Source organism: Carlito syrichta, unplaced genomic scaffold, assembly GCF_000164805.1.
Source record: "Carlito syrichta isolate Samal-C Ts95f unplaced genomic scaffold, Tarsius_syrichta-2.0.1 Scaffold250496, whole genome shotgun sequence".
Classification (NCBI taxonomy): domain Eukaryota; kingdom Metazoa; phylum Chordata; class Mammalia; order Primates; family Tarsiidae; genus Carlito; species Carlito syrichta.
Genome location: NW_007194592.1, coordinates 14,032 through 69,987, shown reverse-complemented (window position 1 = coordinate 69,987; position 55,956 = coordinate 14,032). Strand labels below are relative to the sequence as shown.

At 41.1% G+C, this 55,956-nt stretch overlaps 2 pseudogenes; one reads left to right on the top strand and one right to left on the bottom strand.

The window, feature by feature from the left end:
- Window positions 1-30,900: 30,900 nt before the first annotated feature.
- On the top strand, window positions 30,901-42,022 carry LOC110595077 (annotated as a pseudogene).
- Window positions 42,023-48,661: 6,639 nt separating this feature from the next.
- Window positions 48,662-49,297, bottom strand: LOC103253754 (annotated as a pseudogene).
- Window positions 49,298-55,956: the final 6,659 nt, after the last annotated feature.

The window sequence follows — 55,956 nt, the reverse complement described above, 5'->3', positions numbered from 1 at the left end:
GCAAGTCGAGGCTGCGGTGGCCGGAAGCGGCCACTGCACTCCAGTCTGGGTGACAGAGTGAGACTCCAACTCAAAAAAAAAAATGTGGTACATACACACGATGGAATACTACACAGTCATCAAAAAGAACAAAATCATGAGTTTTGCAGCAACCTGGATGGAACTAGAGTCTATAATACTGAGCGATCTCTCACAGAAACAAAGATCTGAGTATCACATGTTCTCACTCATATAGTGGACCTTGCACATCTATCATAATATAAGAAAATGACTGACAGTTGTGGGAAACTATGGGGGAGGTAGGGAGGGGAAGGGAAGTGGGACTAACGGTAGTCAATATCTGTCTGGGGACGGGGAGACACCCCTTATCAACAAGGGTGCCTTAACAATACATATTTGTAAACCTAACCCTTAACTGTACCCCACAATTTTAAAATAAAATTTTTAATTGTGTATTACATATGCTAAATTTTGAATTTTCAGAACAATTTACTTCTGCTTCTTGCAATAGTGGATTAAGTTATTCCTAATAGACTCCACCCAAAGAACAATATATAAATTACACAGAATGTTTTTGTTGAGAACCAACAGGGTAACAAGAATTCAAAGGGCGCAAATTCTAAGAGTAGCTGGAGGTGTATAGAAGTGATCCAAAAGGCTTCCTGGCACTTTTTTCACAATTTATTTGTAGATTCTAAAATGGTGTCTGAGGGACACGACACAGAGCAGAAGGGAGTGGGCTGAGTGGCTGGGAAGTAAAGTGGAGGTTTCAGGGGTCTCACCAGGCTAGAAAAATAAAAATCAAGTATATCCTGCCAAAAATTTGTTATATAATAACTTATTTCATAATAGCCCCTAAATGTGTTTGGTTATTTTCCAATTAGCAAATGCCATTAGCATGTTTGCAAAGATGTCTGGTTGAGATAAAGTAATGGCTCAATGTCCCAAATAGGAAGCAAAATTCCAACCAAAATCATAACAGATATTTTTGAGAAAATTAATACAGCCATTAGACCAGTCTTATCTGGCATATGCTGTTGATCATAGAACATCCAGTTATTTTACAGACACAGAGCTAAGAAGTTTCAACTAACACAACCAGAGCATGCATAGGAAATAATTAAATCTCAATAATACCTGAAACTAAAGTCTTACCCTGCCCATGGAACTAAAACATCAGAACATAGCTGGAACCTAAGCACTGAAACTTTCAAAAGCCAGGGTTTCATTGTTTAAGAATGTCTGGTGATAAGACCCTTCCCAATGCCTTACCAAAAATAGTCTTGTTTGAAGTCTTTCCAATCAAAACTTGTTCTGCTAGTTTTTCCACAAATCACCCTATCTTCACTAAACCAAAAAATGTGCCTCAAACCCCAGATCAGGGAGATGATTTGAGCCCATTTTCTGTCTCCTTGTTCAGTCACCTTGCAATAAATCTTTCTCTCTATAAAAACCTGGTGGTTCAGTGATTGGTTTTCCATTGTGTATGGGCAAAGAGACCTAGTTCAGTTCAGTAACATTAGTAAAAACTTTCTAAACTTTCATTTATGATGTCTACTTATGCAAATGAAAAAGGCAAATAGTCAAGACAACATTGAGAAATGAGGACTAAGCTAGAAGACATACATTAGCATATCTAGAAACACTATAAAGCTACAGGATTAAAACAGGGAGTGTTAGTTTGAAGATAGTAAAATATGCCAATAGAACAGAATAGTCCAGAAATAAAAAGATAATCTTTTCAATAAAAGGTTAGTCAATTACCCACACTAAAAGTTTTTAAATGATATCTTGACTCCTACTCACACTATATATAAGAAAAATACTAGGTAGATTGAGTGAAATCCAATATTCTGCAGGCAAGAGTATAAAGCAACATTACCACTCTGAAAAGTCATCTACTACCATAGAACATATGATTACCCTAGGGTTGAGAGATGTCATTCCCAGAAATACAAATGTGTGTACAGAAGAAAGAAAGAAAGAAAGAAAGAAAGAAAGAAAGAAAGAAAGAAAGAAAGAAAGAAAGAAAGAAAGAAAGAAAGAAAGAAAGAAAGAAAGAAAGAAAGAAAGAAAATAATAAGTAAAGCAAAAACTATGCACAAGAATGCTCCTGGCATAATTATTATAATTATTAATAAGAGCTGAAAGCAACAAACAGTCCCAATGCCTGCCAACCATAAAGTGGTACATAAACGGTGCACACTAATATGATGGGATGTTTTTGGGGAACAAAACCAGCAAGTACTGCTACCTGCCCACACCACCGAATCTCACAAATACAGTGTTTGGTGAAGTAAGACTGACATACATAAAAATCACATGGTGTGTTCCCACTTACAGGTTCAAAGGCAGACAAAGCTAATCTACAGTGTTCAAAATCAGTGGCTTCTGGAAGGCAGAGAGGGAACTGGGCTTCCAGGCAGTGAGATTCATCAAGCTGTATATTTATGATTTTCTATATGTCCATTATACATCTATATAAATGGTTTTTATTTGAAAATATGAAGTAATCAAGGTTAAGCAACAAAGTGTAATGTTTAGACTCTGAAAGAAATGTCCAGCAGCATCTTATCTAAAGCTTCCATTCCACAGGCTGAACACTGAGGCACAATTAATGGGGTGTTGAAGGCTAAATCTGTAGCAGAACTGTAATAGAACAAGGTCTCCAGTATCCTCTGGTGCACAGAAACCCTTACACCTATCCCTGTCAACTTGAACTACTTGTGCTCTCCTTGGTTTTGGATGCCTTAGCTATAAAGAATGAGAAGTGGGAAATCCTAGAAATAGATGTAAAAATGTAATTTCCTAACGAAACTTGACAATCTGCACTGTCTTTAAGGACAACCATCTTGTGATCCATGCAGAAGCCCCAGGTGGGCCCTTGGAAACACACTCACTCTGCCCACGTGAGGAATGAACAATGCCTATGCAGTAATGACATGACTGCATATATATCATTATACTTAAGAGAGTAACATTAGTGACTTGTAAGCACATAAATTCTCCTAGCTCCAGCTGGAGTCCCCCTCACACATCCAACCTGTGTCTGCCCTTCATCCCTCTGTGCATGAGTGAAGAGCTGTTTTATCCACCACAGAAGCCACTTCTCCACAGAGGCAGAAGATGTGACTTGTGAGCAGAGAAATACAGGCGGGGCCCTCCAAGGCCGATTCCCTCAGCATGTTAATATTAAGGAGCACAGATTGTAACCATATGTTCATTGTCTTTGTGATTGAGTAATAACTTGAACCTGAATCGGACATCACCTTCTACTTTCCATCTGGAGAAACCATTCTGTTGACAGATGGCTTGCTATTAATGTCTGTTTCCATGTGACTACACCACTTCTTTTGCTGTGCCACATGCTTCTTTCAGAGAAAGAAAGACCAGTAAGACCAGAACTCTGAACTCTGTCCAGCCCTGTGCTGGGTTGTGACTCTTTCCTGCTTCCAGCAGGGCCAGCTGTGAGTGCTCTGGGCACAGAGGGACAGGGAAGAATCAGAAGGGTCCACACACCTCCACCAGATCCAAGCCCCTCCCAATGTAGAAGCACCCTGGGATGAACAGCCTATGTCTCCAGCTTCCACATTGGAGAGTAGGTCAAGAGCCTTCAGACCACCCTGTCCCTCCTGTCAGTGCTTCATCTTTCCACCAGGACAGAAGAAGGAAAAGAAGGAGAAGTGAGGGGTGGGGTGATGCAATCGAATGTAGGTCAACAAAAACACAGCAGTGCTCAGTGTGTACTGGGCATTTTCCTACGGAGGGAAATATTCTTGCTTCCCAAGCCCACAGCTCATGGAGAGGGCAGATGGTCCTCATGGAGAGGACAAGTGCTCACCTTATACCAATCATGATGAGTGCACTCAGCAAGTTAATTCAGATCCTGCCTAAAGCAGCAGTGGATTGTGCCCCTGGTGAATTAGCAGAGTGGGGCACAGGCAGAGGTTGGTATGACGAGGGCCCAGGGGCCAGGACTGATGCAGCTGCCTCCGACTCTGTCTACAGTCAGCAGATTTGAGAGAAGCTCTCCTTACTGCCCCATGGGCCTCCAGTCTCCTGCATGGTCCTGTGTCCCTCATCTATCCCGCTTGAAATCCTGGGGTAGCTGACCTGTAAAAGTCCACAGCTTCCACACCAAGTCATATGAGGTAAGTGGCCTTGATGGAAACTTGGGAGCCATAGCACTCCCAGGATACTGGCAACCAGCAGGTGGGTGAGACGTGTTGCCTTCAAGGCCAGCACTGTTGACAGCACAGCTGTTATCTCAGACATACTGATGTCTGAAGCCTCAGAGCCTTGCCAAGATGAAAAAATTCACTCCTTTAGATGATGGAAAATATAATTACTACTACCAGATGGACCCTTCAAAATGTCTGAGAAGCATGTCCCTTACACACATAGAAGATTCCTACTGTCAAGTCAAAAACAACACAGATGTAGGTGAGGAGATTTTGTATCCAAAAGGATTGGCACCATAGAGTGGGCCTGCTGTCACATGGACACTGTGGCCAGCAGATCTGCCAGCATCACAAAGGCCAGGCAGAAAGAATTCTCTTTTATGGGGAGGGGTGAGCATGGCTGGAAAGAAAAGGGAGAGGGAGAGAGCCAGTGTCATGACCCCTGGTCTAGCAGAAGATGTTCTCAGATATATATGAAGGAGGGTGAATCTGCATGTGGGGGTGGAAGATCATCCTAACTACAGTTGGTTTTGTTGAGTTAGTGGACATTTTGACCAGATGGGTGTGTGGTGACAAAGTCCAGCCAGTCATTGCTGAGGGTCTGTGTCTGGTCTTAGCCAAGACAGACAAAGGGGCATTCCAGGGACTTATCTAAGTCACCTGGGGAAGGGTGCATCTTTGCATAAGTCATTTCCTAGGGAACACAAGGATGAGGAATCCTCCAGGGTGGAGCTTGCTAACTGGCACTGTTTCCAGGAGCACAGAGCTCAGGGAAAGCATAACAGTGCCACTATGAATCATTTAAATTACTTTTATTCAAATGTGTCCCATAAATTGCTTTGAATAGCACATTGTTCATGATAAACATTAATTATCATGCAAAACAGTTCAGAGCAACAATAACTGCTTAACCAAACTGCTTTTTCCAAGGGACTGGGCATTTACATCATTACTTAAACATCCTCCTACTGACTTTTTCTCTTACTGATGATTTTAAGAACTACACGTTGATGGGGTGCATTGGTTAATGCCTGTAACTGTGATGCTTTGAGAGGCCAAGGTGGGAGAATTGCTGGAGCCTATGAGTTTGAGACCAACCTGAGCAACATAGCAAGATTTCGTTTATTTAAAAAAATTAGCTCTGCTCATGCCTGTAGTCCCAGTTACTTGGGAGGCTGAGGCAGGAGGATAACTTAACCCCAGGAGTTCAAGGCTGCATTGAGATATGTTTGCCCCACTGCACTCCAGCCTGGGAGACAAATTGAGGCCCTGCCTTTAAAAAGAAAAAAGAAAAAAAAAAGGAAATAGACATTGAAAATACATCTGTGCTTTTGAAGACACACATTTGCTTGGGTACTCGGAGTCTACTAGGAGACTCGGGTCCACTGGATCTGAGCAGGACGGGAAAAAAGAGATGAAGGAAATGAAAGATGTTGACCTCCCTGGCTGCAGATTGCTAGTCAAAGTTCTCCACCATGCAGACACTGACACTGTGCAAAGCAGCTACCAAACTGTGGAGCAGAAATGACCTTCAGCCCCCATTCTTTCAGCTCATGTCTCCGATCCCCTGCTGTGACCAGGCTCTGCCTCAGCCCCACTTCCTGGCTCTGTGTCCTTGTTCTTTCCCCAGACACCTTTCAGGCTCAACCCCTGGCTTGTCCTGTCTGCATGATGCCCCTCCCCTATCTGTTCAAAATAGCTTGACTGTGTTTTTCTTCCCAGAACTCACCACTTCCAACTTACTGTCTCCTCCACTTGGAGATCACTACCAACAACCCAGTGTCTAGAAAACAAGGGACAGACTCAGTAAGTGCCCCACCCCCACCACTACTGTGTAGGGGGGAGGGATCCCCAGCACTGCCTCACACCAGTGCCAGAGAGGCAAGGCAGGCATGGTACCACGGTGTTGCTGACTGGGCCAAGGTCCCCTGCTGGAGAGTGATGACATGGAGAGCACTGTGATTATATAAAGCACAGTAAGTATTCCACAGAAAAAAATAAGTGAGAAAGTGTTGGATTTGTAGTCCTTCTGGACAAAGCTGATCTGTAAAAAGGCAAGAAGCTGTTAGATTCTAACATTTAATTAACAGCCAGGCTTGGGCATGTTCAGTCAAAGGCTTCAAGACCCAGCCAACACACTGCTGATTTATATTTTAAGGAAACTGTATCAGGGGAACAAAGCCCACGTGGTAAGTAGATGGGCCTGGGATGCATCGAGGGAGTAGTGCATTGTGTTTTCAGTGTGGGATCACCTGGCAGTTAGTTTTTATGTAAATAATTCACATAGGAATTAATGAGTGGGCTACCTAAACCTGTTTTTAGGTTTTACCTGTTTACCCAAAATAGACTGTCTTCCGTTTAAATAAAAGTATACTTACCTTAAACCTAGCTTTCCCATCTATTTTTTAAACAGTATTATTTTGATCACATTAACTGTTTCTCTACAAGAATTGTGGTCTGGAAAGATGGCATTTCCAGAGAGACTTGTTTCTCCATGTTCCTCTTTGCTCAGTACCATTATGATCCATGGAAACAACTTGAGGAAGTCAAGGGAGAACTCTGAAAGGTGGATGAGGAGGGTAAACTGGTTTGAGACCCAGGACAGGAGGAACCATGGTGAAGAGACGGGAAAACTATCCATACCCTCCACCCAACAGAAGATGGAGATCCAAGTGCAGTGTGTCCTGGCCCAGTCCAGCAAGAGAGGACAGCTCAGGTGGGCTCTCTCCTCCCTCAGGCTAAGCATGAGTCCCTCCTATCATCCCAGGCGAGCCTGGAGGATCCAACCAGGGAAATCGACTGAACCCCTACTGACAAGAAGTGCTCACATTCCTCACCACTCCTGAAAAATCCCCTTCCCAGCCCAGAGACACCACAAGACCAGGAGGCATCTGCAAGGGGGATCCTACCCCAAATCTCCTGGTCTTGGAAATGTCATGGCCAGGAATGTTCCCACAAGTGGAGGAATACCCCAAAACAAGTGAGTAGGCCATAAATTCCCTTTCTTCATTGGGAGGCACCAGGCAGCCTGGCCAGGGACATTTGTCCACATCCTCAAGCAGCATCAGCTGAACCAATGCCACAAGACAAAGTAAGCAGGGCAAAAGAGCATGGTATCCACTCTAAAGACCAGTAAAAACTAGACTGCCATTGGAACCACCACAAAAGTGTACCAGGACTTTTGTGCCAGACCCAAAATAGGTAGCTGCATGCCAAAATAAAAACTTCAAATATGATCCATAGTCTCCTAATATAATGACCACAATTTCCAGTATATGACTGAAAATCATTTGTCATACAATGAACCAGAAAATCAGAACTTGGATAAGAAAAGACAATCAACTGATGCCAACACTAGGAAAAATCAGCTGCTCAAGTTATATGACAAAGATTTTAAAGTATGTATCACAAAAATGATTCAATAAACAATGAATTAACCAAATGGAAATTAAAAACAAAAAGTATAATAATAAAATACTTCCTGGATGGGGTAAAAGTAAAGTGGAAATGACAGAATTAGTGAACTTGAGGTTAGATCAATAAAATTCATTTAATATGAACACAGAGAGAAAATAGACTGAAAAAGTAAAATTGAGCACAGCTTCAAGGACCTGAGATCTGACATTGGTGTCATTGGAACTACAGAAGAAGAAAAGAAAGAGAATGGGGCTGAAAGAGTATTTGGATAAATGATGACTGAAAACTTCACAACTTTGATAAAATAAGTCTAAAATCCAACAAGCTGCAAAAACTAAAAAAGAACAAGCCACACACAAAAAAATCTACACTGTCACAATAATTCAGACTCCTAAAACAAAGAAAAAGAAAAAAATTCTTAAAAGTAGCAAAAGAGAAAGGACACCTTACCTATAGAGGAAAATCTATTTGAATGACTGCAGATTCCTCATCAGAAACTATATGGGCACAAGGAAGTAACACACCATTTTTCAAGGGTTGAAAGAAGAGAACTGTCAACACAGAATCCTATATTTAGCAAAACTTTCCTTTAAAATAAGATTAAATGCTTCTCAAATGAAGGAAAACAAAAAGAATGTGTTGCTGCAATAAGAACTACGTTAGAGAATGACTAAAAGAAGTTTCTTCTCATGAGTTTTAGCTACTGCAATAAGAAAAAAAAAGAAATTGCAGCTATAAAGAATAGAAAAGCAGAAATGAAAAATTACAGGCATAAAGATTGGGAAAGCAAATGAAAATGATATTATTGATATTGAGACTTCTGGCAAGATGGCGACAGGGCAACCTGGTCTATGAAACCCTCTGCAAAGGAGAACTGCAATGGGTCTCTGGCTCTCTCCCTGGAGGCTGCGGACCCCAACATTGCAGCCTGATCTTCACACGGAGATCGGCCGTTGCCAATGCTGGGGCATCACAGCGGTCTGGACAGCCACTGCAGCACAGACACAGCAGCCACCGGCACCACCATGACCTCCGTGGCAGCCACAGCACATTGTGCCACCCATGCCCAAGGTGATCCACGACTTCAGTCCTTGAAGCCCCTACAGGGAAGATCTGCTGGGATCACTGCAACCTCTCCAGTGACCGTGACGTCCTGCCTGCAGTGGGTATCCTCCCGTGTGCCCTGAGGCAGGCTTCCATCTCCAGCGTCTGCTGGTTCCTGTCCAGCCCACACCCTCTGGGGCGAGCATCTAAGATAGCACCACCTACTGGCGATTCAAGGTAACAACACTGAAACGGGAGAAACAAGCTTGAAAAACAGACACAGGCCAGAGTGGTGAATGGAGGGTGATCTGAACTGTCCTTCACAGCAGGCCAGGGGCAACTAACTCTAACTGCGAGCTAATTTACCAGATTGAAAAGAAAGCTAGAAATCAGAACTGAAAAGACATTGAACTTAAACGAAAATCTCAGAGTGTGCTTGATTGGTTCTGATAGTTTAATGACTTAATTCTCTTCCTATTGTATTGTTCCTTTTTTTCTTTTTTCCTCTTCCTTTTCTTCTCTTTTCTTCTCTCTGTAAACCAAATCTTTGTATAGAGGAACAGCACACCAATAAGGTGGTTGGTTAGCTTACATGTTAGCATCATTGTATATATATTATTTTTGTATGGGAGTTGGTTAGTCTGTAACTGTGGTCTATTGTTTTTATCTGTTTCAGTATAGGTCTCTCTCTCTCTCTCCATTTGTTGGTACACTCGTTTGGTTTCTCCCTTACTCCTTTATCTTTCCACCCCCCCTTCAACCCACTGTCTGTTCCATTGTCTTCCCTCTGCTAACCACATTTTATTTCAGAGAGTAAACCTACAGCCCCACTGCACGGAAAGATTCCAAGGCAGTGGGAAATGGGTTTCAGATTATCCATACAGCTGTCAGCGAATACCAGGACCTGCAGACAGATTTTGAATCACAACACCCCCCCTTAAGTAATCTCAAAACTGCAAAAAAACCACCCCCAACCTACAGTGCAAATCCAGAATTGAACAAAGTAAGAGGGAATACATAAAGAATATGAGATTAAACAAACAGAAGCAAAATCAATTCCACTACCCCTGAATAACAGAAATAAAGAAGATGGTGACTTGGAGGGAAGGAAAAAGTAGGGAGGAGGAAAAAAATCACATAAATGAAGAAAAACCAAAAGAAGAATATAGGTCGCCCCTGGGAGATCAGACACTGAGAAACACATTCTGGAACACAATGAAGAGCCCCCAGAATGACTGGTCACATGCAACAAACCCAGACATCAAGACATTAATAGAGAGAATTAAAAAATTGAGGAGAGACAAGAGGAAAATAGGAAGGAGCTGATGTCAGAAATAACAGCAGTAAAGAATACTATGATGGAAATAAATAACAAACTAATAAGCATGGAAAGCAGAATTAGCCAAGCAGAAGAAAGGATCTCAGAGCTCGAAGACCAAAACACAGAACTAACCCGAACTGTCAAAAGCATAGAAAAGAAGGTAAAAAAGACAAAACAAAACTTGCAAGAGATGAATGATCACTTCAAGAGACCAAATCTAAGAGTAATCGAGCTTCCTGAGGCAGAGAGAGAAACAGAGGCCACACTGGAACAAAGAATTCATGAAATCATTCAAGAAAACTTCCCTCATCTCCTCAAGAATAAAAAAATCCAAACACAAGAGATTCAGACAACCCCTTCAAGACAAAAAATGAGAAGACCAACTCCAAGACACATGATAATTCGCCTAAACAAAGTAGCTATAAAAGAAAAAATCTATAGGCAGCAAGAGAAAAAGGCCAGACTACCTACCAGGGAAGCACAATTAGAATATCAGCAGATTTATGCACAGAAACCCTTCAGGCTAGGAGAGCCTGGAGCCCTATCTTCAAAGTTCTAAAGGATAAACAATTTCAACCAAGAAAAACCTACCCAGTCAAACTAAGCTTCATTAGTCAGGGAGAATTGAAATATTTTCCAGATATCCAATCCCTAAGAACCTATGCTGCCACCAGACCACCTCTACAAGAAACACTTAAGATAGTACAGAACACAGAAGAAAAGAAAAAAAGAACAACAACATTCTTCATAAAAGTACGGGGAAAATATTTAAAACACACATGAACCAACTCCAAAACCAAAAGAAAGACAACAAACAAACAGGAACAACAACTCTGTAAGAACCTTATGACAGAGATCAACTCTTGCATCTCAATTATTAGCCTAAATGTGAATGGACTAAATGCACCACTGAAAAGACATAGAATGGAAAAATTGATAAAATATCATCAGGCAACAATCTATTGCCTTCAAGAGACTCACCACACTAGAAAGGACACCCACAGACTCAAAGAAAGAGGATGGAAAACAAACTTTCAGGTGAATGGAATACAAAAGAAAGGAGGAGTAGCGACCTTAATTTCAGACAAAATACCCTTCAAGCTATTAAAAATCAAAAAAGATACAGAAGGCCACGACATAATGATAAAAGGCTCAATCCATCAACAATAAATATCTATCCTAAACATATATGCACCCAACATAGGTGCACCAACATTCATAAAGCAACTTCTAGGAAAACTAAAGAAAGATATTAACTCTAACACCATCATAACTGGGGACTTTAATACCCCACTCACAACCCTAGACAGATCATCAGGACAAAAAATCAGCAAGGAGATCCAGAACCTCAATGTGACTTTGGACCAAATGGACTTAATTGATACCTACACAACACTCCATCCAAAGACCACAGAATACACATTCTACTCATCACTTCATGGAACATATTCTAAGATCGACCACAAAATTGGCCATAAATCAAGCATAAGCAAATTTAAAAGAACCAAAATTCTACCATGCACCTTCTCAGACCACAGTGGAATAAAAATAAACATTGACACCAACAAGGTCCCTGCAAAACCCACAAAGACAAGGATACTAAACAGCATGATGCTAAACAACTCCTGGGTCAATGATGAAATCAAAACAGATCAAAGATACCTGGAAACAAATGAAAATGAAGAAACATCTTACCAAAATCTCTGGGATGCCTTAAAAGCTGTAGTAAGAGGAGAATTTATATCCCTAAAAACACATGTGAAGAAAATGGAAGGAACACAAATTAACAGCCTAACAAACCACCTAAGGAAACTGGAAAAGCAAGACCACAAAAACCCTAATTTCAACAGAAGAATCCAGATCACCAAAATTAAAGCCCAAATCCAAGACATAGAAGAACAAAAAGATAATACAAAAAGTCAATGAAACAAAAAGCTAGTTCTTTGAAAGGATAAACAAGATCGATGGTCCCCTAGCTAGACTGACCAAGAAAAAACGAGAAAAAAACCAAATAAGCATAATCAGAAACACAAAAGATGAAGTCACATCTGACTGTGAAGAAATACAAAGGATCATTGGAGACTACTATGTACACTTGTATGGAAAAAAACTTGAAAATCTTAGGAAAATGGAGGACTTTCTGACATCACACAACCTACCTAGGTTGGAACAAGAAGAAATTGAGACCCTAAATAGACCAATAACAATCAAGGAAATTGACTACGTAATAAGAAAAATACCTACCAAAAAAAAGCCCTGGTCCAGATGGCTTTCCAGCAGAATTCTACAAGACATTTAAGGAGGAGCTGATACCAATCCCACTGAAGGTATTCCAGGCTATTGAAAAAGATGGAACTCTCCCCAAGTCACTATACGAGCCAACATCACATTGATACCCAAGCCAGGTAAAGATCCAACATAGAAAGAGAACTACAGGCCAATATCTTTGATGAACATAGATGCTAAAATTCTCAACAAGGTACTAGCAAACCAGATTCAACAATACATCCCAAAAATCATCCATCATGACCAAGTAGGCTTCATTCCTGGGATGCAAGGCTGGTTCAAAATTCGTAAAACCATAAATCAACAGATGTCAAAACAAAAACCACATGATTATATCATTAGATGCAGAAAAAGCTTTTGATAAAATCCAGCACCCCTTCTTGATAAAAACACTCGAACAGCTAGGCATAAAGGGAACATACCTCAAAATAGTAAAAGCTCTCTATGAGAAACCCACAGCCAGCATACTCCTAAATGGACAAAAATTGGAATCATTTCTCCTGAAAACTGGAACAAGACAAGGATGCCCACTCTCACCCCTCCTGTTCAACATAGTATTGGAAGACCTGGCTTGAGCAATCAGAGAAGAGAAAGCAATCGGGTATCCAAATAGGAAAAGAGGAAGTCAAGTTATCTCTCTTTGCAGATGATATGATTGTGTACCTTGAAAACCCAAGAGAATCTGTCAAAAAACCTCCTTACACTGATAAAGGCCTTTGACAAAGTCTCAGGATACAAAATAAATGTACAAAAGACAATTGCATTTCTTTACACCAATAATAAACAAACAGAAACCCAAATAAAAAACACAATTCCATTCAAAATAGCCACACAAAAAATGAAATACTTTGGCATCTTCCTAACCAGAGATGTGAAAGACATTTACAATGAAAACTACAAAACACTGCTCAAAGAAATCAAAGATGACACAAGCAAGTGGAAAAATATCCCATGCTCATGGATTGGAAGAATCAACATTGTGAAGATGTCCATCTTATCTAAGACAATCTAAAAATTCAATACAATACCCATCAAATTTCCAGCAACATTCTTCTCAGACCTAGAAAAAACAACACAGGAATTCATATGGAAACACAAATGTCCAAGAATAGCCAGAACAATCCTCAGCAAAAAAAACAAAGCAGGTGGTATCACATTACCAGACTTCAAACATTACTATAAAGCAACAATCATCAAAACAGCTTGGTATTGGTATAGGAACAGGCATATAGATCAATGGAATAGATTTGAGATTCCAGAAGCAAAACCTCAATTTCTCAACCAACTCATCTTCGACAAAGCCTCCACCACCTACCACTGGGGAGAGGAGAACTATTCAATAAATGGTGCTTGGAAAACTGGCTGACCACATGCAGAAGATTGAAACAGGACCCCTATCTATCCCCATGCACAAAGGTTAACTCCAAATGGATCAGAGACCTAAATGTAAAACCTCAAACCATAAGAACCTTAGCAAATGAAGGACATACCCTCATGGAAATCGGAACTGGCATCCAATTCCTGAACAAAACCCGAAATCCACAGGTCATAAGAGAGAAGATAGACAAGTGGGACCTTATTAAACTGACAAGCTTCTGCAAAGCCAAAGAAACCATCAAGAGAGCAAGGAGACAGCCTACAGACTGGGAAAAAGTATTGGCCAACTCCAGGTCTGACAAAGGTTTAACATCTTGAATCTACAAGGAACTCAAATGTGCTGAAAAGAAAAAAACAAACAACCCCATTATAAAACGGGCAAAAGATATGAACAGACACTTCACAAAGGAAGACATCTGAGCAGCTAACAGACACATGAAGAAATATTCAACCTCACTAATCATCAGGGAGATGCAAATCAAAACCACACTGAGATACCACCTAACTCCCGTCAGAATGGCACTTATCAACAACTCAAAAAATAACAGCTGCTGGAGAGGATGTGGCGAAAGGGAACACTTCTACCCTGTTGGTGGGAGTGTAAACTAGTGCAACCTCTGTGGAAAGCAGTGTGGCGATTCCTAAAAGCTCTAAATATCAACCTCCCATATGACCCCGCAATCCCCCTACTGGGAATATATCCTGAAGAACTCAAATCACTCTATAACAAAGATACCTGCACATATATGTTTATCGCAGCATTGTTCACAATAGCAAGAACCTGGAAGCAACCATGCTGTCCATCTAAAGAGGACTGCATTTTTAAAAAGTGGTACATATACATGATGGAATACTACACAGCCATAAAAAGAAACAAAATCATGAATTTTGCAGCAACCTGGATGGAAGTGTAGTCTATAATACTGAGTGACCTCTCACAGAAACAAAAATCCGAGTATCACATGTTCTCACTCATATAATGGACCTTTAACATCCAATGTAATACTATAAGAAAATGACTGACAGTACTGGGAAACTATGGGGGGGAGGGAGATGGGATTAACGGTAGCAAATATCTGTCTGGGGATGGGGAAACACCTCTTATCAACAGGGTGTCTGAATGAAACGTATTTGTATACCTAACCCTTAACTGTACCCCACAGACCATAATAAAAAATATTGATTATTGATAATAAAAGAAAAAAAAAGAAAAGAGCACTTAATACCAGACACAGCAAGTCAAATTAGTTTTACCTTATACATCAATATACTTAATTTAATATTCTGTATAGGTTTGTAGGTTTGTTCAACAGGTTCTGTGTAACACTATTCAAAAAATAATCTAATGCTGCAGAGCAATAAAGTTATAAATTAGCAATAAAAAAAGAACTATATTGTGGGTAAAATATTTTTATTTCCTTCCAAAGAAAATCTAACCACATCGTATATTCACTGACTTTTTAGGACTTAATATGATGCTCACACATGAATCATTCCCCTAACCCTGCTCATCTCAGTTGATCTGGTTAAAATATTCTTCATGCCAACAATTCTAAAGAGCAGAACCTGAACAGCATGGAAACCTTCTGTAACTGATCACCAAAATGCGACTTCCCCTATCAGCCCACCCAGTGATTATACATGAGTTTTTATGCTCGTTTTCAAATGATCTTTTCCTCCTGCACCCTGCCTTTTAACAGAAAGAATAAGAAGGAAAAAAATGTGTGGGGTCCAGTTTTGTCATATTTATTCACCAGATACAAATTACTTCTCCGTTAACAACTTAGTCCTGAATTATGCTTCGGTAGCAAAACTGGCTGAGTTTTATTCATAGAGGAAGCCCATGCGATCCTTCAACCTTAGCTCAGTTGGAAAGAAGGAAGCCTTTGTGACGCTGTGCACCCTTTGCCTAATCACATTTCCAGACACTGCTCCAGCAAATTAAAATCCCTTAGAAGCGTATCTAATGCACAGGATAAACCTGAGCTACTGGAAAGAAGTATAGGATCAGTAATAAGGAGGGGAAAAAAAGAAGAAAGCACTGCCTAGTCAGAACAGAGGGAGGAAATCACACACCACTCAACAGGGGAAATCACTGTGTTACACCGAGGCAGGTGCACCAGGAATGTTTGTGTATTAAATCATTACCGGGATTTAAAGAGCCTGTGTAAGAAGACAATATTACAGATTGATTCACATGCTATTTATAATTCCTTAACAATGATTGAGGTTCTGCAGTCAGAAAAATAGATCATGGGAATAGTTCACTGAAAAAAAAAACCACCCTAAACATACAGTATTTATTTCTTTCTGCTGGATGAAGTGGCTCAACCACCATTTATATTTTTTCCAGTCATAAAAATGTCTGTGTTGCTATGCATAATACTATTTAAAACAGGTTGCAAAGAGGATTCTTGCATACCCAGGCACAAGGATAGAGGAAACATGAGGGAAGACAAGAATAAAAGCCTAAGTGCCTAAGTCTCACCCTTAGCAGGGGTCCTTGTATCACGAAAGGGATAGGTACACAAATTGCTCTTAGACCTCATTTCTGGAGAACCGGGCCTGGGTCTTGGGAGTGGAAGTGAGGAGGAGAAGATGGAAGTGCCATCCCTCTGTGCTTATGAACCCCTCCCCACTACTCACAAAACCAGCTGAACCACTGACTGTGGCTTTCATCCAGGTCCTTTGGCGGTGATACCCTGGGACCGGAGTCTATAATTTCACAAAGCACCTTCATCTTCTCACCACAGCTTTGGAGGACTCGTGGGAGTGCTACTAAGTTTTCCCATCACTTATGGAGGGAGTTAAAGAATCCCTATAGCAGTAAATAATCCCCAGCTTGAGGAAAGGTAAGGACACTGAAGGAAACCAAAATATTTCACCCCAAAATATATTCTTTGACATACTCCACAATGGCTACTCAGAAGGGCTAGAAATATAAGAATAGCTGAGAAACTGTCTTCTGTGGGGAGGTTTGCATCTGTAAAGAAAATTTTCACTGATGCAGCCAGACTTTCTCTGACACCCTTCCTTGTCCAGATCTAGGAAAGAGTAATTGAGAGTCTTGACACCTTCAATGGTCTGAAAGAAACACTCACCATCTGAGGGCTGCTACTTACATGGTTTCATCTTTATAACAAAACCAACTTTGCTGGTCAGGCGTCCCATACACCCCCCCCCCACCTTTAACCTGATTTACCACTGAAACCTGATTTACCACTGTATGTGTTTTGGGTCATGCTCTGAGCCCCTTTCTTTCCATAACTTCAAGAGCTCTGGACCTCACTGGGAGATTGGGGTTGTCACTCTGTGATTCTCCCCATGCATGTTAATAAATTTGTAAGCCTTTTCTCTTGTTAAAAAAAAGAAAATGATCTTATAAGTAGATAAATAGCATGACATTCTACAAAGAAAATACCAAGGAATACTGTTGTTCAAGACCAGGACAGCATACTGTCTCTGATGTCAGGGAATCCAAAAGGCATATTCTCATACGCTCCCCCAAACTTTCCAGAAGGAAGCAGGCTGCCACTGCACCAATACAGACTCCACAAGGGGACAGAGCACACCCCACAAGGGCACAGGAAAAGAAATGGGGCCAGAAGGGCTGCCTGCTTTCCCGCTCTTTGTGCCCTGAGCATTGGAAACGTTTATACCAGGATCCCTTCCAAGCAGAGTCCCTGTGTACATTCTTATCTCAGGTGTCGATGTGCACAGCAGGCAGAAGACTGAAGGAAGGCTCCTCCTCTGGGGCCTGGTGTGGAGTTGAGGAAGTGGAGCAGATGAGGCCTCAGGAAGGCACAGGGCACTCCATCCCCTCCCATGGAATACACGACAGGGAACCGCAATTAGTAAATGTGAACTGAATGTCATTGAGCGCCAAGTCCCAAAGAAGACCAGGTGATTGTTGACCACTTTTTGTGTAATTGATGGAAATCACGTGCACTGTGGGTAAATGAAAGACTACCCAGGTTGTTGACTATGTAAAATATCCTTTAAAGGCACTCATAATCTTCTGCAAGTCAAATTTCTGGACTTCTAATTAATAACTTAAAAACTCCAGAGAAAAATATAAATGGATAAAATGCAATCCTACATAATGTAAGCTTCTGAAAGTCAAAGAAACTAAAAAATTCTAAAAACTTTTGTCAAGGAACAGTTTATTTTTTTAATAGATGAAGTGTTTCTTCATAGGCATTATGCTTTTCTCAGAGTCTATATTCAGAGGGCATACATTTGAATGCTAATTATCTTAACACAAAAAGTGTTTACATGAAGACAAACTCAGGCAAAATGACAGCAAAACAGCACAGGCACTTTTGGGTGGATCTGTGTCTTTCCCTAACTAAAGTACCAAGAAGGGTTTTGAGATACACAGATTTTTCCATAGGGGATAGTTGAGTAAGTTATCTCATAGTTTCTGTTTCATCCTTAGGGAGAAAGGACACCCAGAGGAGGCTATGAGACTCCTGCACTCACTGAGTAAGATCGTGAGTGCCAAAGCGCTGTTCTACTATGTGGCATCCCCAGGGTGAGCACCTTTTCTTCCCCAGAGTGGTGTCAGAGTCGTTTTCCAAATGCCATGTGTGCTGGATGCAGGCTCCTTTAGTCTTCAAGCAATGGATGTCTATTAATTCCATCCCACCACAACATGCACCACGAGGAGGTAGCACATTCCGACAGTGCAGGACACAACCATCATGGGAAAGCCCAGCCTGCAACACAGAGAGAAACAGGTCACGGGGTCTGGAGTCTAGTGAACACTGCAAAACTCAGACTCATTATCACATTAAGTATTCTGAAAGAACATGGTCTTGGAACGTCATGTGTTTACAAAGTCCACTATCTTTTATTTCTAGAAATCAAAAAGTTAGTTTTACCCTAGATGATGTGGATGCTTGCTTCTGTTGAATACCCCCAGAGTGTGCAATTTTACATGAGACCTGCTTAAAGTTTTCTCAGAATCATGATGAATGTTTGGTGTCTCCATTGTCCATCTGTAACATCAGAGGTCCGATATTTCATGCACACTGTCAATGTCATGTACTGGAACATTGTTTACATCTCTGGATATTTCCTCCACCTGTGTCATCTTCCAGCTATCCTTCTCTGGAGGTTTCCCAGAGAAGCCATATGTTCATAGACTCCCAAAGTCCCTCACACTTGAAGATGAAAACAACTTGGAAGTAGGATTATAAAATAAGTCTTTTATCTAAGGAAGAGAAGAGGGAAGAACAAGTCTTTCCTCTGTACTAGGCATGGTACAAAATGTGTGGGAAGGTATGCTCAGAGACAAAACAGGCTAAGATAAGCTTCCCTTATTGTATGCCTCCTCCAACACAAATTTCTATCCTGATACTGATGGATTCCCATCTGGCATTTAGAATTCATGCTCTGTAGCCATTGTTTAGTACTGCTTTGTCACTAAGACAAGCCCTTGCAAAGGTTACAGCTTGGGTGCTAAAAGGCTTAACAACTCAACAGCAGGAGCCTAGAGTACAATAGCTGTAATACATATTATGACATTCTTCTTTACTTGGTCATGGATGTGGGAAGAAGCTATTCAAAAAGAGCCACAGCAAGATTCTCTTTACAAACCTATAATTAAATAGAGGAACTGCATTTATGAATTAAACAGCGCCTTAAATTCTACAGCACACACAGACATTTCAAGGAGGTAATAGGATTCTCTTAGCTTCTTTTCTGAATACATTTCATTTTACAAGACAATTTTTAAAAAATATAAAAACAAATTTCAGGAAGTATTTGAATTTATTGAAATTTATCAACTTTGTTTTTGAAAATAGTTTAACATGTTTACAAAATGTCAGCATTGAGTTCTGGAAAAACACAACCCACCACAGCATCTGGTCAACTCCAGTCATCAAAGACAGCACCACAAGCCTTCACAGAAACACAAGCCTTTATTCCACCATGGCAAATTGTATAGAATGTATCAGTGTCAGGTACGATGTTGAGTATCTCAACCCAGGCTCTGAGACACCTGGCAAATCTGCTGTGCCCAGGGATGAACCCACATAAGCAGACCTTACTCTTGAGGAGCCCCAACTGGAGAGAGTTCCTTGTGGATGGTTCTGCCATGCTTCCAGGGTAGAGGCACTGGTGTCTCAGGGATGGCACCAACCCTGAGAAGGAGCATGATCCAGGGAATGATGCAAGCACTCAGACTCCATCAGAAACACTGATGTTCCCTCATGGTATCTAGACACTGTGGAGCTCTCCATGCAGGACCCCATCAGCTGCCCATACCACCTTCTGGGACTGGTGCCATTACCCACTGTGCAGATAGGCTCTCCAGAAGTCAGCAGACTTGCCCAGACCCCTTGGTTAGTTTGTAGTGCTGTGAAGATCAAAGATCACTCCATCAGTTCAGCTCTTCTGCTCCTACTCTTAAGTACTACATACACTGCTTATCTGTGGAGATGGGCAAACCATAACAATGACACCACACCATTGATGAAAAATGATTACTTGAGTACCACATAGACACATATGGCTATTTTTTCCAAACATGGTAAGGCAGGTCATGTTATCCCTACTATGTAGATGAGAAATGAAAGCCTGAGTATATTAGGGAATTTGACAAGAGCCACCCCCAGTAAGATGCAGAGATGATGTTTTGATACATCTTTTTGGTTTCAAAATTCATATGCATTTCTCTAACAGAAACAGATGCCACAACCCACTAATTAAGGCTCTATTTTTCAATCCTTGCTCTTGTATAGCTGCATGATCTTGGGAAAGTATGAAACATTTCCATGACTTGAACGTTTCATCTCTAAAATGATAGTAATAAGAGCACATATTTAGGTTCCTATGAGATTGTATGAGTTCACCTCTGTAGAGCCTTTAGAATGATGTCTGAGCCCTCAACAAGGGTGAACCGCAGTCCAGCACTCCTCAGGTTGGGTAGCTGCCCCAGAGTACATGCTGAGTGGGACAGGAAAGTGCCCAAGCCCAGAAAAAACATGAAGTGCCTCCTTGGAGCACTAGTTGTTCTAGAGTAAGGAATATAATTACTCAAATACACAAGGGCTTATTGGAGAAGAGAAGGCAATTGCTTTACTCTTAAGTTAAAAATTATAGAACAGCGTCTTGTTCTGAAGTAGAATAAAGTGGGTACATTTCTTCTTATCCCCCCCACTAAAAACAGCTTAAAATTCTGGATACTAAATAAAACAAATACTATAAGACCCTAGAGCTGAAGAGAAAAAGGCCAATCAGCTGGGAACTTTGGGATCTGAGGAACAGCATAGCATGGCAGTGAGTTTGCTTTTTGTTTCTTTTCACATATCCTAGATTAGGTGCTAAAAAACTGATACATGGGAAAGGTCAATGGATAGCAGACCAAAAAAGCCCCAGGAGAAGAATGCTCTCTCCAGACAAAGAACCAGGAAAGAAGCAATGTAGCTAGGCAGAAATCAACAAGGCACCACTCCTGCAGGGTCAGTGGAGACCATGAAGGGTATCCTGGACTTTCATCCCCATCTGGAGGTAAAGAGGTCTTCTTTCCCCTCATCAGAGTGGCTTCAGAGATCTCATAGGAAGCCAAAACTTTTGCCACCTTCATCACCTTCCAGCAGCAATAAGGCCTTACTCCCCACAAAGTCAGCAAATCTGTGGAGGTCACATAGGGAGAAAAACAATTCTACTCTCCACACGGTAAAAACAGAAGAGATCTAGTAGGGAGCCAGGACTCCTGCCTCCTGCTCAGCAGTAACTGTCAGTAGAGACAGAGTGGGAAACCTGGATCAAGTCTCATAACCTAACTCTAAAAATGTATAGGATATAGTAGAAAATTACTCATCATCATAAGAACCAGGAATGTTACAAGTTGGATGAAACAAGACCATTGACAAATGCCAATGCTGAGATGATTCAGGTGTTAAAATTATCTAACAAGGATGTCAAAGCAGCTACCATAACATTTCTTCAACAAGCAGTTACAAACACTGGACACAAATGAAAAAACAGAAAGCCACAGAAAAGAAATTGAAGATGTAAAGGAGAGCCAAATGGAAATTTTAGAACTGAAAACAAAAGAACTGAAGTAAAAATCTAACTGAATGAATGCAATAGTATATTGGATTGTATAAAGGAAAAAAAATCAGTGAACTTAAAAACCCAACACTAGAAATTACCCATCAAAAAAACAGCAAAAGACAGACTGAAAAACAAAATGAACAAACCCTCAAGGACCTGAGGGACATGAACACGAGATCTAACATTTGTGTTACTGGAGCCCCCAGAATGAGAGGAGAAAGCAAATAGTAGGGATAAAGAAGTATTTAAAGGAATCATGGCTGAAAAATTAGTAAAATATAGAAATCTACATACAGATTTGAGAAACTGAGCAAACATAAAAAAGCTAGATGCCCCTCCCCCATACAAATCTATGCCAAGGCACAATGTAATCAGATTCCTGAAAACTAAAATTTTAAAAAATTGAAAGCAATGAAAGATAATGAAAAGACCAAGATGAAGTTGATATAACCAAAGAGCAGTCATTTTGACATTGCTTACCTTTCACACGTTTTTCTAGCAGTTCCTCTTAATTTACCCTCTAATCACTAGCCAAGGACAGACCCAGTTTCTTAGAGGTAGCTATTGATAATTGTCTCACAAATATATACCCATCTTGTTTTGTATTAATTAGCTTTCCTGTCAGATATTTGCCTCCAGCCATAAGAAGTCAAATTAACCTAATCAGTCCTTCATGACCTTTGTGACAGATAGACCCCCATCATCATGGCAACAGTCATGTGATTAACTCACCTATCTGCTGTCCATTGCTTGATGTCAGTACCTATGCTTACCTGTCCCCTTTGTGATGATGTGGAACAGACCACCACCCAGTCACCTTAATGACTTGCCCCCAACAAAGGGAAAGTTTAAAGGCATCCAATCTCAAGCAGTCATTTGCCATTGCTTTGCTAAACCCTGGTCAGGTCATGTGGCTCTTTGATCTATGACCACCATGTTTTCCTAGCCTTGGCCCTCTCACCTACCTTGGGGAGGTAAATCCCCCCCCATTGACTTTCCAAATAAGCTTTTTTTCCCCCAATCTAACTTCTGTGCAATTCTTTGCATCTTTCACATGGCACCAGATCATAGACCAATCTAATCTGACCTAACAAGTAAACTCACCTATAAGTAAAAACATCAATTTTTTCCTCATAAACAATGGAGGCCAGAAGGAAGTGGCATAACATTTTTTTTAACTGCAGAAAAAGAAGGACAATCAATCCCTATTTCTATATCCATCAAAAAGGACCTTCCAAAAATCTAAAATCTTTAAGACCTACAGTAGTGAAGAGTTCTTAGAAGATTGTCTCACTGGTCAATTCTATCAAACAGACAAAGAGCTAACATTAATTCTATATAAATGCTTCCAAAAAATAAAAGGGAAATAAACATCATTTTTCAACTTATTTTATGATGCAAGTATTACCTCAACCTGATAAAGGTCATCTAGGAATACAAACAAATAAACAAAACTATAACTAACATCATACTTAATGGTGAGGGACTGAATGCTTCCCTTATTCAACATCATACTGAAAGTCTTGGTCAGTGTAATAAGGCAAAAGGCATACAGATTGAAATAAAGAAATAAAATTATCTACATTTAAAGATAACATGATAGTTTACATTTTAAAATCCCAAGGAATCCACAAAAAGGAAAAAAAAACTTCTAAAACTAATAAGTGAGCAGTAAACTCATAAGGACCACAATGCAAATTCAACATTCAAACATTAATTTTCCCAATATACTACCAATGACTACATGGAAATTAAAATTAAAAATATAATACCATTTATAATCATTCCAAAAAATGGAATACTTTGATATAAACATAAATTCTATACAAAATCTTTATGCTGTAAATTACAAAGTGGTGATGAAAAAACAAAGAGGCTTTAGATAAATGGAGAGATACAGAACATTCATTGATGGAAGACTCAACACAGTTGAAATGTCAACTTGCCCCAAACTGATTACAGGTTTCATGCAATGCCTATAAAAATCAGAGCAAGGTTTTTTTTCTAGGCATAGGCAGGCATATCCTAAAATGTCTAAGGAAAGGCAGAGGCTCTAGAATAACAAAAGCAATCTTAACAAAGAACAGAGTGGGAGATCTACTCTATCCAACAGGAAGGTCTACTATGTAACACCAGTGATCAAGGCAGTATGGCACTGATAGAAATATAGACACGTGGATCGACAGATAAGAGCACAGAACCCAGAAGTAGACCCACAAAGATATGCCCACTTGATTTTTGACAAAGAGGCAAAAGTGAGCCAATGGAGGAAGAATAGCCTTTCCAATAAATGTTTCTAGAACAATCCAGTATCCAAAGCTAGAAAATGAATTTCAACCTCAACATTACACTTTATACAAAACTTACCTTATAATGGACATATATTTAAATGAAAAATGTAAAACTATAAAATATTTAGAAGAAAATATAAAATAAAACCTTTAAGACCTACAGTTTAGTGAAGAGTTCTTAGATATGACACCAAAAGTATGATCCCATAAAAGAAAAAACTTTGAATAAAACTGACTTAAACAAAATAAAAACATTTTTTAAAAAATGTGTTCAGTGAAAGACCCTTAAAAGAATATAAAGACAAGCTACTGACAGGGAGAAAATATTTGGAAATGATAGACCTGAAAAGGGACTTCTATCTAGAATATAAAGAGCTCTCAAAATTCAACAGTAGAAATGAGCAAAAGATGTGGAGACACTTCACTGAAGAGGATACACAAGTAGCAAACCAGCACGTGAACATCATGTGGCTCAGCATCACCAGCCGTTGGGGACATGTGTGATCGTACCCAGCTGCTGAGACATGGCTGTGATGCTGGCATGATGGAAACATCCCTCAGCTGTGGGAGGGCCTTACCATGGGTGGACAGGCAGCAGATGGCTACGCCCCGATTTAACAATCAGCTGCTTTTCTCACAGTTAAACCAAATATGAGAGGCAGAAAGCTGGAAGAAGTAAGGAGTTTCATTCCGATACCATGGGATCAGGGATCAGGCTGTGTATCTACCAAAAACCTGTTTGTTTAAGCAGAGTTTCTATTTATAAGAAAACATACAGTTTTTTGTGTTTTTCTCACTATTGATTAATAATGACTATGTGTCTTATGACTATTAGTCAGTTGTTTTCTTAATTAACATTTAGACCCCAAACAGTTATTGTCACCAACTGACGTTCAGATATCAGTCTTGCCATTCTTCTAAGTTACAATTACCTTGAACAACTTGGGACCACATACTTTCCAGTTGGTTACAGTTTTTTGCTTATTCCAAGAGTTCTAGTTCACAATGCTTAATTAAACATTAAACATAAAATTAATACAAAGACTTTTTAAAAAGCAGCTGTCATTTAGAGGTTAAGGGAACAGATACATTTCTGAGTTTTAGAGAATTTCAGCAGAGCCCATTTCTTATCTAGGTCTGGCAGAGGCTTTCCCAGGGACATGCAGTTTTTGGTGTGTGTCTCCTGCTTATCAGGGGGCTCAATGAAGATGGTTGTGTTTCCTTCAGTACCAGCAACAGTGACTAAATCCAAGGACAGTGAAGAGGGGGACAAGGTAAAAATGTTTACTTTTAAATTCAAGCACTGTCTATGTTGAGCCCAACTCAGCTTAATACAAGTTTCTAGAATGTTTTTTAGAGTGGAGGAAGGAAGAAACTGGTGAGGCAGACAGTTAGGGCAGATCTCTGGTAAAACTTCCCCATTTTGCCTGAAGAAACTAACCTACAAGGTCCAGACAAAGTCTCCTAGACCTAAATGAGAACACCTATTCCTTGTCCATGCACATCCCCTTTCCCATGTTCCCTTTTTGCATGCTTTTTCTTGATTGACCCTTTTCAATCTTCTCCCTAATATTGTGCCACTTTCTGGTCCATACTGCTGACCAATTATATTTTCAATCCTTACTGTCAACCAATCAGCACATACTTTCCCACTTTAAACCCATAAAAACCCCAACCCCAGCCTCATTGCTGGCAACCGACTTTCAGGTTCCCTCTCACTGCTAAGAACTTTTATGCCACTTAATAAACTCCATCTCACTCACTCTTTGGTGTCCCATGCTCTTTATCTTACTGGTTGTGAGACAAGAACTCAGGATATTCCAAGCAAGAGCTGTAACTAAAAGAGCTGTGGTTTGAGACCAGCCTGGACAACTTGGCAAGGCCTCATCTCTACAATAAATCAAAAAATTAGCCAGGTATGGAAGCACATGCCTGTAGTTCTGGCTACTTAGAAGGCTGCGTTGGAAGGAACCCATGAGCCCAGCAGGCCAACGCTGGGGTGGCTGTGAGCATGACACTGCACTCCAGCCTGGGTGACAGAGTGAGACTCCAACTCGAAAAAAAAAGAGCTGTGAGCTCTAACACTTCTTGGGCTCTATGGCTGTTGACATCTCTGAGTTCTTTGGTGCCACATCATTCCCCTCTCTGGACACCATTGCATTCCCATTCACCACATGGATCTCAGACTGGCAGTGCAGCGCTGAAGACTGCAACATTTTCTAAACGACTGTTTTAATATAAACAAAATGGCCTTTTTTTAGCCTGTATCAATACCACTGCACAACTCCCTGAGAGGCAGGCTGCTAGGCTGGGAGGAAACTCTGCCCAGGGAGGAGGTGAAGTTGCCCTGACACTAGAAGGGACATGAGCTGTGAGGTGCTAGCCAAAGACAGGTGACAGGGCACCCCTTTGTGTCCACTTAATTCTCAGGCAGGGTGTGAGACGCCAGAGAGACATTTAATATTCACTGAGCTTCAGGAGAATGGATGGGCCCAGCCAATGCCAACGCTATATCCAGTCTCCTCAGCAATGAGCGCCTCAGGTTACAAACTCCAACCTATCCAGTGAGGAGAAACAGAAGGGAGAGGGAGATTGAGGAGTGGGGAGAGAGAGCCAGTTAGGGAGAGACAGAGGGAGAGGGAGACAGAAAGAGAGAGACAGAGGAGGTGGGGGAGAGTGAGGCAGAGGGAGAGACAGAAGGGAGAGAGATATAAGAGGTGGGGAGAGAGTGGGGGAAAGACAAAGGGTGAGGAGGAGAAGGGGGAGGAGAAGGGGGAGAAAAGGTGGGAAGTAAGATAGGATGGGGAGAGACTTTGCACCTGATGCCCACTCTAGTGTTTATCTGTGTACCAGTAAAGAGTAATACTCACATTGAAAGATACTTGCACATCCCAGGAGATCCCTGAAAGAGCTCTTAACTCAAAAAGGGCACACAGTAGAGGTTCCATGAATGAAAACTGTGTCTTTCCAGTCCACAGAGAATTTGTCTAGGTAAACTGCTGGCTTCTATAGACCAGACTAACAAACTACAGCCCCCAGGCCAAATGTGACCCGTGCCTGCTCTGTAAAGAAAGTTCTACTGGAACACAGTCATGCATTCATTTGCTTATTATCTACAGCTGCTCTAGAGATTCCAGCAATAGCACAGCAGAGTTGAGGATGTGTCACAAAGACCCTGTGGCCCACAAAGCTGGAAGCATTTACTGTCACCCTTTACAGATTATTCTTGTTGCCCCTGTAATGCAGTACCCCCAAATCTGAGAGGGCTTGTGTGTCATGTTTACTGATTTCAAAGTTACCTGAAGGTCCAGCAGGGAAAGACATTGGTTTATTACACTTATGGGAGGGTCACTGATGGCAGCAGGTAGGTGATGACTGCGGAGGAATATGAGGCCCAATTAGGCCAGCAGCAATTAGGTAAATTGAGTAAACTGAGGAAGGGAATCCTAAAATGACATTTTACAAATGTTACAAAGAGACTTACTGATAACAGCAGAAAGCTATAAAACCCAGTTAGCCAGCTTTAAACCATTTGCTGTTAGCTCCCAGTAAACAAAAAGTAGTTAACCATTCACTGCATTGCAGTTGCATGGTAAATAAAGAAGCAGTTAATTTTAACTATTACTGTTAACTAACCTTATCTTTTTTTTTAATTGAAGTCTCACTCTGTCGCCCAGACTGGAGTGCAGTGGCACGCTCCTGGCCCCTGCAGCCGCAACCTGCTGGGCTCCAGTGATCCTTCCGCTCAGTCTTCCAAGTATCTGGAACTACAGGTGTGCACTACCACACCTGGCCAATTTTTGATTTATTGTAGAGATGAGGGCTCACCAAGTTGCCCAGGTGGGTCTTGAACCCACGGGCTCAGGCAATTTACTCACCTCGCCCTCCCAAAGCTCGGGATTACAGGCTGAGCCACTGAACCTGGCCAACTAACCTTGTCTTAAAGAAACAAAAGACCACCATTAATCAGTCACTTCCCAAACCTCTGGAAATTTCCATTCACAGCCTTTTCTCCAAAACAGTTCCCTGGCCCACAGTGGATTCCTGATATAGTCTTATAAATACCTTCATCTAGCCCCTGCCTCTTTGCAGACAGCAGACACTCTCTGCTATTTGACCCATTGTGCCCTTCACAATGTATCTTCCCTTTAATAAATCTTCATTTCTTAATTCAGAACTGTCTTGGTGAACACTTGCACCCCCTGTGACTCTAGTCATACCCAGCCTGCCACACATGGCTATTGTAAAACAATTCTATGCCTCAAAACAGCACAGCAAATAGTTTTATGATCAAGAAAGTTAATTATTTAAATTTCTACACAGTGTTTACAATCACATTAAGAGTGAAGACTACACTGTCTTTAGGTTGCTTGTTCTGTTCCCTGGAGGAGGAGCAGAAAGAAGCCAGATGAGGGGGAAAGAGGCAATGTCCAAACACTTACCCCACAGCCTCTAAGAGGATCAGGTCCGGGAAGGTGAAAGAACTTAGGCTTTCTATCAGCCCCCACCCAAAATGTGAGAATCCAGACCACCCAGCCAGTGAACAGATTGTGAACCACTATGTAAATCTGTGTTAAATGTTCTAGTATTGCATTTTTTAAAAGTCATGTAGCACATACCTGTAATGGTTCAGTATACTTTAACCTTCTTTCCCTCTGCTGCTATAGTTCCTTTTTTAATACCTAATTTTGTTCATCTTTGCATTTCCGTTCTCTTTCTTGATTGATGCCAAAGCTTTATCTGCACTTTCAGTATTGCTTACCCCCAAACCCACCTCCTGGCTTACAGCTCCACCACCTCTAGTCCTCCAATTCAGTAAGCTTGACAGTATGTGTGGCAGCTCTTTCCTCCTCTCCTGTGTTACTACCTTCATGTGTCATTTTTCCTCAATGTAGAGACAATTACACTAACTTAGGTTAGACATTATTCCCAAGCACAGCTTCAAGGCCTGCCACTAACTCTGAGTGCTATGGTTCCAGGAGGTGAGAAGGAAGTCTGCAGACCCCAGGGAAGAGCAGAGCAAAGTCCTGCTTGCTGTGTGTCCTGAACAAGTAGCCAACCTCTCCAAGCCTAACTTTCCTGTAGAATAAAATGTTCTGCAAAAAAAGTTTAAAATAAAGTGTATAAAGCAGTGTTATAGTACTTTGTAATTCCAATACTTTGTAGTTCTTGTACTCTGGAAATGTTCTTGAAATGATGTGCATTATTGATTTGCCACTACTATTGCAAATTCTATTAACACTATGATTACTATTAATTCTACTATTACTATTACTTCTTTTGCATTGGTTTTTTTTGAAGGTGAAGCACTTTTTCCCTCAATAACTGAAAATGAAAATAAGAGGAGAAAAAGTGCATTTTACCTTCCAAAAAAGTAAATCAAAGAAGTAACAATAGCAATAGAAGTCCACAGTGTCAGCAGAGTTGGTTGGTTTCCTCTAAGACCTTGGTTTATAGACAACCATCTTCTCCTGGTATCCTCTTCATGTGGTTATCCATCATGAGTGCCTGGTTCCTAATCTCTTCTTGTAAGGACACCAGTCATACTGGATTAGGGCCCACCCATATGACCTCACTTTAACTAATCATCTCTATAAAGGCCCTCCAAATGCAGTCATATTCTGAGGTTCTGGGGTTAGGGCTTCAAAGTGTAAATGTTGAGAGGACATAATTTAGTCCATAACAATGTTTAGCACTGAAACTGTAACATCCTCCCTTAAACAGGACCACTTCCTAGCTTTTTTCTTGGGCATAACTCTGGCTCCAGCACTCAGTTTTCATCCTTGAAGCCATAATTTGTTCCACAGTCTTAGTAGTCAGTCATTAAATCCCAAAATTTCTGTTTCTATCACTATTTCACATCTTTTTCCATTATAAATAATTTCTGGACTACAGTGCTGTGTGTATCAGCAGAGACATGTGCACGGGCAGACATGTGGCCTTCTCAGTGGTGTTCCCACCATCTGCCTCTTTGTCTGGCAGCCCATCCTGCACAGTTCCCCTTCCCTCCCTCTTTTCTCTCCTTACTCTCCTTCCTTCCCTTCATTTCATTTTCTCACCTTAATTCCCTCCCTCCCCTTAATATTTGTTCAGAGGGTACGTTCTATACCCCTCTATCTACTGAGGTCAGAGTTCCCACAACACGGCTCCAGGTTGACGATTATGCATGGCACCCACTTACTTGGTGGGACAGTTTGGTGTCAGCAATCTCAGTGGGGATCACCCCTCTGCAGGGCTCTTTATTTAAAGCAGGAGCACTCCAATAGCTCGAGCAGCTGCAGACTTTTCCAGGCCACACTGGGGCAGCTTTCTTAGGGTCTACACCTGCAGCAGCAGGAGCAAATCCATTTGCATGTTGGTAAGGAGGTGACACCAACCTGGCAGAGCACATCTCCTCCCAGGTTAGCTCTTAGACTCTTCCACATGCCCACTTGGCCTAGTCTTTCTTTTCAGCCCTGGATGCATGATGGCTTCTCGCCAGCACTGGCTCTGTTTATGGAGCCCTGGGTGAAGAGTTCTAGCCTCCTCGTTGGCAAGTAAGGTCCCTTTCACTAGTGGACCAAGCTCTAGGATCAGGGGAGACTGGGATGGCAGAAAGAGTCCCACTCAACATCTTAAAAACCTAACAAATGCACAGAAAAAGAGCTACAGCAGTAGTGCCAGGTGTTGGCAGGATTATTTTTAGGGAGGGAAACAGAGATGACAGAAATAGAAGACATCCCTGACTTGCTCTTGATTTCAGCACTGCTTGATTTTATCGCTTTACACAGAGAATGCATCCAGGCACTACTTCTGTAACTGGAAAAATGAAGGTACAATTAGTTACTTAAAAATATTATACTAGGGACTTCCAGCAAGATGGCGATGGGGCAGCCTGGTCTATGAAACCCTCTGCAAAGGAGAATGCAGAGGGTCTATGGCTCTCTCCCCAGGGGCTGTGGATCCCAATGTCGACAGCCCGCTCTTCACACAGAGCTCAGCCATCAGCACCACTGGGGCATTGCAGCAGTCTGGACAGCCACTGCAGCCACAGACACAGCAGCTGCCACCGTCCACCATGGCCTCCATGGTGGCCATAGCGCATCACACCACCTGTGCCTTAGGGGATCCACGTCTTCAGTCCTTGAAGCCCCTGCAGGCAAGATCTGCGGGGATCGCTGCCACCTCTGCTGCCACCATGACATCCTGCCAGTTGTGGGTCTCCTCCCGTGTACCCTGAAGCAGGCTCCCATCTCCGGACTCTGCCCAACTCCTGTACCGCTCCAGCCCCTCTGGAGCAAGCAGCAGAGATAGCATCACCTGCTGGTGATTGAAGGTAACAACATCGAAACAGGAGAAACAAGCTCGAAAAACAAACACAGGCCAGATTTGAGTGCTGAACTGAGGGTGATCTGAACTATCCTTCACAGCAGGCCAGGGGCAACTGACTCTAACTGCGAACTAATTTACGAGCTTGAAAAGAAAGCTAGAAATCAAAGTGGAAAGGACACTGAACTTAAATGATAAGTCTCAGAGTGTATTCGATTTGTTCTGTTAGTTTAATGACTTAATCTATTCCTACTGTTTTGTTCCTTTTTTTTCTTTTCCTCTTACTTTTCTTCTCTTTTCTCCTCTCTGTAAACCATATCTTTGTATAGAGGAACAGCACACTAATAAGGTGGTTGGTTAGCGTCTATGTTAGCATCACTGTATGTTTTATTATATTTTTGTATGGGAGTTGGTTAGTCTGTAGCCATGATCTATTGTTTTTATCTGTTTCAGTTTAGGTCTCTATCTCCATTGGTTGGTACACATGTCTGTTTCCCCCCTTACTCCTCTCTCTCTCCACCCACTCTTCCCCCCACTGTCAGCTCCATTCTCTTCCCTCTACTAACCACATTTTATTTCAGGGAGTAAACCTACAGCCCCACTGCACGGACAGATTCCAAGGCAGTGAGAAGTGGGTTTCAGATTATCCATACACCTGTTGGCGAATACCAGGACCTGAAAATAGATTTAAATCACAGATACCCCCTAAAGTAAATCTAAAAACGGCAAAAAGGACCACCCCCAACCTACAGTGCAACTCCAGAATTGAACAAAGTAAGAGAGCATACATAAAGAATAGGAGATTGAACAAACAAAAGTGAAAGCAATGCCTCTACCCTTGAATAACAGAATTAAAGAAGACAGTGATGTGGAGGGAAGGAAAAAGTAGGGAGGGGGGAAAACTGCACAAATGAAGAAAAGCCAAAAGAAGAATATAGGTCTCACAAAGACCCCTGGGAGATCAGACACTGAGAAAACAGATTCCGGAACACAAACAATGTAGAGCCCCCAGAATGACTCTGATCACATGTAACAAACCCAGACATCAAGACATTAATAGAAAGAATTTTAAAAATTGAGGAGAGACAAGAGGAAAATAAGAAGGAGCTGATGTCAGAAATAACAGTAGTAATGAATACTGTAATGGAAATAAATAACAAACTAATAAGCATGGAAAGCAGAATTAGCCAAGCAGAAGAAAGAATCTCAGAGCTCAAAGACCAAAACACAGAACTAACCCAAACTGTCAAAAGAATAGTAAAGAAGCTCAAAAAGACAGAACAAAACCTTCAAGAAATGAAAGATCACTTCAAGAGACCGAACCTATGAGTAATTGGCCTTCCTGAGGCAGAGAGAGAAACAGAGGCCACAATGGAACAAACATTTCATGAAATCATTTAAGAAAACTTCCCTCATCTCATTAAGGATGAAAAATTTCAAACACAAGAGATTCAGAGAACCCCTGCAAGACAACAAATGAGAAGATCGACTCCCAGACATATAATAATTCTCCTAAACAAAGTAGGTATAAAAGAAAAAATCCTAAAGGCTGCAAGAGAAAAAGGTCAGACTATGTACCAGGGAAGACCAATTACAATAGCAGCAGATTTATCTACAGAAACCCTCCAGGCTAGGAGAGCTTGGAGCCCTATCTTCAAAGTTCTAAAAGATAAACAATTTCAACCGAGAATAACCTACCCAGCCAAGCTAAACTTCATCAATGAGGGACAATTTAAATCTTTCCCAGATATCCTATCCCTAAGAACCTATGCTGCCACAACCACCTCTATAAGAAACACTTAAGAAAGTATTGAACACAGAAGAAAAGGAAAAAAGAACAACAACGTTCTTCAGAAGAATACAGGCAAAAGATTAAAAACACACTTGATCCAACTCTAAAACCACAAGAAAGACAACACACAAACAGGAAGAACAACAACTCTGTAAGAACATTATGCTAGGAATCAACTCTCACATTTCAATAATTAGATTGAATGCGAACAGACTAAATGCACCACTGAAAAGATATAGAATGGCAAAATGGATAAAATTTTACCAGACAACAATCTATTCCCTTCAAGAGACTCACCTCACTAGAAAGGACACTCACAGACTCAAAGTAAGAGGATGGGAAACAAATTTTCAGGGGAATGGAACAAAAAAGAAAGGCGGAGTCACAATCTTAATCTGAGACAAAATACCGTTTAAGATATCAAAAATTAAAAAAGATACAGAAGGCCACTACATAATGATAAAAGGTTCAATCCATCAACAACAAATATCCATCCTAAACATACATACACCAAACATAGGAGCATCAACTTTCATATAGCAGCTCCCAGGTAAACTAAAAAAAGATATTGACTCCAATAACATCATAGCTGGGGACTTTAATACCCCACTCACAAACCTAGACAGATCATCAGGACAAATAATCAGCAACGAGATCTAAAACCTCAATGTGACTCTTGATCAAATGGACTTCATTGATACCTACAAAACCCTCCATCCAAAGACAACAGAATATACATTTTACTCATCACCACCTGGAACGTACTCTAAGATCAACCACATACTTGGCCAAAAATCAAGCATAAGCAAATTTAAAAGGACTGAAATTTTACCATGGACCTTCTCGGACCACAGTGGAATAAAAATAATCATTAACACCAACAAGGTCTCCCCAAAACCCACAAAGACATGGACACTAAACAGCATAATGCTAAACAACTCCTGGGTCAATGATGAAATCAAAACAGAGATCAAAAGATACCTGGAAACAAATGAAAATGAAGAAACATCTTACCAAAATCTCTGCTACACCATGAAAGCTATAGTAAGAGGGGAATTGATACACCAACAAACACACATGAAGAAAATGGAAGGATCACAAATGAACAGCCTAAGAAGTCACATAAAAAAGCTGGAAAAGCAAGACCACAAAACCCTAATTACAGCAGAAGAATCCAGATCACCAAAATAAAAACCCAAATCCAGGACATAGAAGACAAAAAGATAATACAAAAAATCAATGAAACAAAAAGCTGGCTCTTTGAAAGGATAAACAAGATCGATGATCCCCTAGCTAGACTGACCAAGAAAAAGAGAGAAAAAGTCCAAATAAACACAATCAGAAAAGATGAAGTCACATCTGATGCTGACGAAATACAAAAAATCATTAGCGACTACTATGTACACTTGTATGGAAACAAACTTGAAAACCTCAAGGAAATGGAGGACTTTCTGTCATCACACAACCTGCCTAGGTTGAAACAATAAGAAATTGAGACCCTAAATAGACCAGTAACAATCAAGGAAATTGACTATGTAATAAGAAAACTACCTACAAAAAAAACTTTAGACAGGATGGCTTTCCAGCAGAATTCTACAAGACATTTAAGGAGGAGCTGATACCAATCCTATTGAAGGTATTCCAGGTGATTGAGAAAGATGGAACTCTCCCCAAATCATTTTACGAAGCTAACATCACATTGATACCCAAGCCAGGTAAAGACCCAACAAAGAAAGAGAACTGCAGGCGAATATCTTTGATGAACATAGATGCTAAAATTCTCAACAAGATCCTAGCAAACCGGATTCAACAACACATCTCAAAAATCATCCATCATGACCAAGTGGGCTTCATCCTGGGATGCAAGGCTGGTTCAATATTCGTAAAACCATAAATGTAATTACATACATCAACAGATGTCAAAGCAAAAACCATATGATTATAGCATTAGATGCAGAAAAATCTTTTGATGAAATCCAGCACCTCTTCTGGATAAAAATCCTTGAACAGCTAGGAATACCTCAAAATAGTAAAAGCCATCTATGAAAAACCCACAGCCAGCATACTCCTAAATGGAAAAAAACTGGAACCATTTCCCCTGAAAACTGGAACAAGACAAGGATGCCCACTCTCACCCCTCCTATTCAATATAGTATTGGAAGTCCTGGTTAGAGCTATCAGAGAAGAGAAGGCAATCAGGGGTATTCAAATAGAAAAAGAGGAAGTCAAGCTATCGCTCTTTGTAGATGACATGATTGTATACCTTAAAAACCCAAGAGAATCTGTCAAAAACCTCCTTACACTAATAAAGGACTTTGGCAAAATCTCAGGATATAAAATAAATGTGCAAAAGACAATCTCATTTCTTTACACCAATAATAAACAAACAGAAACCCAAATAAAAATCACAATTCCATTCACAATACCCACAAAAAAATGAAATACCTTGGCATCTTCCCAACCAGAAATGTGAAAGACCTTTACAATGAAAACTACAAAACACTGCTCAAAGAAATCAAAGATGACACAAACAAGTGGAAAAATATCCCATGCTCATGGATTGGAAGAATCAACATTGTGAAGATGTCCATCCTACCTAAGGCAATCTACAGATTTAATGCAATACCCATGAAATTACCAGCAACGTTCTTTTCAGACCTAGAAAAAACAACACAGGAATTCATATGGAAACACAAACGACCAAGAACAGCCAGAACAATCTTTAGCAAAAAAAAAAAAAAACAAACTAGGTGGTATCACATTACCAGACTTCAAACTTTACTATAAAGCTACAATAATCAAAACAGCTTGGTATTGGTACAGGAACAGGCATATAGACTAAAGGAATAGAATGGGATTCCAGAAGCAAAACCTCAATTTCTCAACCAACTCATCTTTGACAAAGCCTCCACCACCTACCACTGGGGAGAGGAGAACCTATTCAGTAAATGGTGCCGGGAAAACTGGCTGACCACATGCAGAAGATTGAAACAGGACCCCTATCTATCCCCATACATAAAAATTAACTCTAAATGGATCAGAGACCTAAATGTAAAACCTCAAACCATAAGAACCTTAGAAAGTGAAGGACATACCCTCATGGATATTGGAACTGACATCCAATTCCTGAAAAAAACCCGAAACCCACAAGCCATAAGAGCTACGATAGACAAGTGGGACCTCATTAAACTGACAAGCTTCTGCAAAGCCAAAGAAACCATCAAGAGAGCAAGGATATAGTCTACAGACTGGTAAAAAGTATTTGCCAACTCCAGGTCTGACAAAGGCTAACATCTTGGATCTACAAGAAACTCAAACAGGCTGAAAAGAAAAAAACAAACAACCCCATTATAAAATGGGCAAAAGATATGAACAGACACTTCTCAAAGAAAGACATTCAAGCAGCCAACAGACACATGAAAAAATGTTCAACCTCACTAATCATCAGGGAGATGCAAATCAAAACCACACTGAGATACCACCTAACTCCAGTCAGAATTGCAATTATCAATAACTCAAAAAATAACAGTTGCTGGAGAGGGTGCGGCAAAAAGGAAACATTTCTACACTGTTGGTGGGAGTGCAAGCTAGTGCAACCCTGGGAAAACAGTATGGTGATTCCTAAAAGCTCTAAATATCAACCTCTCATATGACCCCGCAATCCCCCTACTGGGAATATACCCTGAAGAACTCAAATCACTCTATAAAAAAGATACCTGCACACCTATGTTTATTGCAGCATTGTTCACAATAGCAAGAACCTGGAAGCAACCATGTTGTCCATCAAAAGAGGACTGGATTAAAAAAATGTGGTACATATACATGATGGAATCCTACGCAGCAATCAAAAAGAACAAAATCATGAATTTTGCAGCAACCTGGATGGAACTAGAGTCTATAATACTGAGTGATCTCTCACAGAAACAAAGATCTGAGTATCACATGTTCTCACTCATATAGTGGACCTTGAACATCCAACATAATAATATAAGAAAAGGACTGACAGTGGTGGGAAACTATGGGGGGGGTTGGGATTAATGGTAGTAAATATCTGTCTGGGGATGGGGACACACCTCTTATTAACAAGGGTGCCTGAACGAAGCATATTTGTATACCTAACCCTTAACTGTACCCCACAATATCATAATAAAAAATACTGATTTAAAAAAATTATACTAAAGGAAAAAACAAAAACAAAACATTTTTTACAAGACTTGCCAAATTTTGGATCTTCAAGTCACCTAAAATCTTATTATCCTAACAGAAATGCTATTGTGTTTTACCATGTGTATGTATTTTTTGTTCACATGCACACTTTTTACTTCAATAAAACCACACTATATGCAATATTTTTTAACATCAGAAGCTTACTGGAATGGTAATGAAACTGGCCCAACTTCTCCATAGAACTAATGACTACAGGGTTCTTCTTTTTTTTAAATAAACATAGAAATTGGCCTTCCTGACCTTAAATATGGAAAGTTGCATTTGTCTTATCTGAGTTCCTTTCTCAGGAAATCAATCCTTGGGCCTATCAAATTAAGAGACTGAACCAGATGACCACATCAAGGCAATGAGATGCCAGACCCCACTTGTTTTCCATTCTCATTTGGTTGCCGCCACTCTCATTTGGTTGCCGCCATTCTCATTTGGTTGCTATTTGACTAAAATATCTTTTTTCATTCCTTTACTTTCAGCCAATGTGTGCCCTTAAATTTAAAGTGAGTCCTTTGTAGAAAGCACATTTCTGGATATTGTTTTTGTCTTTAATCCATTTAAACTACTTTATATCTTTTGATTAGAAAGTTTAATCCATTTACACTTAAAGTATTTATTGTTAGGGAAGGATTTAAACTTGCCATTGTGTTAACTGTTTTCTGTTTGTCTCATAGCTAGGGGCACTTTGAGAGACTACAATATGACTGTGAACAAATTTTGCAATTAAACCTAATGAGGGCAACAGACATCTCTCAAATAGAGACATTCCAATTACAGTGCTCCCCTACTCTAAGGTATTCACAAGGAGACAGATAAATCGTTTTTTGTTTGTCCTCCTTCTCCTCCTCCTCTTCTTCATCTTCCTCTTCCACCTTTCTCCAGGCAACTTTAGCAGGACGCTTTGCACCATCAAACTTTCCTTTAGTCTTACAGTTAGCAACATCATTTAAATTTTTCATATGTGTATAATGTGCAAGATTGATGAAAGAGCACACATATTTAAGTTGAACTTATAAAGTAATTAAAGCTACAAAGTCTGTTTCTGAAGGAACCCAACCCCAGATGGAATAATCTCAATGAGATAAAATTAAAGAAAAAGAGGAAAGTTTGATCATCCAGATTACATGCCTCTGTGACAAAATGTAGTACAGCTGTCTAAAGAGCAAAAAATGAAGAGTCTCCCAACGAAACCTCACTGAAGGTATTTTCTAATGTTAGTTGAGGGACAATTCTATCACATATTTAATTAATAGGCACATACTAAATCTTTTGTATTTTGTTTACAAAATTGAAAAGTCATAGGAAAAATGTCAGTTCACATAAAGGGTGCTATTTCTAAGAATAATAAATTCTTCAAACATTTGCTGCTTGTTTGTTTTACTAATAGTCAGATCTTTCAACTAATTCATAAAGAATGCTCCCCATAAATTGATCTTGCAGAACTATGCTACAAAGTTATCTTGAAGGTTAGCAGAAGGAACTTCAGCAGCTGGGCACTAGAGGGAAGCTGACCCTTATTGTCCTCATGGCAGTAATTCAGCTTATTTCTCTCTTTCAGTTCATTCCCTTTCCTTCCTGCTCCTTCTTAAGGTGCCACTGGGTGTCACATCTTTGAAGGTCTTTTATTTATTTGCTCATTTAATAAAATACCTTGAAAGCCTACTATCCTCACAGGGCATGTAAAGCAAATAAGATTAATTCTTGCTTTTAGTAGGTTATAAATTCATAGAGGTTATAAATTGGTAGAGAAGATACAATATGATGTGTGTGATTATTTTTAACTGATCTGACTAGTCCTTGTTTATGAACTCATTTATCAGACATTTATTCCACAGGACTCTGGGATAGGTCTATGGGATTACAGAGACATATACAAAGTATTCTCAGTATGAAGAATGGGTAATCATGTGCCTGAATGGAATCAGTAAGATGGCACACCCCACTGTGATAATCTAGGATGATTTCATTAAGAAGGCATTGTTCAAACTGGCCCTTGAGCAGTGAGCTGGTTTCCAGCATTCAAGTACAGGGCAGAAGGGCATTCTGAGTGAGAAGCCCTATCCCAGAGTCCAGTGCAATAAATGTCTGAGGACCCAAAGCATGAAAATGACACTTATCCTGGAGAACACATGTGCAGGTGAGTTGCTGGAGCATGATAAAGAGAAAGGGATCAAGTCAGTTTGGGATGTGTTTCCCACACCACCACCACTGATTCAATGGCTATATCAAAGTGACTCCAGTCTTGATAATTCAAATTCCCATGCAGAACTTCCAGCTAGAAAAAAGTTGGAAAGAGCATCACTCCCAGTCCTGTAACAAAAAAAGTCCAGACAATCTGTAAATTAATGATTTTCTTGAACCTATTACTGAGCTGAGGTGTTGGCACAACTAACTAACCTGAAATCTAAGGAAAGGTGGGCACTTGCAAGGAAAAACGGGGTGTGAGCACCTGCTCGCCTGAGCAAACGCATGCTAGATACCACTATGGAAAGTTCAGCCAAAAACGTCTAACAAATTGACAAAGGCAAGAGAATGTAGAAACCCCAAAGCATCAGGAAAAAGAGGAATTCACACTCACTTGCACCCTCACAATGTTAACCTTACTGAACACTCACAGAAAAGATTGGCAAGAGAATGCATTCCTGAGAAGGCATTCATGTGGTGCAAGCCCAGCAAAGGATCCGCACCTGCTGCTGAAAGGTATGGCACCAAGTCTGGATTGTTCTCCAGGATTCCCTTAAGGACCAAAGACCAAATCTCCTGGGAGAAGGGCAACACTATACCCCAGGCACCGCTGAAAATTCTCACAGTCAGGGGAAGGAAACAGAAATGCAGTCTGAAGCAGAGGAGTAGAGAAGAATTGTGGTTGGACTGAAAAGAGCAACATGGGGAGGGGCAGGAACTAAAAGGCCACCCAGTCAAGATACACAAAAACAGAGTCTGCCAGAGGCTGAAGCTCAATCAGAATAGCTAAGGACACCCTTAATATATCCCCACCAGGTAAACAAGTGTGGAGTAACAAATAATAGCATACAATAATAATTTCAGGGAGAAAGAAAAGAGCATGGAGAGAGGCTCTTTCTGAAAATCAGTACAAAGAAAAGACTTAAAAATAAGGATAAAAAAATACGTTGATAGAATCCTTCAGGCAAACTAGTTCCCACCCTAAACACAAGAGGAATTTGAAGGTTATGGTGCACTGAAGGTAACCATAGCAACAACAAATCACAATCCAAGCCAGCTCCTGGCTAGATTGAATCAAACCCCCACATTAAAGGCCTCCTAGGCCTTAAATGAATATCTGCCTTGGTTTCTACTATCCACCTTTCAGAAAAATAGTTTGAGACATATAAATAAGACAGAAAACACACAAACACACACACTCACTCAAGAGATAATACAATCAATGAAACCAGTCAAGTATGATACTTTCAGACTACAAATGTTAAATAACTGATATTAATGTTGAAAAATCTAATGAAAAATGTGGACAACATACAAAAGCAAACGGATACTTTAAGTGGAGAGATAGAAAGTATTTAAAAATCAAATTAAATACCAAGTGAAAACCATATTAACAAAAATTAAAAAGTAACTTTAACAAGCTCACTAATAGACTTAAAAGTAATTAGTGAACTTGAAGTTAAGTCAACAAAAATTACCTAAACTGAAAGATAAGGAAAAAAATAAATGAGGACCTTGATCTGAGGCGAGTGGACTCCAGTCAGCAGAGGGAGGAGTTGCAGGTGTGTGCTGGGTCAAGATTGGGATACTCCATGGCCTTTTCTCCTGTACACACTCCTGCCTACTGCCACCAACAAGAGTCATCATTAATCAAGGTCTGGAGAGTGCACAATGCACACATGATCAGCACCCTTAGACCCACAGTGAGACTAAGGGCCTGGAGGTTTCCAGCTCTCCAAATCTTTGAAGGAGGTACTTCTCCTTTCCTCCCATCCTCTAATGCCTGGCAACCTGAAGGAGGCTCCTGCTTCTGAGACACCCAGTACTTCTGAGGGTCTTCAGAGTTTCAGCTTCTTGTTCATTGCCATCACAGCCACCTCATCAAACAAATCTGATGAGGGTCTGGTAAGCAAGAAGAGGAGGATTGTCCAAGCACCTCACAGGCTACCCAAGATCATGAGAATGTGCCCACAGATGCTCTGGATCACATTGTGCTTTTCTGGTGAATTTCATGCTTCTCACATATCAAATGAAAGAGTCAATTACAAAGGCAGATATGCTGAAGGTGATCACCAAAGATGAGGAGAATGACTTCTCAGAGATCTTCCTGAGAGCCTCTGAGCACATGGAGATGATCTTTGGCCTTGAGCCACTGTGATGACCTCATCATCGAACTGGGCCTCACCTATGTTAAGTTGCTGAGTGGTGAAGGGGGTGTGCCCAAGACCAGCCTTGTTATACTCACCCTAAGTGTGATCTTCATGAAGGGCAACTGTGCCACTGAAGAGGAAGTGTGGAAAGTGCTGAATTTGGCAGGGCTATGTTTGGAAGGAAGCACTTCATCTTTTGGCAGCCCAGGAAGCTCATCATCAAAGATTCCATGAAGGAAAAGTATCTAGAGTTCCAACAGGTGGCCAGCAGTGATCCTGCACAATTTGAATTCTTGTGGGGTCCAAGAGGTCATGTTGAAACCAGCAAGATGAAAGTCCTAGAGTTTGTGGCCAAGGTTCTTGGAACTGACCCAAGTTCTTTGTGAGATGAACAGAGAGTTGGAACCAGAATTGCAGTCAGGGATGGTTCTACTTCCATGGGTACTGCAAGTTCCAATGTCAAATCTGGCAGGTCCTCCCCAACCTACTGAAGTCAGGGATAGATTCTTCTTTATGTAGCATTTGTAAAGCATAGTTAGTATTCAGGATGTAGACTCAGGGTAGTGCTGGACGGAAAACATCTATGTGTTCCTATTTTATATGTATAACTAGACAATGTATCCTTTTATCTATTGATGGATGTATTACTCTAATGTCCTTTATTTTAATATAAGTTTAATTATTCTCAAAATCTCCTAGGTACAAGTGATATTGATCACATATTAAATGGTATTCATGGGGTTTAATAGTAACATGGTCCTAATTTCTTAAACATATTGTACAACCATTCATTTGTTTTGTGATAGGAGTAAGATATCATGATATTTCTATAGGTATTTCCTTCTTGAAAATATGGAAGAAGTCAGTTCTAACATAGTTAGGATCAACAGAGAACTAGAAAAAGAAAATCCAAAAGATATTCAATTCTTGCGTTCTTTATTCTCTTTAGTCTCTTGTTCTGTAAGTTTAGATGATAGTCAAATCCATTTGCTTAGCTCTTTCCAGAGGGTATGAAGAATAAATCTTAATAAATTAGAAAAAAGAGAAAAAATAATAGAGTATCCAAGAACTGTGGGACAATATCAAACAATCTAGCATATGTAATTGGAATCCAAAAATTTAAAGAGAGAGAGAGAGAGGAGAGAAATAGAAATGGTCAAGAATGTTCCAAAACAAATTATCCCAAACCAAAAATCCAAAAAACACAGAAAACATCAAGCATAATAAATGCAAAAAAAGCAAACCAGTCAAAACTAAACCTACATATGCCATATTCAAACTTCTGAAAATGAAAGAAAGGAAATTTTGAAGACAGCCTGAGAAAACAACCACATTATATTCACGGGAACAAAGAATGACAGAAGACATCCTGTCAGACTATGCAAGCCCGAAGATGATAGGTAACACATTTAGAGTGCTAGAAAGAAAAATATGTCAACACAAAACTGCTTATCCAACAAAACACACATTTCAAAAGTAACCAGATCCAGAAATTTCACTCCTGGATATGTATACACATGAACTAAAAATGGTTACACAGTTTCATATATGCATATGTTCATAGCAACACTATTCACAACTACAAAAAGGAAGAAATCTCAAATATCCACCAATACATGACTGTATAAACAAAATCTGGTATATTTATGCAACAAAATATTTTTCTGCAATTTCTCCAAAGAAGATATGCAAATAGCCAACAAGCACACAAAAGATGCTCAATATCACTAATCATTAGGGAAATGCAAATCAAAACCAGAATGAGATATAACTTCACACTCATCCGACTGGCTATCATTTTTTAAAAAGAAAGGTAAGTTCTGAAGAGCATGTAGAAAAATTGGAATTCTCTTGTGCACTGTTAAGGAGAATATAATATTGTGCAGCCACTATGGAAAACAGTGTGGCAGTTCCTCAAAAAACTAAGCAATAAATACCATATGATTCAGTAATTCTAATTCTGCTTATATGCCACAATATACTAAAAGGAGAGGCTTGTACAGATATTTGTACACCCATGTTCACAGCACTATTATTCACAATAGCCAAAGGTGGAGGCAATCCAAGTGCCTACTGATGGATGACTGAATAAACACATTGTGGTATACACATACAATTGAATATTGTTCTGCCATTGAGCCTGGAAGTGAGGAGAAGAGGTTGAATATAAAGGGCTACCAGGGAATTTGGGGGGTGGAGGGTGATAGAAATAGTCTATGTCTCATCTGAAGTGGTGGTTACATAAATGTATATATTTTCCCAAACATATTGTACTATACACCTAAAAAGGATGAAATTTGCTGTGTGTAATTATATCTCAATTACTCTGAATTTTTTAAAAATGAATTAAAATGTGGGTTTCTGGTCCCAGACCCTCACATTTCATGGAACTTGTTACAAAACAGACTCGTTCAAGGGACACTGCTAGGGGAGGGAGGGGCAGACCTCATCAACAAGGGTATCTGCGTGATCAATGTTTGTATGCCTAAACCTAAAATGTGCCGCACATCTTTATAATGAAAATTTAAAATAAAATTAAAGTTTTTAAAAAACAAAGTGTACAAAATGCATGTTCACATGAAAACATGTACTTGAGTACATGCCCAAAATACATGTATATGTAGTTATCCAAAATTGGGAGGGAAAAACCAAATTAATTTTTAAATGATGAACAGATTAAATAAACTGTTAATCGCAGTAATACAAAGGAACAAACTATTGATATCTGCAACAACATGGATAAATCACAAGTGCACTTTGGTAAATAAAAGAAGCCAGACTCAGAGGTCATGACTCCATCTATATGACATTCTGGAAAAAGAAAAACTGAGGTGTAGAGAACAGATCCTAGGGTCCAGGGCTGGCTGAGGGAGGAGGGACAGGGAAAGGCAGTATATGAAATTTTTTCTTCAGGTGAAAACACTGTTGAATGTCTTGAATGTGGTGATAGATATGTAGCTATGGATTCTTCAAAATTCATAGAATTCTACAGCAGAAGACTGGCTTTTACTGTATGCATATTAAAATATACAATACAAAATTTTCAAATGTATTCTTAATAATGTGGATAAAGAGCATAGGTATGAGGACTGTTTGTGGGGCTGGAATGGTGCAGGATGGAAGAGTGGTGCCCAGTGTGGGCTCACAACCCTTTCCCAGAGGTCCCAGATGGGTCTGTGACCATGTGCTGGTGCCCAGATGGCTTTCAGAGGAGCAGCAGCCAGGACACTCAGCTATTCTGGTGCCTGCAGGACCAATCACTCTCCAGGCAGTTTACAGAATGGGAAATCCTGTGTTAATGGTCGCTGACAATGCCAACTTATATTGTTTATCCAACAGCCTTGAATGAAGCAGCACTGTGATCGAACTAATGGAGTGCCTAATGCAGCCACAGATCATTCCCATGTGTAGCTCAACTAGGTTTCAAAAACATGAAGTTGACAGCAAACTAGATATGTGGCTGCTTGTGAGTGATTGGTAAATTATTACTAAAATCTGAAGACAATAATGTTATCTGCATTCTTTGAGAATGTTTAAAATGCCCACCTAGTGAAAACGATGAGCCAATATAGCAAAAGAAGATCTTGTAAAAAATGGTCTTCCACCATTAACAAAAATAATTTCAGATGAATCTTAGATGGAAATTTTCTGCTGTCAGGAAGTTCGGAATTTGGTTTTTAAAACCAGTGATTCTTCAGGCACTGCATTTTTTCTACTGAATTAACTCCCACGGGATTTTGCAGCTCTGAAACTTTGTTTGGAGTCCTTGCTTTATCCTCTGTAGGTGAAATCCTAGGCTTTGAGAGCAGAAACTTGCCTCTAACATCAAGTCCTTCAGCTCTCCACCCTGCTCCCACACTCATTCATGGCTCCCGGAGTTTCCACAGTTTGCTCTGGCCCTGGAGGCCAGGTTACTGACAGTACAGTGGTGTCCCTTCACTCCCCCAACTCTGATGCAATTTTTCTTAGACAGGGCTTTCCCAGAGGGTGCTTTGAGGGTGGCCTGGGGGAGTAAAGCAAGTCGGGTTGGGCCCTCACTTCTGTTCTGCCTCTTGCTTGATTGTGTGCACCTCAGCTTTCTGGTTTCTTTCAGGGCTGCCTACTATGTGCCAGATGTGTCTTTGTGAGTTCATATGGCCATCTACACTGCATGGCTGACATCAGGATTGAATGAGATGACAAGGAAAGGCCCAGCCCAGCCATAGTCCCAGCAGGGTCGTATCTCTGAGCTCAGTGGATTATACAATCAATTGATTTAGAGGGAAAAAACAGAAACCTTAACTCAAGGTCCCAGAAATATATATCATGCTGTATAGCACACCCCTGTCCCCAGAGTTCTTCTAAATACTGCAAAGGCAGGTAAAAGCATCACTAGGTTTATATGGGACAGTTTTCAAACAGAGCTGAATGGCCAAGGGTGAGTGAGTTGGTATCCTGGGTCCAGGCACCCACTGGTTTATTGTGGCTGGAGACTTCCTGGTCAAAGAACTCAGAAGTGGCTGTGATTGGAGGTGAGGCAGAGATACGTGTACCAGGTGGGCCTGGGAATTTATCAGAAGCCAAATGAAAGGACTATGTGTTGCCAGGGTGGGGTTGGGGGCAAGGGTCAGGACTCTGCAGGCTTCCTAGAGAAAATCTTCCCCAGTAGAAAAAGATCTTTGCTTAGAAAACCAGGTCTTCAAAGAGCCTCCACACAGGAAGAGGGAAAAAAGCTGTGTGCACTGAAAGAACCAAGAACTTGCCTGTACCTGGACCAGCAGCTCTGCGTCAAGACCCCTCTGAAAACCAAAGAGAACTCAGCAGTCATTTTACATCCCTAGGGAGACCATAGGCACCCTGGGGTGGGTCATGGCTGGGCACAGACAGCTGTGGGCGTGCAACTCATCTGCCATGAGATGTGGGGTAATGACCCGTGTGCTGAATGAGAAAGGTCCATGTGGAGGAGGGGGCTCTGGGCCTCCAATGGACTTGTTGTGTCCAGTCCAGGATGACTGGGGGATGGAGCTGGAAATTTAGAGGCAAATTTTTACACATGGTCTTCCCTATCTTGTTTAGGTAACAACTTCAAATGAGTTGATCTATTAGTAAATAGGCAGTATTATAGTGACACATGTTGGCATTGATACTGCTGCTGTGCTGAAACCTACAGAGCATTGACTAAAGTTTCCAGTAGGTAAAAGCATGCAGATGCTAAAAAGCATGGCAGTCACCTATATCACTCCTACCTTAGATAAAGGCAGCATGTTATAGAGCCAACAATCTAAAAGGGAAATACATATATGCATACATTGATGAGATCAGGTGATTTCAGCATGGTATGGCCGTAGGCAACATTCACACATTGAAATAGAAACCCTCACTTCCAAATGATGGCATAGAGTAGTGGTTCCCAACCTTTTTGTCATTAGGGACTGGTTTTGTGGAAGACAATTTTTCCATGGACTGGTGGGGTGGGGGATGATTTAAGTGCATTACATATATTGTGTAGCTCAATGATAGCATTTGATTCTCATAAGGAGTGCACAACCTAGATCCCTCACATCCAGAGTTCACAACAGGGTTTGCACTCCTATGAGCATCTAATGCTGCTGCTGATCTGACAGGAGGCAGAGCACAGGTGGTAAATGTGAGCACCCAATGCTGACCTCCTACTGTGCAGCCGGGCTTCTAACAGGCCATGTACAGGTTCCAGTCTGCATCCTGGAGGTTGGGGATCCCTGGTGTAGAGAGTGCATTTAAAAATGACATGCTCTCAAGAGTCCATTCATATATTTTTTATATATATAATTTAGGGATTTTTTTATTCCAATGTAAACAGCACCAGTGAACTTTCATACAACAGCTTTGCTACTTTCCCCTTCATTTTCCATAATTCTTATCCGCAGTACTGTTACTTCTCCCTCTCTATGAAAGGGCTGGACCGCCAATGTAACACTGTTCAGTTTGTAAACAAAAAATTTAAAGTTCAGAACACATATAGGATTTCTTTCAAATTTTCATTTCACAGCATATCAGTTGTTGTTTATAAAGCTCTGCCAAAAACACTACAAAAATATATGAGAAAAATCGCATCTGTTTTCAGTCAACAAATATTAATATAAAGCAATGTCTTATAACTGGAATATTTTAGAGTCTGTGTATAATTGCATTCTCTTGAATCATTGATTGCTTTCTTCATAAATCCATGTATGTATCCAATGTATATTTATGATTAGTCTACATGCCCATATTTACTATATAAGAGAACCATGCGAATTATTTTAGATCCTTCAAGCGAAAGTGCTTCTGACAACTATTTCTATAATACCCCTAAATTCCTCAAAAAGTTGTTTTAAACCTGTGTAGAAAGATGCATAGCAATTTCTAAAAAGTAAGACTACATACCAAAACATGCTTTGTCAGGAAAACTAATCTATGCACTTGAATATACCCCAGATATCTTATTTTTATTAAAGGTAGACCAGCATAATTAAAATTATCTAGATAAGATATAGCATTAGATTATTTGACTCCAGAAAATGTCAAAAATTATTGGACCAAAACTTTAAAAAGCAAACACTTACTCCTCATCCCTTATATCAAAAAAGGGTTGGTTGAACCAATGTAATCAATATAACTTCATATATATTGATCTACTTCAACATTTCCATTCATTATTATTTTATTTTCACATACAAAGCTTTTCTTACAAAAGCCCCCCACCCCAAAAGATATGAGCACAAAATATTAGGCAGACATTCTTCAAAGTTTTACTTCACTAACTTCAGGTTAAATTTCCACAGCTGTGTTCTGGTCAATTTACTATCCTTGCTCGGCTTCCCAAAATGGTAGTACCAAAAGACTTGTGGGGTAGGGAGAAGAGACCACTTTCAGAAGCACTGCGTTTACTCAGCTTCCACAGGGCAACAGAGTTGGGCATCTGATTATTCAACAAAACAAAGCTTTAACAGCATCCAGGAGGGCAGACAGGAAAACCAGGTTGTAGACACTCTTCCATTTGCCAAAAGCCAGACCAGAGAAAAAACCTACTCCACACAGATACTAAGGGTATCGATAGCCATTTTTTTCTTTTTCTGTTGTTACAACATGTTTCGTCTTTTAATGATCATATCATGTAGCTTCTCAAGTCCTTCCTTCAGTCCACCTCCTATGATTGCACAGATGGGCTGCAAATACCGAGGTGTTGATGAGCTCAGTTTCCCCATTGCTAACAACTTCTCAATTTCTGAGAGGGACAATGAATTCCTGAAGCCTTGTTTGTTAGCAACTATCAGTACAGGGACTCCTTGATTTTTTTGATACCCTAGTTATTTTATGAAATTAAGTTTTCGCTTCTTCCATCCTTTCAACATCAACAGAGTCCACAACAAACACAGTGTCATTTGTGTATCTGGTGTATGACTTCCATCGTGGTCTTAATTTCTCCAGACCACCTACATCCCAGAAGTGAAAGTGACTGTTTTAGAATTTCCCAAGGTTACCTTAATTTTCTCCATGTTAAATCCTTTGGTAGGTACAGTATTTACAAACTCATTGAACTACAACCTGTATAAGATGGTCGACTTTCCAGCACAGTCCAAACCCAGAATAATGATGTGGAAAGACTGAAATGAAGACAGCCTGGACAGGATAGACATCAGGTCTGAGGGTCCATTCCCCATTTCCAGCTGCAAATAAGGGTCCCAAGTGGAAATGCTGCCCTCTTTCTGCTTCAGAATGTCTCTTCCCTGGGGATCCAGCTACAAGACAGGCAGGCTGTTCTTCCCTCAGTCTCAGCCACCCAGGAATCATAACAATGCCAGGCGGGGACAGGGCCAACATGCAGCCTCCAGGAGTGCTGGATGGGCACCACACACCAGCCACCCAGAGGGTGCCACGGCGCCCAGCTCCTGCTCGGCCCCCAAGAATCCATTCTTGTGGAAATGCCTATGTGCTTCTTCAATGCCTGTGTTTACTGAGAACACGCATGTAAAAGGTCATATTTTGGAGGCTTCATGAAAATATAAATGCATTCTTCCTCCTCAGCAGAAAAGTAGTACCTTTGTCTTTTCTATTTCTGGTTATTTTCAGATTGCATAGGTAGAAAACACTTTTTCCCATCTTTCGGATATCAGACTGAGAAAAGAGCAGAGCAGACCCTTCCTGTGGCATGGGAAACATTGCACAGGAGCATGACTTCCAGTTTGTTAACCACCAAGTGGCTAACGTTCATTCTGTTCTGGGGGTGTCTGCACCTTATCCTTATTGCATGACTCTGTCACCTCCCTCTGGACTACCAGTGCCTGGAAAAGCCCTCCCTCCAGGTGAAATGAGTTTAAATGAACACATTTCCATAGCTTCTGACTGCTGTGCTGCATGCAGAGAGGGCTGAACCTTATTTCATATATTACTGCATGGACGTTACATACATATTGTTCAGAGTTCATTGGGACTTTTCACAGCAACTATTTTGGACATGTTTTTGTGTCTTTTTGCCCTAATTTTTAAGTCATGAAATATCCTCCCCAATCCTGTCTCCTACCCAGAGTGTTTCTGTCTCAATAAATGGCACAAGAGTTGACCTAGCTACTTAGACCATAAACTTAGAGTCTCTTACCCTCCCTGTCCAACTCACTGATTCCCCAGTGAGATTGTCAAGAACTGGACTCTGGTTTATACACAGTCTATACATTTGCGTGTTTATATAAAAGTGGTTCTGTACTTCTTTCTTTCCTCCTGCCAACCTTTCTCCCGTGCTTTTCCTGTCTCAGGAATTAACTACAAAGCTAAGACTTGAACACCAGCCTGCACCACTGTTGACAGCAGTTCTCGAAAGGAGTTGGCTAGCCTCGATACTATCTTACACAAGCAGCTGCAGCATTGCTCCCCTATGTCAAAGAATGTAGACAGCAGAGGATGATCAATTGTGGAGTTGACTTGACAAGCAATGAAAAAATTCCTAGAGATGCCCCCACTTCTCTGAGATGCCCGAAGGAAGCTTGCCCATTTCTTTGTCGAGCAGAAGCCCTATCAAAGTCTCCCCTGCTTGCTCTTATTTGTGGCTCAGGTGTGCTTCTATTGTATCTGTACTGAAAGAGCCCAGTTGCTGCGACACCAGTATGTGAGCCAGCTCTCATCAGTAAGTGCTTCCCTCATCTTCTCATCAGCTGTTCTCTCCAGACCAGCATCAACTCTTCAACAACCATCTCTCTGCTTCACCACGGTTTTAGGGATCTCTTAAAAACATGGATCAGGTCAATTTTCCAGGACCTGAGAGCAGGATGAACTGTCAGAAGCAGAGCTCCCAGGGGTGGGTCCCGCCTAGCGGCATCCCCAGCTGAATAATATCTACTCTCCATGTGGGCTCTGAAGCTGCAACCTCTCATGGCCACATTCAGCAGTAGGTCTCCATTCGCATCAATGTCTGTATGAAAAGAGGAATCTCCACAAACTACGGGCCATTTCATGTGGGGTTTGTAAAATCTGTAACTTAATAGAATGTATTAAATTATTTGCATTTGCCTATTTAAGAAAAAGAAATCAGTAGCAGTTCCAAAGCACATTCTTCTTGTACCTTCTGCAGCATCTTAACTGAGTTCTTCAGTCTTCAATGCTTGGATACTATCCCTAGTCTCCTGATGCACTCTCAGAAGAGATAAGGAACCTATTCCAGCTGTCAATGATCTCAACAGGACCACAAGTTCTGCTGACTCACAAGTCCACTGACTGTCATATTTGTTGGAACATCCATGCCAATTAATTTTGCACAGCTGTACTTCCAAGACATCTGTGAGAGAAGGCACAGTGTGTTGGGAAAGGCTTGGCCATGGGGCAGAGACAGCCCTGCCTCTTGCTACCAGAAGGGCAGTGAACAAGTCCCTGTATAGGGGGAGCACTAGCAACCTTGCCTGGGCCAGCAAGGTGCCAGGAGACCTGCAGGAAACAGCACATGCATGCTCTTAGCATAGAGCCAGGGTGGCAGGCACACAAGTGGTGGTTCCCCATCATTTTTAACAGGGCAGAGCCTTGCCAGCAGAGCCATCATTGTTAGAGCACTGTCCTTCCCACCTCAGGCTCATAATTCCTGGCCCCATCTTGGGAGCAACAGCCATTAGTGCCCACTTGCAGGGACAACTCTGCAGTAAGCAAAGGCCAGTGATGCAGACCTGCTTCCCATGAGTTCCCTTTTCTTCACCCAAGGTTCCCCTGCCCTCCTGACCCTGCAACTTCTGTCCAAGTTCCAGCCCCTGGGCCTGGAACACTCTATCCACCCTCTCTGAGAGTCAAGCATTTTCATCTGGCGAATGGAGAAGAGTCTCCCAATTTCACAGGAAGGAATAAGGGGAATGGTCCAACTCACACTCAACAGCAATGATTGTTAGTTATATCATTTCCCTTGGGTCACTAAACAAATACTTACAGGACCCACTGAGAGCCACTATGCTACTTCTTCTTACTCTGCCTTCCCTTAATAAAGCTTGCCACCCTGCCCACGAGAAACTGTGGTTTGTGAGTAGAAATGCTTTGATCCAAAGGGCTGCCTCTACAGATGGACTTTCAGGGTCTAGTCAGTTCAGGTGGGTCAATGGGATTTCTGAGGCTCAGACATTAGACTTCAGAGTCCTCAAGAGTCCCCTAAAATCACCCCATTTTCTGACTAGTCCCTCGGGTTCTCCACAACCATCTCTGCAGGCACTACTGGGAAGGTAAGTGATTTACCTGGGACCAGGAGGGGCATGTGGGTATGCAGGCTGTGCAGGAAAATACTGAGGTACAGCCTGGCATCAGGATGAGGGGGGCATGTGGGCACACAGCAGAGGGTGAGAAGGCTGCAAACATCGCACCATTTTTTGCTATGGCAAGCATTGGAAAGCAAAAGTTAAACATTTTGGTTTAAACTGTTGATTAGACAGGTTAATAAAAAAAGACACAAATGTTTTTTAACATGGGAGGTAGGGACAGAAAGGAGAGCGTGGAGCAAGAGGAAGGGACAAGCTGTGGACAGCGATCTTCCTTCCCTAGTCTAGGAGCTTGGTCCTGATGCCAGGGTCTGTGTGGAATGATGAACACCCAGTTTTGGTGATACTTCCTTCCCAAAGGTACAAACAAATCCTACAATTGAAGAGGGTACTTTTAAATATAACTTTATTCTCAGTTTTCTTTTTATTTTTAAATGGTCTGTATGATGATAACCTAAAGAAACCTTCGCACTGAACGAGGGCATTATTCTGACAGAAGAACTTCAGAAGACTAAGATATCCTTAGAGAAGGGAACAAATGATCCTATGATCCTCCTGCCCACCTTCTTGTTTTCAACTGTGATGGTCAGGAACTGTCTAAAGTTACAGAAGTCTTACTGAACCTGTCTTACTGATTTGAAGAAAAACTTTCTGTCATTAAACACACAAAAAACACCAGGAACATTGAAGATCCCATTAATTATTATATAAACAGTAGGTTTGAGGTCTGGATGCTGATTCCAACATTCAAAATAATATTGAGGCTGGGTACAGTGGCTCATACCTAAAATCCCAGCATTTGGGGAAGAAGTGCTTGAAACCAGGAGTTCAAGACCAGCCTAGCCAACATAGTCAGACCTCACCTCTACAAAAAATAAAAAATTAGCTGGGTGTGGGGGCACACACCTGAAGTCCTAGCTACTCAGGAGGCTGAAACAGGAGGATTGCTTGAGCCAAGGAGGTCAGGGCTGCAGTGAGCTGTGGTCATGCCACTGCACTCCAGTCTGGTAACAGAGTGAGACCCTCACTCAAAAAATAATAATAACAACAATGAACATCAATGGTTACAGAGTTGTGTGCCTTTTTGGAGAAATTTACACAGCATTAGATCTATAAAACATTTAACAAAGTTAGACTAGAAAATACAAAGTCACAATGTAGATGTCTAATGGCTTGATTTTTAAAAAACTCTGCATCTTTAAAGAATTGCATTTAGAATATGGTTTCCTTGAGAACAACCCAGATGGGTGTTAAATAAAGAGACCAGCTGCACATTGCTAGATCTGCATTACAATTGGATCTTAAGAAAACCAAATGTTTTTCATTAAATGACAGAACTCTTAATAAGCAGCTTTAAAAAACATGGCTATTTCTCATTATTATACACAATGGAAATCACTTTCTTTGCAGTTGTCAGGCAATCTCTGTGGAGAGCAAGAGTGGAGACAATGGCTTCTGCACTTGCAGAGAAAGACCAGTCTGGCCTAAATTTAGAGCAGCATGCAGGGCCCAGTGGACATAATCCACTCACATTCAATATACTTAAATAGCTATTGCATGTAAGCACTGTTTCAGCCCTGGGCATATGAGTGAACACATTGAGGCCTTTGTGCCCAGGGCCTTTCACTCTTGATGAGGGAGAGAGACAGCAAATGAATATCCATACACTCTACAAGGTAGAACATGTTATGGAGAAAACTAGAAGAGTACGGGCCTCCTACTATAGAGTGGTCAGACAGCCTCTGATAAAGTGATGCTAAGCAGAATCTGAGAAGAGTAGAAGTCTGCCATGTGCTGATGTGATGGGCAGGGGCTCCAGAGACGGGACAGCAGCTGACAAAGACCCTCGAGCAGCAGTGCTTAGAAGGTCCAAAGAGTAGTGAAAAGCCTGGACTGAGGACAAGGTGAACTGTAGATGGGGTCAAACAGGAAGGGACAGAGCCCATGAGACCTCACGAGATGGTATAAGGATTTAAGTCATGCAAAGTAAGAATTTGGCCACATGGAATTAAATTACATGTTAATAACAGAAAGATTTTTAGACAATGCCCAAATAGTTAGAAGATAAATACACATTTCTAAATAAACTTTAGATCAAAGAAGAAATCAAAAGGGAAATAGAAAATACTTTGTTCTGAATTGAATGAAAACACAATATATCAAAATTTGGAGGATTGCAAATTGAAAATCTATAACACTAAACATCTATATTAGAAAAGCATCATATCAGTGACTCCAGCTTCCATCTTAAAAAACTGGAAAAAGGAGAAGAAAACAAGTAAAGTAAGTAGAAGAAAGAAAACAATAAAATCAAAGGAGAAATTACTAAAATTAAAACCAGAATAACAATAGAGAAAAATCAATGAAATCAAAGGTAGCTTCTTTCAGACAATTAATAGATTTAATAAACCTCTATCCAGACTGATCAGGAAAGAAAAAAAACAGAGAAGACACAAATTATCAACACCAGGAAAGAGAGAGGTGGCAGCACTACAGATTACACAGATATTAAAAGGACAGTAAGAAACTAATGTGAGCTATTTTATGTTTAAAAAATATGACTACACACAAACTATCAAAGTTAACCCAACAAGCGATAACAGGAAAAGCTTTGTTAATATTCAAGAAATTTAGGGGAGTTCTGGTAAGATGGTGATGGCACAGGTGGAACTGTGAGATTCTCCAAAAGTGAGTTTCCATAAAGACCCTTGCTTCCCTCCCCCCACCTCCCACCCACCGCCAGTCACACCAGTCCAAGGCCTGGAGACCCTCGGTCCCACGCATGGCCTGGCTAGCTCCCAGCTCCCTCCCCAGCTACACCATCTCACCCAGCCCCAAGCCACTGCGGCCAATGGAGGCTCTGGGATACCGCCTTGTGGAGATCTGGGTTCCCTTGCTGGCTACACTGCTCTGCCCGGCAGCTGCCAGCTCTCTCCCTGGTTGGGGCTCCCAGCCCTGTCCTAGGCCGCCACAGCCTGTGGAGGCCCTCCACGCCTGCCCCTTGCAGCTATCACCTCCATCACTGGCTGAAGTGCCCTGTGCATGGCTCAAAGCCACAGCTGGTGCTCGCCCCAGAGCTCCAGGTCCCTACCCTGGGTGAGGTGCCCAGCCACATCTCAAGCCACCATCACCCAGAGAATGTCTAAGTGCCCGACCCTCAAAGATACCAGCTCTATCCCTGGCTGAAGCACGCTGCGTACGGCCCAAGGCCACAGCCATCGCCTGCCATTCGGAGCTCCGGGTCCCGCCCTGGCTGAGGCGCCCAACCCCATCTCAAGCCTCCGTTGCCCAGGGAGGCCATGGCACTCGCCTCTCAGAGCTGCAGGCTCCATCCCTGCCTGGGGCGCCCCACCAGGCGGAAGACTGCCTCTGCCAGTGCAGGACTCCAGCAGACATGCCCTGGAGCTCTGGGTCCCCTGCCCAGCTGAAGCGCCCAGCCCCACCTCAAGCTGCCACCCCCATTGAGGCACCCAGCACCCATGCCTCAGAGCTCTGGCCCCAACCTGGGCTGAAGCTCCCAGCCCCATCTGGAGCCGCTGCCCCCGCAGAGGCCCCCTGTGCCTGCACCCAGGTGCCTTGGAGCTCCAGGCCCCCACCCAGGC